Source organism: Vigna angularis, chromosome 5 (genome assembly GCF_016808095.1).
Source record: "Vigna angularis cultivar LongXiaoDou No.4 chromosome 5, ASM1680809v1, whole genome shotgun sequence".
NCBI classification, from domain to species: Eukaryota; Viridiplantae; Streptophyta; class Magnoliopsida; order Fabales; family Fabaceae; genus Vigna; species Vigna angularis.
This window is the reverse complement of record NC_068974.1, coordinates 17,457,556-17,529,644: the sequence shown is the minus strand read 5'-3', so window position 1 is coordinate 17,529,644 and position 72,089 is coordinate 17,457,556. Positions and strand designations below refer to the sequence as shown.

The 72,089-nt window shown below is 37.9% G+C and overlaps 1 long non-coding RNA gene across 1 annotated transcript; it reads left to right on the top strand.

Moving 5' to 3' along the window:
- Nucleotides 1-27,980: 27,980 nt before the first annotated feature.
- On the top strand, nt 27,981-29,513 carry LOC128196515 (uncharacterized). Its single transcript, XR_008248885.1, has 2 exons — nt 27,981-28,957; nt 29,080-29,513. It is a non-coding gene; the product is annotated as an uncharacterized LOC128196515 (long non-coding RNA).
- Nucleotides 29,514-72,089: the final 42,576 nt, after the last annotated feature.

The following is a 72,089-nucleotide window of genomic DNA, read 5'->3' as shown; positions in this document are numbered from 1 at the left end:
AATTATGCTCCAAATGTCCCATATTATTATCCAACAATTTTCCTACAATTAATAATGCAAATAATTAGCCTCAGATAATTCAAATTAATTAAAATAAGAATTTCTGGTCAAATTAAGCACAATTAGCAAAAATGGAGAAATACTGGACATTTAAGCACAATTTCCTAATTAAATCCGATACAATAAACTAAGTGAAGTCAAGAAAATATTGACTCATCAAAATAGACCACACTTAGTCTTTTGCACTCTTGGGCAAAATCAAGACATAAATCAAGGAATAGTTTAGAGGACATTAGGGTACGACACAAACTCAGGACACAGAAAACAAAGACTCACAAGGAAACAAACAGAATTACATAGTCCTCAAGGAATCTGGACAAAGTAAGGCAGTAGACAATATCCAACACAAAATCAAAGAAAGCTCATGAAATCATCCAAGCATTTCAAAGCATGGAAAATTGATCAATCAGCTCAAGAGGTGAAACCAAAAGCAACAAAACCTCACATATGCACTATCATTGTATCTCTCAAGTGTCTAGGATAAACAGTTTCAACTCAATGTACTCAAGAAAGCAGGCAACAACAGACTTGGCAAGTCTCTAACCTCAACACTCAAAACATATGCATGTTCACATCAAAAGGTCTTTTCATGGTTGTAATGGGGCCAAGGACAAGAGAGGATAACATATGGATAAGAAGCTACAAACCAAAAGAAATAGAGGAGCAATGGGGAACAAGTGTAAACACAGTCAAATCACACCCAAAACCTCTAATTCAATCCTCTTCTTGACTCCATTATCCACAATTTTTTTTATTTTTCTCATTTTTCTCTATCTTTTTTTTTTCTTCCTTTCTCATCTTGTCTCTTTTCTTTTCTCTCTTTTTAGAACAAAATTGTAAGAAACAAGATGCACACAAATTTACAAAAACTAAACAAGAAGAGGAACCAACTAGCCAATTCATCAGAATCTCTAGGGAGACCACACTTGTTCCCAAAACACTTCCAAAACTCCAAAATTCCCTAAGGTTAAGGTAATCATAGTTTTTCACTTAGGGCTAGTGTATGAGCTTCAATACAAACAAATGGGGGAAAATATAGGCTCGAAGGGGTTATCAAATGATCAAAACAAGGTAGGCTTCTTTGGCTAGAGAGGCTCAAGAACAAAACTGCATTTATCACTTTTAAACATGCATATCAATCAAGAATTATCAAGAAGAGTCAAGTCAAGGCATATGTGCAAACAATCAAGAGACATATCACACACAAGAAAGACATAAAGTGGCTCAAATCTCACATAAGGTACTTCTGTCACAATCAATTCAACTCTCAAACATCATAATCATCTTCCAAGCATAGAAAAGCAAGGATTTCCAAACAATGAGAGTATCAATGAAGTGAAAGACATATCTACAACCTAAACAAAGTCCAGAAATCAAGAGAAACATGTAAAATTGTACACAAGACAAAACAAAAACTACCTAGAAAAGAAAAAATTTAACACGGAAAACAAAAACTAACAAAGAAAAATCAGAATCTCCCCCAATAGACCACACTTAAACTACACAGTGTCCTCAATGTGTCATAAGCATAAGATCAGAAATCAGGACAATGAACAGATCATGGACAAGTGCAATAAAAGTAGGGAAAGGGGAAGAAGGAAAAAGAAAACTCCCCTGGTCATGGTGGCACTTGCCAAACTTGGACAAGTAGGGAGATGTTTTCCACCATAGGATTCAACAAAGAAGTTTTGAGGAGGAACTGCTTCATCAGTATTGCCCTATCATTTAAAGCAAGATGTTTCTTCTTTCTTCTCCAAGCAAACTGTTGCATCAATAGCTCTCCTTTCACTGGCAGTTGTTGAGTGTGTGACACCAGAATAGAGACCTCTGGCTCGCTCCAAGAAGTAGCAGTACACTCTCCTTCATCAATCATAAATTCCTTAGTGACAGCACCTGCATTCTCATTTAACTCTACAGCTTGGTCATCAAACTCACAATTAATAGCATATGTTATAAGCTTAGAATCTGGCTGTAACACATAATCAATTTCAGCACAAATGGAGCAAGAACCAGATTCGCAATCACATTCAAAATTCTTAGAGAATTGTTTTAGATCAAAGTTCATTCCTAACTCTATAACGTCTCTTCCACCACCTTGGCTCTCTGCAGAAACGGTTTTTGCCCCCTCTTCCCAGCACACACACACGTACACTGTTCCCTCCAAACCAAACATTCTTTTCTCCTTTTTTTTTAAGGTTTAATACCTATTTTGGTCCCTACTTTTATGGGTTTGGTTCAAAATGATCCTACCTTTCAAAAAAATTCAGTAAGACCCCGTAATTTGTTAAAAAATGTTCAGTCTGATCCTTTTCGCTCACACCGTTAAAAACCTAACGGTGCAAATGCCACCGTGGCGGAACCTTATTGAGTTGTCAAGTTTGATGAATACGTGGACGTTACACTGTGTAAATATTAAAAAAAATTAAAATGACACATCAGCTTCCTCCTCCACCAGCTTCCCAAGAACGCCTCTCCCTCCCACTCTGATTCCGTCGGCTCCTACCTCCACTTCCACTCCGACTCCGATGAAGAGGGATACAAATATCAGAGCAAAACCCTCTTATTTTTCACTCTCACACGCCCTAATCTCTTTGTGCACAGAAACTCTGGAAACCCCAAATCCCAAAAACTCAGAAACTCTGTGAATCCCAAATCCCAGAAACTCAGTCTTCGCTGGAAAATGGAGAATAAGCTTTATTTGAACCAAAACCTCGCCCAAGAAGATGTGCCGCTGATTCGATTTCTAGGGTTTCGATTTCTTAACATTTTTCATCATGCTTTTAATGTCTCAGTAATAAGTGCAATTTCTTAAACAATTTTACACTATCAATTAACTATAAAATGACACCTTTAGAATGGGGTTAAAAACTTTTACAGAAAGATCTTAATTATTACAGTGGAGTAGCTGTTTCTTGTTGATTGGAAAATTTTACAATTTGAATGGACCCAAATCATATGGAAAATACTTACGCTGACTGTTGGGTGCCAGTTTGTTGTATCAACTAAGAGTAAATATATTCATCAACTCTCTGTTTTGCCAAAGCTACCTGTTCACAAATTCAAGCTTCAACAAAAAAGCTGTAACAGCTTAAAACCAAGAAAAAGGTAGAAAAAGCAAGCGACGGTTTAATTCCATGTTAGTAGGACTTGCATGCTAATTCCATGTTAGTAGGACTTGCAAGCGACAATTATGTAACCCTTGCTTTTTATTGTGGGGAGGAGAGCGAGAGGGAGAGGGAAAGGGAGAAGGGGAGGAAGAAGGAGACGACGGCCTCTAATGTCACGTGGGAAAAAACCTAAATTCACAATGAAGGTGGAAGATGAAGCTGATGTGTCATTTTAATTGTTTTTTAATATTTACACAGTATAACATCCACGTATTCATCAAACTTGACAACTCAATAAGATTGCGCCACAGTGGCATTTGCACCGTTAGGTTTTTAACGGTGTGAGCGAAAAGGATCAGACTGAACATTTTTTAACAAATTATGGGGTCTAATTGAACTTTTTCGAAAGATAGGATCATTTTGAACTAAACCCATAAAAGTAGAGACCAAAATAGGTATTAAACCTTTTTTTAAACAAAATGCCTCATTTTTTTCTTTTATTTGTTTTTTTTATTATATCATATTAAAACAAAATAAAATAAAAAGGGTAAAACTAAAAAAACAAAAACAAATAATAAAAAGTGGATAATGAAATAAAAATAAAAATAAAAAATAAAAATAACATATATAAATAAAGATGGAATAAACCAAATAATATATAAATAAAACAATAAATAAAAAAAATAAATGACAATGAAAAAATAAATAAGTAAATAAAAATAAAATAAATAAATAAAATAAAAAGGATAAAAAAAGATAAAAAACGAAAATAAAAAATAAAAACAACAATATAAATATAAATAAATAAATAATGAAACCTAGGAGAATAGACTACAATAAAAATCCAAAAAACGATCCGGACGAAATTTGGTATTGACAATTATAATGAGCAATTATGAGAATTTTTAAGCAAGTTTTTTTATAGTTGTGCATTCATTAAATGCATAATTAATTACCATAATTGGATAATTGATTATCACACATTAATTAGTTGACAATGGATTTTTGGAGGTATCCTTGAATGAGATCTCTATAAATCAGATTGGGACTCACATTCTAACATACGAAATACGAAATTACAAAATAAGTGTTTTTCGGAAAATCTTATCTACACTGTACGATGATAAGTGTTCTAGGGTTTGTTGAACCCTTGTGTTGTGGCTTTGAAAACTTGACGTGTTGGCATAGAGCGAGAACTTTCACAAGGAGTGTGATTGAGTGGTGGTGTTGTTGTTGAGTTAAAAGCCTATCATCCTTCGTGAAGCATTCGGAGGAGGTGTTCATCCTTTGTGAAGATTCAGAGGAGGTGTTCATCCTTTGTGAAGATTCAGAGGAGGTGTTCATCCCTTGTGGGTTACAGGGAAAGTGACATTCATCTCTTAGGGTAACAAGAGAGGTGGTTTCTAAACTTTTACAAATTGTTTCTTTGTGATTGTAATTTGTAATTGTTTTGTGAGTAGTGAACTGTTTATCTTTTTTTGAGATAAGCGACTAGATGCCAGATTGGTAAGATCCGAACCAGGATAAAATCATTTGTGCAAATTTCTCTCAACCTTACCCTCTTTATTTGTCTTTATTATTTGCTTAGTAAGTTTAATTGAGTAGAAATTAAAAGACACACGTTCGTATTAAAAACTCTCTTGGTTTGTTGCTCCACGCTAACAATTTCGTTGCAGCTGCTCTGACATGAGAATGCGACAAGGGTCGCCAAGGAGAAGGTCGCCGAAGAAGGTGAGAAGACCATTCAAGTGGAATGAACGAAACAAAACTCCAAGTTGGGGGACACAAATCAGGCAATCGGCACGAAGGTCAAAGAAAGTGGGACGAGGACTATCCTAGAAGAAAGCACTGTTGTAAGTAGGGAGCACCACACAATGAAGATGGAGCACACAATCGATATGTTGTCATTTGTTCGAACCATCATGGAGGTCCCACTAGTGGAAAAATGCCTTTCTATGACAACCTATTATAACAGGTAAAAACTATCTATCATAATAGGTTGACCGATGGCAATATTGTAATAAACGTAAGATATATTATGATAAAAGTTCAAAATTTATTATGATTGTTAGGAGAATATTCATCATAATACATTAGACTCTAGACTCTGTGAGAAATTTTAAAATGTATTATGATTGGTTTTGGAAAATCTATCATAATATGTTTTTAAATCTAATTTTTCCCTTTTGCCTCTCCAATTTCAGTCCCGAGGCCTTATTCACGTTCATTTGTGCAAAGCCCTAATTTCTCTTCCCTTTACGGTCTCTCTATATCATCTCTCTTTAAACGTTCTCTTCCCTAATTTCTCATCCCTCCAATCGAAGAGGTGAAGCTAGTGGGGGATATCAAAATCACGCAATGGTGGTGGCTTGTGACTGTTTCCGGTGGTGGAATTCGCAATTTGGGGGAAATGGGTAGCGGTGGTGGAGTGAACTCGACGGAGATTGAGCCACGACAAAGATTGTTTGTTTGGATTTTGCTCTAGTTATAGGGATTGAATGTTTGAGTGATGTGAGAAACTAAATGAATTGGGGTAGTGAGAGGCATTGGTAAAGGACCTTTTCTGACTCCAACTTATGGCTACTTCACTTCTTCCATTCAATTCATCTTAAAACCTGCAAAAACAAGAGAAACCAAACATAAAACTCATCCAACTCTCTTATTTCCAAAACATAAGCAAAAGCATGATTACAAACTAGTTTCTAAGTCATAAAGGTTGTCTTTAAGGTCAAAATTAAATCTAAAAATAACAGTTTTTCAACTGTTATCAGGCCCTAAGAGTAATTTGCTTCTCTATCTCAGTAGTCCTAGATGACCTATGATTTGACATCCTTTGTTCTTAAAAGTTTTTCTATTCTAAAGAGTTTATAGGTTTCATACTTAGACAAATGTCTAAATCTCAAGTAAGAGAGGTGAGCCAAAGACGCTACTAAAGTACCAAGTCTTGCCCTGCCAGAATTGTCTTATGTTATTGACTAAGTACCCCTTAAAGTAAAATTACCTTTGAAAACAAAGTACACAACTCACAAACTCAACAATTAAAGACATTCCTAATCTCGGGCTCTAATGACCCCTAAACGTGAAACACCAAAAATTCAAGCAATAAATATTAATTCTACTCCTATGGTGAGACTTGGAGCTTTGACTAACAAGACACACTCACTTGTCTAACTATGCCAAATTTAAAGAAAGCAATAAAAGTTGTCAAGAGTTTGAAAGAGCCATGGACTCTTCCAAAGCACTTAGACTTTTAAAAGACCTTTTAAAAAACAAAGTTAAAACTACAATAGGCTAACACAAGCCTATTACACAACACATTGAATCAAAACATGTACAACAAAAGAAAGTTATGCTAAAGTCTTGTTCTGGTTGCTTCTTGACAGCTTCTGGACAACTTTGGTACTCTCGTGCCTACTTCTAAAATTCAATTATCTTTGAATCTCCTAGCCAGTCCAATCCTACCAATACATATGCACAAAGCTTCTATCATTATTCCCTTAACCAAAACAAATTGCAAGAGAAAACAAATACACTTCAGAAAATAAGTTTCCCTTTCTCAGTTTCGTACAAATGAGGTAGGAAAATGTCCTATTTGCTCTCAAATTGGAAGATGTTGCACTAACTTATATGTTTCTCATCAGTTCAAATCTGTTCAGACAGTTAATTCCAAAATTAGTGGATTACACATTGTTATCCATGACATGTTAAAAACAAAAACAACTTGAACAAATAGAGGCAAATAAACAACTCCCTTTAGTTCAAACCTAGCTTTGATCACCACATGATACACGGCGCTCCGAGGCGAATCAACGAGAAACATTAAATTGAGCACAGATCGAGCTAATCAGAAGAGAAGAAGCAGTGGAAGAAGTGAATTGAACAATGAACCCTAAACAAAATAAAACTCAAAACAGAGAACAAAGATACTAATCGAAACAAGACTGAGTCGAACATTACATGGACCAGAGAAAAGCAACAAAATAGAGACACGAAACAGTGTCAACACAATAATGAATCAAATGAAAGCACAACACAAAGGAGAGAGGCAATTAGCTTTTGAAGCGTGTGGAGGAACCTGGCTCAGATACCACATAATAGACGAGAGGCTCCAAGAAGATGCCGAATGCACAATGCAAATCCTCGAAGCTTCCTCTTAGAGTAACAGTCGCAACGGAAAAACTAAAACCCTAGGTTTAGAGGTTTGATCGGTGTAGATTCTAGGGTTGGGGGTTTGTGACATTTTAAACGGTGGAAAGAAGGATTCATTGATTGAATTGGTGGATTGGACTAAGAATGCGATGTTAATCGATCAAAGATGAGGGAAAGAGGATCTAAGGGAAGAATGAGGTACAAAGACGAAATCAATCGGTGGATTGATGGAAAACTTGGTGGAAGAGGTGGTCCATGGCTTGGATCTATGAAGGAGGAGACGAAATCAAGATTTGGTGATGTGGGAAACTAAAATGGAGATCTTCAAAGGAGATAATGAAGTCTCGCGAGAGACGTGGCTAAAATAGAGTTTGGACGCGAGTGAAGTTGTGCTTCAGCATAGAGGAACTCTCGAGATAGAGAAATGGAGATGCGGCTGCGAGAAGGAATTCTCAAGTGATAGTGATGTTGGATGTTGGCGTATGCGTGAGAGAATGTGGCTGATGCAGAGCTTGCCACGCAGCGGATTGGTGAGATTGATGCTACGGAGGAGTGAGAAACGGATGATGGGAAATGAGAGAATGGCAATGTGAGTGGAAGGTCGCTTTGTATTCTCTGGCCTGGACTTTTAAGGGAATTTTACAGAATACACAATTCATTAATCTAAAATATGAGTTACTTGGCATGTTTATATATAGGACTAAAAGTCTCTTCTATCTACGATATGCCTAACACATTTTATAAATGGTCTATAAAAATAAAAGAAATCTTAAACTAAGATAATTGGGCTTGGGTCCCATCTATCAAGTTGGCTTAGTACTCCAAATCCTTCTTCATGCAGAAGTGCATTGTGTACAGGCCCACCTCGTGGGTCACCCAGTCGTAGCCTGAGATGACTGATATATGTCAATCGAGCTCTTCCCCCTCGTTTCGATCATCCACCTCCACTCCTCCAACGTGGAGACCGATTGAAATTCTAGAAATAGCCCTATCACTCTATACGGTAGGCGAGAAACTTATCGAGTTGCTTTCCCCCTCGGTTGTCTTAAAGAAAGATGAAGACAAGGAGCTTGGAGACGAAGGTCGACAACCTCCGCCAACGACACCCCGTCACCTCTCCTTAATGAATCCTCAGACGAACAAAGTTGATCCATTCTCACTATTATTACCTCAAAAAAATGAATAAAGTCGGACGGTAGGCAAAGCAAATAGGAAGGAACTAGTGAAAATGACGGGTTACCCTCCCCTTATTTATAGGAAAATATGGAAAAACCGCCATTGCCACCATTGATCTGCGCCACGATCAATGATCTAGATGACAGGACCTTGCCACTTCCGAGAAGCACGGGACACGATGACGCAACACGTGTTTTCCCGCCACGAGCACCCTTTCAAAAAGATGTCGGACATACCTTCCACCAAGTCATGAAAGAAACCAGCTACCCCAACTCTACATACCAAATCTCAATGTCAAGCGGTCACATAGCAAGGACCAAGCGGAAAGAGCCACGGAGAAAGTGCGATCGGTCTGCATGTTTGAACCCCGAAATTTGGACAATACAAGAAATGGTCGTTCGACTAGGCATGGGTAAGGGTTGAATGGACAATCTTAACAACAAAGCATCTCTTAAAAAATACTATAAACCAAGGTTAAGAGTAAGTATTAATTAATATGTAATGGATTGAGATTGGGTCGTGATTAGGGTTCTACTAATCTTTGGTCAATCTCAAAAACTATAAATAAAGGTCAAAGGTAAGAGGTAGGTGATCGCATTTATCGTGAATTTAAGACTTTGTTCAGTCTACCATCCGAATTAATTACTGATTTAAGCATTAGAGTGTCTTTGACAAGTACTCCCAAGCGGTTTGGATTATTAACAAGAGAGGACTTAGACTAAAGCCGAATTGAGTTACCCGAGCAACTAAGGAGTAAATTGTGTGGAGTTACTCAACCTTACACCCGAAACAAACAGTAGGTATGTAATACAATATGGAGTCAAAAATGAAAGAGATGGAGAATAAATAATTCATTATATTTTTTGAATTAACTAATAAATAAAGTTTGGTTTAATTGTTTTCTTTGTCCCTGGTTTGGCTGTAGTATGTCCTATTGGTCCAACTTTTTAAAAAAGTTTCAATTTTGTTCAAACCTGTTTAAAAAATTTCAATTTCGTCCAAAACTGATAAAATTTACCACAATCAAATTCCTTCTCTTAAATAGACAGAGATGACGTTAACTTCTTTTTTTTTCCCCTTTGCTTTCCTATGCAACGAAGCACTTTGTCAGTGTTCTCTAAGTAAAGTGATACGAAATAGATCAAAAATTCAACTGTTAACTTACTCCAAAATCGATGTGCCTAGAAATTGGGCGTTTGCAGATAACAAATGACACGTGTTGTATAGAAATTAAACCTATTATCTTCTACTTTAAGCTTGTGCACAATAAAAATGTTTGTATTAAATAAAATAATAATGTTACAGGTTTAACATCCATCTATGTATCTATATACATATTCTCTTCTCTTACATGCATATACATACACATATAAGTCTAAAAAGTTAGAGAACCTTATTTTTTTATTTTTTAAAACATGAGTATCAAAATAAAAACTTTGATATCGTTCTTTCAAATTTGTTATATTGTTTTTCTCTTAAATTCAGTACCATATTTTGCTTAACATCTTTTTTAGTTATGTTTTTCTTCTTTTTCTTTACATATAAGTGTGAGTATAATTTTTATAATAAAATTAAATGTTTTGAATATAATTTATAATTATATTTTATATAAATTTTAGGAGTAAGAAGCACATATTCACCAATGCTGAAGATGTTTTTCAAAAGCGGAGATGTTTCATAAAAAAAAATGTCAAAAGTATTAATGAATGATTTTTGCATTCATTCATAGAGTAATGGTACCATGACATATTTTTACATTCATTTGACAGAGGTTACAAGGGTAAAATAGTCATAAAAGTGTAAAGTTTTGTATTTTTTCAAGAAAGAAAAGAGTAAAAAGTAAGGGTAGTGTTAAATGAATGTAAAAAATTTAAATGTGTCAAAAAATCATTTTTCTTCGTCCATATGCTAAAAGGTGTTCCTATCTGACATAAAAGATATTCTTATAGTGCAATAATTTTAAGGGTTAAATATGATTTTAGTCCCTCAATTATCAAGTGATTTTAGTTTTAGTCCATCTTTCAAACTTTGGTACACTTTGATCATTGTCCTTAAAGAAACTATATTTTTTCGTCCTCCAAAACCAACGCCATTAAAAATAGGTTGAGCTGGCTAATGACGCGTCACATCACTTTTCCTTTTTCTGAGTTTGGGTATGCCATGTTAGAAATTAAAAATTTGAAATTTAAGTGAAAATATTGTCATTTTCTCTTCCTCATTACATGGATCATTCTTCCTTCTTGTGTCTTCCCTCTCCAACCACTTTTAGTCTTGTAGACAACTCCCAATGACTATTAGTGTCGGATCATGTCCATCTAGTGTGTTCTGAATCACTTTTTGCTGCACCTAGTGTGTTCTCTAGTTTTTGCAGGTTAGAGACACATGATTTTAGGGTTCATGAATTAGGGATTTTTTTTATTTTCTACCGGTTCCCATGGGGTTCCAATTTTGCTAAACAAAACGTTCATAACTTGAAGTATTATTCATGTTTGGCAACCATCTTTAAAGCCAGTGAGACTTGCATACAGAAACGTCGTAGGAGCCAAAAAATATTTTTCTATGGCTCTTCTCACCTTTTAAGGGAAAGCCCCCATGCAATAACTTGGACATCTTCAGGAAGTCCCATCGGTTGCAACATTTCAGGTCTGCAACATCATATAAGGACATGCCAAGTAATCATTACAATAAGACTCACCTAAAGATCTCCATGCTAAGTTAAGTGTATGGATTGTAAGCTGGTTTGAACTTCAGTTTGGTCATGCCTAAACTCAATAACAGAATAATCGTACTTACTATTAAAGCCATTCAATCGTTCATTAACATTTGAATCTTTTTCAGTACAGGAGAACATTACCTAAGCATGAGAAAAACTCATGCAAGACTCCTATTAAGTCGGACAGAGTGAGTCCCCGATCACATACAAGACCTAAATTAAAACATAAAAATGTAATATGCATAAAAATAGGACCACTAAAGGTGATTTGTTTTTGTTTGTGCATGAAGAATTTGCAGAGTTAAAATCACAGGGCCAGTAACTTAGTAGCTTCTACATACCTTCTATTTATTTTTTGGGGGTAAATGGTTTCCGAACGATTGTAGCTTCTCGGCGACAATATTTTTATGATGGAGTCATAGTGACTTTCCAGAAATGACAATGACACATCCTTGAATCTTCTCATCGGTGATGACTGGCCGAACATGGACCGTGACCTTGACACTTCAATCTTTCCCTACTTCAGCGTTGTAACAGAGAGACATAGAGGTAGAGCGAGGGAGAGTTTCTAAGTTTACAACGTTGCACACCTTTAGCCAGCTCAGCCTATTTTTAACGGTGTTGGTTTTAGAGGACAAAAGATTATAGTTTCCTTAAGAAAAAGGATCAAAATGAAAGAGGGACTAAAACTAAAATCGCTTGATAATTGAGGAACTAAAAGCCTATTTAACCCTAATTTTAAAATCACTTTTTTTTTTAACTTTACATATAAAACGTATAAATATCAGTAAAATTTGTTAATTTAAACTTCTTCTATCCTTATTTGTTTCTAATAAATATTTGATTTGAATGTTAACTTCAAAAGTAGAGTTAATTATTTTACTATCTCTTATTAAATACATAAAATGATAATATCAAGAGTTGTTTCACTATATTTTACTATTTATAAATTATCAACAATTATTTATTTATTGTATAAATTAATAGAAACACAAAATGTATATTTTTAAACCATTTTACTGGAAATATTTCCTTTCAATAAATTATTGTTATCAAAACAAAAAAATATACGTGTCAATAAATTATTATTATTTTATTTAATTAAAGATTAGTTCTTTTAAATTTAAAATAAGTAATTTTGGAATAAATATTTTATAAAATTATTTATTTAATATTTTGTTGGATTTGATTATTAAAATAAATTCAAAACTGTATATTTGAAAAGTAATCATTTTATGCTCGAGGGAAGAGAACACTAATAAAAAGGCTACCCTGGACAGAAAAGCAGAGGAGAGAGGAAAAAATTAACATCGTTTCTACGATTTTGAGACAAATTTTACCAGCTTTGGACAAAGCTGAAACTTTTTAACCAAATTTAAATAAAATTGAAACTTTTTTAAAAGGTTGGACCAACTTAACACACTACAGCCAAACCAGGACAAAGAAATCAATTAAAACATAAATTTTTTCTGAATATATAACTATTTATGATGAACTTAACCATAATAGAGTCATGCACAGAAAATATTTTGTTTAATTTTGTCGTACTTTGGATAATCCTATTTGAATAATTTTTACAGTTAATGTAACTTATTTAAAATAGTTTATTGTAAACTTCTTAGGATAATTGATAATTTTAATTTATTTAAAACAATTTTTATATATTTTATAACAGTAGACCGTTTAAAATAATTATCTACGGATTAAGAGTGATTCTCCCTGCACCTCACTCATCTCATCCTGCACCTCCTTATTATTTTATATTTTCAATTCTCTCCTTGACTGTTTTAATTAAAAACAAGCACCCATCCCTTCCTCCTGTGCCTCTTTTCCCGGTTTGATATTCCCAAATCCTACATCCTTTTTCTCTTCTTCTTTGTCGCATTTCATATTCTCAAACCCTGGCTGTGTCGTGGTATGATGGATGGTTGAAGTGTGGAATCTATTGTTATGTTTGTATTTCTGGACTTGTGCATGGTTGGATCTAGGATCGGATCTAGGATCTGGAAATGAAGTGGGAGGCCTTAACCGCAGTTGGAAGTGCGGTTAAGTCCTTGCCGGCGTTGGAAGTGCGGTTGTCGCACTTGGAAGTACGGTGGAGAGGTTGTCGCGCAATTGATGGTTGAGGTTGGAGAGAGAAGTCATTTGACATATGTTATTCTTGAATGAAAAAGAAGGTTTTACTTCTATGTATGAAATATTAAAGTCTGATATCCCGCACTTGGAGCTGTGGCAGTTGACACTCGCCACATTTCAAGTTGCGGCAGTTGTAACATCCCAGATTATATAGAAACATAAAATATAATAAGTCCACATTTTAATATAAGAGAACAGTTAGAGTAGACTGTAAATAAAGTTGTTAAGCTTACAATTATCCCAAATTGAGTCATAATTTAAAACTTAAACATAATAGAGTATTTCAAAATAATAAGGACAACTAAGAGTCCTAACTAAACTAAGCAGCATCATCGTCTTCCTCCAAAGCCTGCTCCAAAGGCACCTCATCCACCTCTGCTCACATCCAAGTGGATGATCATTGCAAAAGAAAAGCATACCCAAGCAAAACACCAACACAAAAGCAAGGGTGAGCTAGATATACAAAATCATGTTGTAATAATCACACACAATATGCAAATAAAGACAGATATACTATACTATACAAACATGACTTGTTGCACTTTAAACTTGACTCGTCCGGACTTAAAATGATTGTCGAGCTATGGCGGGTCATGCACTAGTGGTGGCCTCTACTGCTTTGCAAAGCCATTGTCAATGGGTTTCACCCTACCACACTTACGAGGTTAGTCCGTTATCACTCACCTTGGGCCATACTGGAAGCACCCAAGACTAGGACCTCCTGCTACTACTCACGACATGATTCAATCCTCTCTACTTGAGAATGATTGACCATTGTAGTTTCAAGATAACCCCCAAGACTGAGCTAGCATGCAAATCATTCTAAACACTAAGGGCACCACCATGAATCTTCTCCTTGAAGATCATGGAATTACATCCAATAATATAGGGCACCACCATAGAATTACGTCCATCAACCATACTTTTAAAACCACATACTTTCAATCACCAAACATGTTTCATACACCCGCCTACTTTCAATATAATCACATCACCACCATCATACTATGCATTCCAAACATTCCACACACTTAATTCAACCAAAAAGAAAGCAAAAGAGAAGACTGGACTCAAAGGATTCGCACAGCGCACCCTCACTTGCAAGGCGAATTAAATCGCTAAGGTGTTATACCTCATGTCCCTCGCATAGCGCACCCACTTAATTCGCTATGCGAATTAAGTCACTATGTGCACTAGACTTCCAACCTCTCGCATAGCCCACCCAGGTCACTCTACGAGAGCCTAGACAAAGACCACCCCTCCCAAGGACTCGTTATACGCCCAAACTCGCCCATCGAATTAAAATAGGAGTTGTTCCAGACCATCACCAGTCGCATAGCGACAAGATTTTCTAGGCGAATCCACAAACAGAGAGCAACACTCTCTAGTCATACGCACAGCGCACCAGCTTGCACAACAAATGACCCAAACAGTGAGCACCCTCTACAGGGTCTCGCTAGGCGAAACAATTCACATAGCGGGATTGCATAATCTGCAGAACGCGAATTCTACATAATCATACACTCACACCAGCCCTTACCATTTCTAGGCCTCTTATCTAATTTCTAACACCCCTAATTACTCTATTACACCTAATTAAACTTGTCTAGATGATTATAAACATCCCTACTACAATTCTAAAGTGATTAAAACTCAATTCCTACTCTAGAACACCAAAATCAACCACTTAGGGACCCAAATACAATTTTACCACTTGTAACTCATTGTAGACCATTTTGATTGTAATGGGCTTTTATACCTCGAAATCTTATTTATATTGGTTGTAATGGGCTTTTACCTTTCGCCGACCTAATAACGGCCCAATCATGCCATTAATTTTCATTAGGGGCTTTCATGAGTTATTACCATTTATAATCCAACCATATGGTCGGCCTGGTTGTTGGTCGGTGATAACAGTTGAAAAACTGTTATTTTCATGCTTAAAATTGATACTAAAAGCAACCTTTAAACTTAGAAACTAGCTTGGAATCATGCTTTTGTTCATATTTTTGGAAATAAGAGACCTGGCCAGGTTTATGCTTGATTTCAGTGTTTTATGCAGGTTTTAAGGTGAATTTGGTGAAAGAAGTGAAGAAGGATAGAGATGGAATTAGAAAAGAACTCAAAAAGTGCAAAAGAAGAAGCCGCAAGTACCGCTCAACGGCAGTTTATCGTTGAGCGGCACTTAGGAACACCCGCTGGCTCCACTGAGGGGTGAAAATGCAGCTGAGGGGAAAATTGACTTTGCGCTAGTACCGCTGAGCGGCAGTTTACCGCTGAGCGGTGGTATTTTGGGCTTAGGCCCACTTTTCTGTAATATTACAAATAATATATAAGCTTTAGGACTTCCTAGGGTTTGTATCTTTGGCTGGAGACGAAGCAAACACACACCTTTCCACCCCTTGGAGGAAGATCTTGGATGCTAAGGCTACCTTCTCATCTTTCTAGGGTTCTATCTTTCATTCTTTCATTATTGTTCATCTAGTTTCACCATGAATATGGTGAACTAAACCTTGTATTGTTGTTGGAGAATCAATGTAGTCTTGTGAAACTCTCATATATGGAATTTGTGTTTTAACATCTTATTTTAAGATACATGCTTTCTTTCATCATTAGTTAGGGTTTTTCCTCCTTGCTTAAAGCTTGCATTGTTTAACTCATTCAATGCCATGATTATTGATTTTGTCGATATGGGAACGTACGGGAAAATCTAGATCCGGTGAATTTCTCCTTATAGCATTCTGCCTAGACATAGAAATATGAGGGTTGGTTGCCGTTAAGCGTCTGTACTTCAGAATTAATTATTAGGGATGCTAGGAATTGTATGAACTCGTAATTAAGGATAGGCCTTCTTGCAAGGTGATTTAGAGAGTGACATTAACATTGTTGAAAAGAATGATGAATTCCTAAAGTATATGAGAGTGGATAAGATGAAATTGATTACCCCAAAAACATACTCATCCATCTAATTCATTAAAGTGTTTGATTTCCTCTTTTCCATTGATCAAATTCATGCATACATATTTAATTATTGTCTTTTGCATTTAAAAGCTACAATCAATTGTTCACAAGTCTTAAATAATCAACAAATCATATAACTAACTAGGTCGTGAGTCCTTTGGGAGAACGATACTTGGTCTTACCGAGTTTATTACTTGATACAATTCGGTCACACTTGCCGAGGGTTAAACAAGTTTTTGGCGCCGTTTTTCGGTTTTCATAAATTTGTGATCAAGTTTTTGGCGTCATTGCTAGGGAGTCGTGGTTTAAGTAGTTCATTTGTTTGATTATTGATTATCTTTGACTTGAATTTTGAAATTTGAATTTCTGTTTTTATTTTTTCTGTTTTTATTTTCTGTTTATATTTTTTAGTTATTATTTTATTTTATTTTATTTTCTGTTTTTATTTTTATTTTATTTTTATTTTATTTTATTTTTCTATTTTCTGTTTTTATCTTCTCATCTCTCATATTATATCTTCTTCTATATCTTTTTGTGCTAACCAATTTTTCTAGGGATTTGTTTTCTTGTGTATGTAGGAAGCAATCCGAACTAGGAGCAAGAAAACTGTAGAACCTGTTCTTGAAGGTTTAGACAAGAGTAGACGGAGAAGAAGAATCTGTACATCTAGGGAACTTTTTCCTTCTCCGGAAACTCTATTACAACCATCACCACAAAGTTATGACCATAGCACTAAGGAGATGGAGAATAATAATGCCAGAAGAACTCTTGCAGATTACACTAATATAGCTTGATCTCAGCATTTCAATAGCATAGCAAGACCAAGAGTCAATGCGGCTAATATGGAGGTGAAACCAGCATTAATCCAACTGGTTAAGAGTAACCAATTTAATGAGTTGTCTCACGAAAGCCCATATGAGCACCTCACAACGTTTAACGAGATTTATAACATAGTAAAGATAAATGGGGTGCCGGACGAAGCAATCAAACTTAGCCTGCTTCCATTCTCATTAGGAGGCAACGCTAAGCTTTGGTTGAACTCTTTTCCAGAAGGAAGCTTTACAGAGTGGGAAGCAAATACTTTTCACAATCAAAGGTAAATAAAGGAAAGCAAGAGATTTCATCTTTCAGGCAAGGTATGGAGGAATCACTAGGTCATGCATGGGACAAATATAAAAGCTTACTAAGAAAAACTCCCATGCATGGTTTTGACGAAGTGGAAGTAGTCCTGATCTTCCTTGGAGGTCTTGGTTCACAAACCAAGATGATGCTTGACGCCTCAGCTGGAGGAAAATCAAATGGAAAACTCCAGAGGAAGCTACGGAAATAATTGAAAACATGGCTACTAGTGATAATGAGCTGAGTAGTGAAAGGAGAGCTCCTATTCAACAAAAAGGAGTTCTACAATTGTAATCCCATGACGCCTTGCTAGCACAGAACAAGATACTAACTGAACAATTGGAGACTCTCACAAAAACACTTGCACAACTGCCAAAAGAGTTAAAGACTGTTGCACAGGTTCAATCAAAGTTGTGTGAATTATGTGGAGGTGACCGTATCAATGGTCAATACGCCCTTCCAGCAGAAACTTTAGAGGATGTTAACTTCATGGCCAATCAATTTCCATACCGTCAAGGGAATTTCAATCAAGGGTGGAAACCACACCCAAGCATTGGTCAAGGACAAAGTGGGCAAGCTGGGCAATTTAACAAACAACAGCAACAACCAACCTTATGGCAACAGATTTCTATACTTAATGAAAGATCAATAAGGATGGAAGAAACTCTTCATCAATTTATACAGAAAACTAAATCTTCTCAAAAGAGCACTTAAGCTGCTACTAAGAACTTGGAGATTCAAATGGGTCAGATTACCAAGCAGTTGGAAGAAAGGCCTGACAAAAATTTTGGGGTTAATACTGAGGTTAACCCCAGGGAAGAATGTAAAGTGTTGGAGAGTGCAAATGATGAAAAAGTTAAGTTAGACAGATAGAAAGAAAAAGGAGAGGAAGAAAAAGAAGAGAGAGAAAAGAGACAAAAAGAAAAAGAAGAGAGAAAAGAGAAAGGAGAGAGAAGAGAGATAAAGAGTAAAGATATTTTTCCTTTTCCAATAAATCAAGAGGAACAATTTGATTTTACAGAATTATTCAAGATGGTGGACAATGATGTACCTTGGAAGGAGATATTACAGCATATTGCACTTTATACTAAACTTGAGGAAGAAGTCTCTACAAAGAAAACACGTAGAGATGATGATACAAAGAAGTATAAAGTTGTTAAAAAGGAGCCATTCCCTCCAAAAGCTAAAGATCCAGGAGGTTTTTCCATTCCATGCACAATAGGGAAGAAAAGGATAAAAAAGCCTTTACTTGATTTAGGATCAAGTGTTAACTTGATACCTTATTCTTTACTTGAGCAGATTGGTGATGTTGATGTGAAGCCTATAAAGGTTAACTTAGTAATGGCAGATGGATCCTCGAAGAAACCCTATGGAATAGCAGAGGATATTATAGTTTGTGTAGGCAAACTATAGTTCTTGGCAGACTTTGTGGTAATGGAGATGGAGACTGAAAAGATACCCATTATTCTCGAAAGACCGTTTATGAAAACGGCCAAAGCCATCATTGATGTGAATGAAGGTATAGTGGTGCTCCAAGACCGAGAAGAAAGAGTTGTTGTAGATGTCTTCAAAGAAGAGAGGTAGATGCAGGAGGAAGAAGCTACTCATAAAGCTGCATATCAAGATGTACTCATGACTAACCCTGAAGATGAAAAGCCCAAGCTTAAAGGTAAACATTGTTTGTTGTTTCAGGTACAGGAAGAAGAAAAGATTGGAAGAGAGAAAAAAGTCCATGATGAGTGGATGAAAGAACGACTCCAAATTGGTAAACCTGTGAGATTCAAAAACAAGTTGTGGGTTGTGAAAGGCTACAAAGAGAATGAGATGATAGAGATAGAGTCTCCACATTCTAGAAGAGTCAAAAAAGTGTACCAGAAGAAGTTGAGGAGTTGGTGTGATATGAACATCAACCATGAAGAAGGAACTTGAACTTTATTGGGTCAAGCTAACGACGTTAAAAGAGCGCTTGCGGGAAGGCATTGCAGTGATTTGAGGACAATTGTTCTTTTGATTTTATTTTGGTTTTGTAATTTTTAATCAGTTAGACATTATTTCTGTAAAATTTTTGGGTATAGCATCTACTGAAGGATGCTAGGTGGTTAAGTATCTACTGAAAGATATTAGGTTTGTACACCTATTGATGGGTGTTGGTGGATTTTGGGTCAGGCTCGTGACGTTAACAAGCGCTACTTGGGAGGCAACCCAGTTGATTAATTATGTTTTTGTTTGTTGCATAATAGGGTTGTGCATAAGTGATCTGAGAATTTTATTGCAGGGAGCTAGTGAGGAGTATGTTTAGGACGCATTTAGGTTAAGCTAAGGAGAAGGAGAGCACTTCCCAAAAGTGCCGCTGAGCGGTAGTGTCGCAGACTAGGCTTAGGTTGCCCCTTAGCGGAACTCGAGCCCATTAGGGTATTTTTATACCCTAAGTTGCACCTTGGTTTCCCTTTTCAGATTCTTCTCTGCATACACACTCCTACATACTTTTCAAAGGTTCTCTACAACTTTTTCCTCATCCCTCTTGAGAAAAATCTCCCTTCCACTCATTTTCTCACTAGTTTTCCATCTAAGTTTGGGGTTGGAAGAGATCATCATTATTCTTCATAGCTTGAAAGCATTCTCCATTCATCTAGCATCTCCACCCAAGAATGACATCCTCTTCAGGCAAAAGAATGAAGACCATGGCTTCCAAAAGAAAAGAAAAGGAACCAGAACAACCCCATTCTAGTAGGTTCCTACCTCGAAAACATGAGAAGCACTTTAAGGTGGTCCAAGATAGGAGACTCCTTATGGAAAGAAAGGTTAGAATGATACCTAACTTTGCTCCTCAATTTGGAGAGCAATTGTTGGGAAATAATTGGGGGAAGCTAGCCACATACCCTACACCTGCCAATATAGCTGTGGTGAAAGAATTCTACGCCAATGCAAGGAAGATTGGTGATTATCCAGCTGAGAATTACCTAGGCTATGTCAGAGGCCATGCTATTAGGTATGATCCTGATTCCATCAACAACTTCTTGAATACTGTGTGGGCTGGTGAGTAGTGCCAGTTTGCTCTATGTATGGAAGAAGGCATTGATTTTGATGATGTGGAGAGAGTTTTATGTGTACCTGGAGGACATTTTCAGAGGAATAGAACTGGCTCTGTGGTAAACATTAGGAGGACTGATTTGACTCCTCTTGCAAAGTATTGGATGGCATTTTCTCATGCCAACATTCAGCCATGTTCTCATGTGTCAGACATCACTCTTAGCAGGGCACTCTTCCTTTACTGTGCAATCAGGAACTTGAATGTCAATATTGGACAGGTAATAGCTGATGAGATAAGGGTGTGTGCCAACACAATAAACAGCAAAGCACCCTTAGGACATCCTTCTTTGATTACACACCTCTGCAAGATAGCTGGGGTGGATACTTCTACTCCACCATTTGAAAGGCTAAGAAAAGCAATTGATGAGGCCTATTACAAACAATACTGTGGAGGTGAGGAGGCAGCTCAGCCAGTTCTACCACGCCGTACTCGCAGAGAAAGATGGCAAGCATAGAGTCAGGCATCTGCTGAGACACATGAAGCATAACCTTTCCAGATGAGGAACATGTACATGTCTCTTATAGGTGCACAATTACAGTCTATCCACAGAGGGCAGGTGGCCACTACTAAGATGATTGTTGGAATGTATGATACACCTCCAGCACACAGGTGGACTATGGAGGAGTTTCATAATGTGGTAGCCTGGCTAGAAGAGCAGGTACAAGGAGGCAAAGCTGAAGCAGCTGAAACATCAGCTATGGAGATGGATGGAGATGATGCTGATGATGATGAGGATGATGCATTTGAGGATGCTGAAGATGAGGAAGAAGAGGAGGATACAGATGACAGCTCAGATTGATGAGTAGCTGAGATAGCATTTACTGATGAATGCTATCATAACTAAAGCAGGACTTATGTTTTTGTTTTATGTTCTGAACTTATTTACTTGTGTTTTTAGAATAGGGTTTGATGTACTCGATTGGAAACTTTGTCTGTTATAATGGTTTGCTTATGATTGTGATTGTTTGATAAGTAATGCTTGATGATGTTTTGATATGGATTGATGTTGAGATGTGCACATTACATGCTTATACAGGTGGTTCACAAGCTTTGTGAACAAATGCATGATGTTGTGATTGTGATTGTGATATTAAGCAAGATGTGTATGTCAAATGTGAATGAGCTTATATGTGAGGTTTTGAGCTCCAGAGTTTTTGTGATTGAGTGTTATTACTTTGAAAGCATGAATAACTTTGCCCAGGTTTTCTATGATTGAATTACTAGCTTGTTTGCATCATATGATCAAGGCCATTTGTTGGTAACCCTTGTATTAGCCAATTTCATGAATTGAGCCACTAAAAGAGAACACTATGTGTTCTATCCTTTGAACCCCTAGCCTTGAACATGATTTGAAAACCCTTGTTGAAAAGCTTTACCTTGAGTTATGTAGAAAATATTTTGTGGTATTGACAAATGTTCAAGTTTGGGGTTGTTGGAAAATAGAAAGGGAAATTGAAAGCATTGAGCTAAGAGCTAAGAATTAAGTATGTGAAAAGAGAAAGAAAAAGAGAAAGAAAAGAAAAGAAAAAGCAAAGCTCAATGCAAAGGAAAGTTGGGAATAAGTAAGAATGATTGTGTTCATATGATTCTCTTAACTCAAGGGTTTTGTGATCTAGAAAAACCAATTTTCTGGTTAGCCCAGCCACATTATAAGCCATTGAAAAGTCCTTGTGATGATGCATGCTTGTGAATGTATTTGATTGTGGTTAAATGAAAGGCAAAGTCAATTCATGTGACATTGTGATAGTAGAGTGAATAAGTGATTACCTCTTATACACTTGTATTCGAGTGAAATACTTTACTTAGTGAGGAAATATTCCATGAGCACATGAACATCCATGGTTAGTTGATTGATCATTCATGAAAAATAGCATTTGTTGGATATTAAGTGACTTTGTGAACACTAAAGCATGTGTATGTCTTGATTAAAGTCTTTATCATGAGCTTAATCGAAGTTTTTACTTATCTTGAAAAGAGGATTTTTGAATGGAGTAAACCATTGTATTGATTGGTAGAAGATTGAGTTACATCTTGTTTGCTTGAGGACAGGCAAAGTTCTAAGTTTGGGGTTGTGATAACAGTTGAAAAAAATGTTATTTTCATGCTTAAAATTGATACTAAAAGCAACCTTTAACACTTAGAAACTAGCTTGGAATCATCCTTTTGTTCATATTTTTGGAAATAAGAGAGCGGACAGGTTTATGCTTGATTTCAGTGTTTTATGCAGGTTTTAAGGTGAATTTGGTGAAAGAAGTGAAGAAGAATAGAGATGGAATCAGAAAAGAACTCAAAAAGTGTAAAAGGAGAAGCCGCAAGTACCGCTCAGCGGTAGTTTACCGCTGAGCAGCACTCAGGAACACCCGTTGGCTCCACTGAGGGGTGAAAATGCAGCTGAGGGGAAAATTGACTTTGCGCTAGTACCGCTGAGCGGCAGTTTACCGTTGAGCGGTGGTATTTTGGGCTTAGGCCCACTTTTCTGTAATATTACAAATATTATATAAGCTTTAGGACTTCCTAGGGTTTGTATCTTTGGCTGGAGACGAAGCAAACACACACCTTTCTACCCCTTGGAGGAAGATCTTGGATGCTAAGGCTACCTTCTCATCTTTCTAGGGTTCTATCTTTCATTCTTTCATTATTGTTCATCTAGTTTCACCATGAATATGGTCAACTAAACCTTGTATTGTTGTTGGGGAATCAATGTAGTCTTGTGAAACTCTCATATATGGAATTTGTGTTTTAACATCTTATTTTAAGATACATGCTTTCTTTCATCATTAGTTAGGGTTTTTCCTCCTTGCTTAAAGCTTGCATTGTTTAACTCATTAAATGCCATGATTATTGATTTTGTCGATATGGGAACGTATGTGGAAATCTAGATCCCGGGAATTTCTCCCAATAGCATATTGCCTAGACATAAGAATATGAGGGTTGGTTGCCGTTAAGCTTCTACACTTCAGAATTAATTATTATGGATGCTAGGAATTGTATGAACTCGTAATTAAGGATAGGCCTTCTTGCAAGGTGATTTAGAGAGTGGCATTAACATTGTTGAAAAGAATGATGAATTCCTAAAGTATATGAGAGTGGATAAGATGAAATTGATTACCCCAACAACATACTCATCCATCTAATTCATTAAAGTGTTTGATTTCCTCTTTTCCGTTGATCAAATTCATGCATACATATTTAATTATTGTCTTTTGCATTTAAAACCTACAATCAATTGTTCACAAGTCTTAAATAATCAACAAATCATATAACTAACTAGGCCGTGAGTCCTTTGGGAGAACGATACTTGGTCTTACCGAGTTTATTACTTGATACGATTCGGTCACACTTGCCGAGGGTTAAACAAGTTTTTGGCGCCGTTTTTCGGTGTTCATAAATTTGTCATCAATCGGTCGGGATGGTCAGTCAAGTGATAAGAGTTGAAAAACTGTTATTTTTATACTTAATTTTGACCTTAAAGACAACCTTTATGACTTAGAAATTAGCTTGGAATCATGCTTTTGCTTATGTTTTGGAAATAAGAGAGTTGGATGGGTTTTATGCTTGGTTTTCCTTGTTTTGGCAAGTTTTAAGATGAATTGAATGAAAGAATTGAAGTAGCCAGGAGTTGGACTCAGAAAAGGAAAGAAAAGTGCACAAAAGAAGAGTCGTAGTCATCGTTGAGGGGCTGAGCGGTACTTTGAAGTATCATAGTTACCGGTGAGGGGAAAAACTGCAATTGAGCGTCAAAATAGAAGAACCGCACTTACCGCTGAGCGCTAATTACCGTTGAGCGCCATTTAGTTTGGGCTTGGGCCTATTTTCTGTAACTTTTAGGAATCTATATAAGGTTTTAGTCGAATTAGTGTTAGTATCTTTGGAGAAAGAGGCAAAATCACACTTTCTTCACCCCTTGGAGGAGGATTTTGGATGCTCAAGCTCTATTCTTCAACTTCTAGGGTGCTATCTTTCATTCTTTCATTGTTTTTCATCTAGTTTCACCATGTCTATGGTGAAATAAACCTTCATTTTTGTTGGGGAACCGATGTAATCCTTTGAAACTCTCATGTATTGAATTGGTTCTATATTCTATATGCTTTCTTTCATTAAACGTTAGGGTTTTTCTTCTATACTCTATGCATGCTTTGTTTAACTCATTCAATTATCTGATCATTGATGTTATTTTTATGGACACATATAAGTAAATCTAGAACTGAAGAAATTCTCCCAAGAATAATATTTCCTAAACATAGGGATAGAAGGATTTGTTGCCTTTAAGCTTCTGTGCGTATGTAATGCATGGATAATTGCTAGGGAGAACAAGACATTGTAAACTAGTGATTAGGAGTAGGCTTTCTTCACTGAGACATCGGGTTTAAGGTAAATTAGAAAGTGACTTTAACATTAATGAAGAAAGATGAATTCTTGAATACATGAGAGTGGATACGATGAATCAGAAACCCCAACAACATAATCATTCATATTATACATCAACCATTTTTTCATCTTTCAAGTCCATTGATCAAAACCTTGCATTCGTGTTTATTTTTCGTAATTCAACAACAATATTTTTGTTTACAAGTCTAAGATAATCAACAAATCACATAACTCTTTAGGCCGTGAGTCCTTTGGGAAACGATACTTGGTCTTACCATTTTATTATTACTTGATACGATTTGGTACACTTGCCGAGGGTTAACATTAGAGCATTTAGCGGGATTTTAATGATGCATCAGGGGATCGTACGGTGTGGGCGCCAGAGATATGTCTGACCAGGCCTCGGCACCCGTTTACCGGCTTCAATGTTCGTCCATCTCCCAACGGTCGCCCACTTGGAGCAAAGCCCACCCGGTCTTCATCATGAAGCGCTTTGAACATTGCTTGATGTGTCTGGTCTGCAAGCTTCACCCAGTCTTCAAGATTCGTCCGGTTGTACACTTAATCAGGAGTGTTTTAGCAAGGTCCCACCAAACCCGACCGAACCTTTTTGGCGCCCACCGTGGGGCCGAGCTAGTATTCCCCATTGTAGCCACAAGGAACTAGTGAGTGGTGCCTCAAAAGAATGTCAACTTAACCTTCCAGTCTCTTTCGCTCGGCCTCATCAACTCGACAATTAGGTCTCGACCGCTCGGCCACTTGGTCTCGTTCGCACGGCCATTCGGTCTACACCATTCGACTTCATGGCCTCTCAACTTTTATGATTGGACATTCAGATTCATCCGTTCGGCCATACATTGATCTTAGGTAATTCGTCGAATCTAGCCTCGTAGGTACTTGGCCAAATCTGGCATTAAGTGTTCGGCCTCGTAGATACTCAGCCGACCACTTGGCCTTCTCGGCCTCAACTTCTCGGCCTTCAAAGGCCTCAACTTCTCGGCCTCCAAAGGCCTCAGCCGCTCGGCCGTAGTAATCAGGTACTTTCTTCAACCAAGCCTCCAGGTACACGGTAAAAATTGGCATCAACGTTGTCAACACCCAATTTCGTTCGGGTAAGTAAATATTTAAAAATAATAAAGAATAAGATAATAATAATTAATGGTGGTGTCGCAACCGGAATCGCGATGGGACGACAATCCAAAAAAAGAAACGGGTTTTAGAAAAAGAGATTTGGAGTCGCCACCATAGTTTATTCTGGAAAACTACAGAAAAACCATAAAATTATAAGATATGGTCCACGAAAACCAGATTCTGGGTTCGGGAGTCGGTTACATGTAGGGAAGGTATTAACACCCTACAACGCCTGCCCTAAGGCAGTACCTTTAACTAAATACGCGAATGTGATGTGGTTTTCAAAATGTTTAACTATCCCCTAAAATAAAACTCTAAAGAAACAAAATATATTTTTTAGTTTTTTGGGCCCGACAAGGATTGACCTTGCTCCTACGTATTCTCATTCAGAATGAGAAATCAGGGTTACGTAGTTCTTTTTGAAACTGTTTGAAAAGTTTGTTTGGAAATTCTTTGAAAATTTGTTTTGAAATGATTTTGGACTTTTGGGAAGTGAACCTGACAAAGGACTAGCCTTGCTCCTATGTATCTCCACTTTTGATGGAGAATCAAGGATCACGTAGTTCTGGCTGAGAGATTGTTTGTTGTTTGAAAATGCAGATGTTTTTAGTTTTTGAAGATTTTATGTTTTTTTTTGGTATTTTTTTATAAAAGAAAGAGAAAAAGTTTTTAGCACAAGGACGATGCGAGTGATCACACATGTGCTTAACCTTTAAAATATTTTTTTGTATTTTTTTATAAAAGAAAGAGAAAAGGTTTTTAGCACAAGAACGATGCGAGCGATCACACATGTGTGTAACCTTTAAAATATATTTTTTTGGTATTTTTTATAAAAGAAAGAGAAAAAGTTTTTAGCACAAGGACGATGCGAGCGATCACACACGTGTTTAACCTTTAAAATATATTTTTTTGTATCATTATTTTTTTATAAAAGAACGAGAAAAGGTTTTTAGCACAAGGACGATGCGTGCGATCACACATCTGCTTACACCTTTAAAATATTTTTATTATATAATTATTTTTTTATAAAAGAACGAGAAAATTTTTTTAGCACAAGGACGATGCGTGCGATCACACATGCGCTTAAACCTTTAAAACATATTTTTGTAATTTTTATTTAAGAAAGAGAAAAGGATTTTAGCACAAGGACGATGCGAGCCATCACACATGTGCTTAACCTTTAAAACATATTTTTGTAATTTTTATTTAAGAAAGGTTTTTAACATAAGGACGATGCGAACGATCACACGTGTGCTTAACCTTTAAACATATTTTTTATTATTATTTTTATATTTTTAATTTTTTAATTTTTTAATTTAAAACGTTTGTAATTTTAATATTTTATCTTTTTCCTTTTTTTTTATTTTGTAATTTTTTATGTAAAACAAAACAAACAAATCCAATAGATATAAATAAAACAAAAGGGGTGGGGGCTATCATACAAAGGGGTTGCATATAATAAAACTTAACAGTCACGCAAATAATACAAACATAAAAATAAAATAAAAAAAACAAATAATAAAAGCATAAAAGAAAACAAGATAACATCCCAATAGGAATAGGGGTGCAGAGATAAAAGCTAGAGGTGTGGAGTAAAAATGAGGCTCCTTAGTTTGGTCCAAAACCCTCTTCTCCAACTTTTTATCTGTTAGGGGGTGTAAAGATGAAACTAGAGGTGCATCCCGAAATAGTGTGCTAAGGCCCAATTCCCCTTTTTTATTTTTATTGGCAGAAATAGAATGGGCATAAGCCCAATAAGGGTGCGAAAATGAGAATGAAGGGGTACAGGTGAGAAAAGAACTTTCATTTTTTTTATTTTCTAGGACCAGGATGGGTCTGAGCCCAGGCCAAGGGAATGGATAGGGGGTGTGCGGGTGAGAAATAGGGGGCTGCGTGAAGGAGAAAATGTTTTAGTATTATTAGTTTTTTTGATTTATTAGAGAGAGTTGGGTCGGAAAGAAGAAAAGAAAAAAAAAAAAAAAGGCCCAAGGCCTTTCCATTCTTCAGCCAACATTCCTTGGGGGTCTCCTTCGTTCCACAATCTCAACTGAAAAGAGAGACCTAGAGTCTTCTTCCCAAGTAGCCAACGGAGGTATCTCCACCCCGTCACGCACGCGCGCCACTGTCTCAGCAAAAAACGGCCGCCGCTAGCTGCGGCCCAAGCCGCCGCCAGTACGCCGACCACCACCACAAACCCCGCCGGTTGCTACCTCTGAACCAGACTAGCCACCACGACGAAGATGGTCACCGCGTCACGGCCTCTCCGGACCAGCCACCACGTCACGCCGCGCCTCGATCCGACTACCCAGGGAGGGGTTCGTCTCCGACGTCTCTGTGCCGCGTCTGCCTAACTGGCCGCCGCTCACCACGCGACCCAGCCACCACGCCACTGCTTCTTCCGATCTTGGCGTCGGTGGCAACCCCAATCGCCACCGGAATTGTTTCCAACCGCGGCGCCATCAACCTTGGAGGCCGCCACCGATGGGCTCTCCTATTCTCCTTTATCTATTTTCTGTTTCTATGCTTGATTGCTTTGATTGGGTTTGGCTCTTGGAATGGTTGATGGGTGATCCAGTGAGAAAAATGGGGATGAATTTGACGAATTCTAGAACGGAAAGGGTGGAAATCTGAGAGGGGTTGATCACGGGTGTTGGAGATGAAGGCCCCTGTTGGAGATGAAGGCCCTTGAGGTAAGGATGAAGATGAGGGTGATGAGCAGAGGGGTCAGTGCCATGAAGGGATGAAGATTGATGATGATCGTTGGCCGTGAGGTAGAGGTGAATGAATGGAATGGGTTTCAAGAGTAGAGAGATTGAGATGAGTGATGGCTAGGGAGATGACAGTAGCATGGAAGAAATACCGATTCACATGTGCAAGACCAATTGGGACCAACAAGCAGACACATAAATGCTAACTCTTAAAATGAAACACCTACTAGCTGAAGTAGTAAGACTTACCTCTATGGACTGATTTCGCACTTGTGCTATGGCTTGTAGTTGTCGGTCAATGCTCCTTACTTATCCTCCTCTCTGAACATGGCCTGTATTCCTTCTTTGTTGTGGGTGCAGTTAGTTGATGAATGATGAATGGTATCGGGGTGAGGGGAGTCGAGATTGGATTATAGTTGAAGGTGGAGGTGTTGGAGATCCCCTTTTTTCTCTTGATGAGGTCTGTCCAAATTCAAACTTGAAAGACTCCATGGTCCTTCCTTTTCAAAAATGCTTTTCAAGATTCCGCAGGAGGAAAAGCCTCTGACTTAGGATATTCACTTTGAATTCAATTTGTCCTTTTTCCTCTTTTATGTTTCAAATGGATCAATTGGTCCTAGCGGGTCAGATATCCTTTCCCATTTGATATATGATTGCAGCTACTGTAAGCCCTTTGCTGCAGAACGATAGTCCTCTGTATTGCATGTTGTGATATGCACGTTGCATGATAGAAAGCTCAATTTGTGCTTGCGTAGACTGAGAATGGGGAGAAGCAAAGTCTGCTATTCCTAAAAGGCTTAGTTGACTATTGTGTTTTCTTTTTTTCTCTTTTTTTTAGATTTTTTTTGTTTTGTTAACGTTTAACATAAAAAATTAAAGCAAAAAAATACTAAATCAAATAAAGTGAAATAACTAATATAAAAAAAGTAAAATAGAAACATAACTTAAAAATAAAAATGAAAGAAAATAGAATAAAATAAAATAAAACAAAATAAAATAAAATAAACCTATTAGAGTCAATTCGGACGAAATTGGGTGTTGACAGCTGCCCCTCTTTACTTAGATATTACTGGATAATATGAAAATTTGATATTTTCGTATTATTAGAGTAAAAGCTAAGTAAAGAAAGTCACACTAATTTCGTCCGGATTTCAAAATGAACAAGGGACAATAGGGAAATTTAAACAAAAAATGAACAAGGCTAAGAGAAATTGAGGTCTGCAAACCTCACGGAGGGCATCATAACCCTATGGATAAAAGAAAAGTCGTGTAACAACATTGTGGAGGGTGTAACAACCTTGTGGAGGGTGTAACAACCCTATGGATGAATGAATGAGGTGTAACAACCTCGTGGAGGGTGTAACAACCCTATGGATGAGAGAATGAGGTGTAACAACCTCGTGGAGGGTGTAACAACCTCGTGGAGGGTGTAACAACCCTATGGATAAGTGAATGAGGTGTAACAACCTTGTGGAGGGTGTAACAACCCTATGGATGACATAATGAGGTGTAACAACCTCGTGGAGGGTGTAACAACCCTATGAATAAGTGAATGAGGTGTAACAACCTCGTGGAGGGTGTAACAACCCTATGGATAAGTGAATGAGGTGTAACAACCTCGTGGAGGGTGTAACAACCCTATGGATAAGCCAATGAGGTGTAACAACCTCGTGGAGGGTGTAACAACCCTATGGATAAGTGAATGAGGTGTAACAACCTCGTGGAGGGTGTAACAACCCTATGGATAAGTGAATGAGGTGTAACAACCTCTTGGAGGGTGTAACAACCCTATGGATAAGTGAATGAGGTGTAACAACCTCGTGGAGGGTGTAACAACGCTATGGATAAGTGAATGAGGTGTAACAACCTCGTGGAGGGTGTAACAACCCTATGGATGAATGAATGAGGTGTAACAACCTCGTGGAGGGTGTAACAACCCTATGGATAAGTGAATGAGGTGTAACAACCTCTTGGAGGGTGTAACAACCCTATGGATAAGTGAATGAGGTGTAACAACCTCGTGGAGGGTGTAACAACGCTATGGATAAGTGAATGAGGTGTAACAACCTCGTGGAGGGTGTAACAACCCTATGGATGAATGAATGAGGTGTAACAACCTCGTGGAGGGAGTAACAACCCTATGGATAAGTGAATGAGGTGTAACAACCTCGTGGAGGGTGTAACAACCCTATGGATGAGTGAATGAGGTGTAACAACCTCGTGGAGGGTGTAACAACCCTATGTATAAGCGAATGAGGTGTAACAACCTCGTGGAGGGTGTAAATACCCTATGGATAAGTGAATGAGGTGTAACAACCTCGTGGAGGGTGTAACAACCCTATGGATAAGTGAATGAGGTGTAACAACCTCTTGGAGGGTGTAACAACCCTATGTATAAGCGAATGAGGTGTAACAAACTCGTGGAGGGTGTAACAACCCTATGAATAAGTGAATGAGGTGTAACGACCTCGTGGAGGGTGTAACAACCCTATGGATAAGTGAATGAGGTGTAACAACCTCGTGGAGGGTGTAACAACCCTATGGATGAGTGAATGAATGAGAGTGATCATTGGGTTCGACCATTGTCTTACAGAGGGCCAAAATGCAAAAAGAAAAACTTGAGGTTAGGGTGCCAGACAAAACTGGGCTTAGGGTGCTATGCGAAACTAGGTTTTGGGGGCTAGGCAAGCTGGGCTTTGTGGGCCGGTATGCAAATTGGGCTTTGGGGGCCAGTGTGGAAACTAGGCTTTGGGGGCCAGTGTGGAAAGTGGGCTTTGGGACCAATATGGAAACTGAGCTTTGGGGGCCAGTGTGGAAACTGGGCTTGGGGGGTCAGGCGACCTATGCTTGGTGGGCCAGTATGGAAACTGGGCTTGGGGGCCAAGTGACCTGGGCTTTGTGGGCCAGTGTGGAAACTGGCTTGGGGGCCAGTATGGAAACTAGGCTTTAGGGGCCAGTGTCGAATCTGGGCTTTGGGGCCAGGCGAGCTGGGCTTTGTGGGCCAGTGTGGAAACTGGGCTTGGGGGGCCAGTATGGAAACTGGGTTTGGGGGCCAGTATGGAAACTAGGCTTTGGGGCCAATGTGGAAACTGGGCTTTGGGGGCCAGTGTAGAAACTAGGCTTGGGGGCCAGTGTAGAAACTAGGCTTGGGGGCCAGTGTAGAAACTGGGCTTTAGGGCCAGTGTGGAAACTGGGCTTTGGGGGCTAGTGTGGAAACTGGGCTTTGGGGGCCAGTATGGAAACTGGGCTTGGGGGCCAGTGTGGAAACTAGGCTTTGGGGCCAGTGTGGAAATTGGGCTTTGGGGGGCAGTGTGGAAACTGGGCTTTGTGGGCCAGTGTGGAAACTGGGCTTGGGGGCCAGTGTGGAAACTGGGCTTGGGGGCCAGTGTAGAAACTGGGCTTCAGGGCCAGTGTGGAGACTGGGCATTGGGGGCCAGGCAAGCTGGGCTTTGTGGGCCACTGTAGAAACTGGGCTTTGGGGGCCAGTGTAGAAACTGGGCTTTGGGGGCCAGTGTAAAAACTGGGCTTTCAAATTTCGAAATTATTGAAACTTGTAATTTTGTGAAGTGTTTTGTAATTTTGACAGAAATTTGATTTTTGAAAGGACATCAAGGCGTTGAAACATTTCATTACACAATATTAAAATCTTGATGCAGGATCAGGATGTCAAGACCCTTATATGAGAGAAAAAGCTTGATCGACATGAAACAATTTGGCTTGAAAGAGGAAATCTGAATGTTATTCTTTATGTGTTTTTGAAGAAGGAATCGATAACCATTCATATGAATGAAGAGGGTTTCGATCAGAAATACTTTCTTTTGATGGATTGGTGTACATATGAAAAACATTTGCTTTGTTTTATGTTTTTTTTTACTTGAGTCAATTGTCTTACATGCAATCATCAAACTGGTCATTATTTTCAATGCTTCGAAAAGTGAGGAATGTCATACATACGAGATCTAACTTTGAGATTATTACATTTTGACTTTTTCTTCCAAGACATCAACGCACACATGCTTGAATTTACTGGCAAGTGAAGAATGAGAGCTGTTTAGAATGGTTTGGAAGAGAATGGGATAGCCATGCGGGCATGTCACCTCATACGCTCCTTAAAGGAGATGGGTGCTGTCAACACCCAATTTCGTCCAGATTGATTTTTTTTTAGTTTTTACTATAGTCTATTATATTATTTACTTATTTTTATTTTTATTTTTTATCTTTCATTTTTGTTTTTTATCTTTTATTTCTTTATTTATTGTTATTTATTTATTCATTTCTTTTCTCATTATTTTTTATTATTATTACTACGTTTGCATTATCTTAGTTTTATTTACAATTATTATCTTATTTTTCTCCATATATATGTATATATATTTTTCTTACATTTTTATTATTTTATTTTTATTTTAGTTTCTATTTTTATTTTATTTTCATCTTTAGTTTTACCTATTTAAAGTTTATTTTGTTTAATATAATTAATACGGTTAAAAAAAAAGATATGAGAAAAGGAAGAAAAGAATGTTTGGTTTGGAGGGAACACTATACGTGTGTGGTGGAAGAGGGGGCAGAAACCGTTTCTGCAGAGAGCCAAGGTGGTGGCAGAGACGTTTTAGAGGAGAGCAGGGTGGCAGACGCGATTTGGGGTGCGTACAGAATCAGTACAAGTAATTTGGCACAGAGAATTGCACAAAAACACAGAGAGAGAGAGCGGGGGGAAGGTTTTATTTTTCTGGTTTTAGAGAGAAAGGAAGAGAAGGATTTCACACACTGTCTCTCAAACCTTCACCATTGGCACCTGCAAAGAAGAACAAGAGACATTATTCACAGCAAAAGAAGGGAGAAGTCAGCCACTCAAGGGAGAAGGGGATTCATTGGTGATGCAAGGTTGACCATAGAGAGCGGATCTTTGAGAGGTAAGTAATGTTGTTTTAGTGAGTTGTTTGCTTGCTCTTGCACATATGTCTGTTGAAGTTGCTAGGCTTGCGTATGACTGTCGTTGAGTGTGTTCTTAGTGTTGTGAATATTGGTTTATGTTCACTGTTATCGATCATCATCATCCTCCCCAGACCCACTCCTATCCGCTTCTTTTGTTCCATTTCTCTCCTCCAAGCATGTCCATTTGCTCAAGATTCGATCAAAAATAGGCTTTCACGCCTCTGCCCATTTCCAACCATCAACATTGAAATTGAAACAGTAAACAGGATACTCACAAAGAATAATCACAAAAAAAAAAATAGAGCCAGTATCATCTTCACCAAAACCACTCCATTCACCCATTGGAACCTCCATCCCAACTCACGCATAACACCATCATCCTCAACCTGCATTGCACAAAGCCACAGCCAAAAACAATGACCAATTTCCAGCACCCACACACAAGCCCATACTGTACCTTCACTGAACCAAAGCGGGAATTGGCCACTGTGCCGTTCACCATCACCTTCGACCACACAACACCAACCTCCACTTCCATTCATTCTTGTCCAATCTAAGAAGAGGCACACTCACCCACCATCAGGCTCACCATCACGTTGTAGAACACTAGATTAAGGTAGTAGTGCGCAAAGGGAGAAGAGAAACAGAGAAGGAAAGAAAGGCTTGGAGCTGTGGCCGGGGACGACTTCGGCGATGAGTAGTGTACTCTCAATGCTTTGGACAATGGCATACGGCGGCTGGCTAAGACCGCGGTGGCGACCCGCATCGCCGGCAGCACCTCAGGTAGAGAAAGAAGGTCATCGTGGCAGCAAGGACTAGGCAAAGAGCCTCTTCGCAGTAGCCGATTTGACGGGAGCGGCTGTACGCGCGCGAGCAGGAAGAGGAAAAGGGGAACCCAGCGCCGTGGCTGACGGTGGCTCCGGTGACGAGCGGAGGCGAACCCCTCCCTAGGTTACCATTTTCGAAGGGAAACGAGAGAGAAGGCAATGGCGCTGCGGTCGGCCATGCTTCCGGTGGCGCCTGAGGTCGCCGTCGACGCCGAGACCGGTAGAGGGTCCTCCCGCAGTGGCTGTCAGGCGGCGGCTGGTTCGAAGAGGCAGTGGCGCCGCGGTCGGCCATGCTTCTGGTGGCGCCTGAGGTCACCGTCGACGCCGAGACCAGTAGAGGGTCCTCCCGCGGTGGCTGTTCAGGCGGCGGTTGGTTCGAAGAAGCAGTGGTGCGGTGGCCGTCCGGGCGAAGGTGAGCGCCTCGGATTTTCCTCGCTTAGAGAGAAAGAGACCCTAGGTCTCATTTGAGAGCAGTAGCGCAGAGAATGGGAGAACCCCTAAGGTTCCCTGAGCTGCTGGAGAATGAAAAGGCCTTGGGCCCTTTGTCTGACCCAGCCCCCTTTGCGCAACCCCCATTCTTCACTCGCGCACCTCCACACATCCTCGGGCCAGTGCCGGGCAAAGCCCAAGAATAATTGAAAACCTTTTCTCCCGCAGCCCCTGTTTCTCACTTCCACACCCCCTTTCAGCTTGGGTTTTTGGCCCAGTGCATTTATAAAAGAGGGAAACTTTTTCCTGCACCCCTTTTTCCATTTCGCACCCCTACTCAGTTTGGGCTTAAGCCCATCCGTTTCTGGAAACAAAAATTAAAAAAAAAAGGGAATTGGGCCTGACAAGCGAATACCCAATGGCACCTCCAAATTTCATCCTTACACCCCTAGCAGATGCAAAGTTGGAGAAAAAGGACTTTGACCCAAACCAAAGGAGCCTCAACTTTACTCTGCACCTCTGGTTCTTATCTCTGCACCCCTATTCTTGTTGGGTTGTTCTCTTGCTTTATTTTTATGCTTTTGTTTCTTTCCTTTTATTATTATTTGTTTGGTTATTAGTTTTTACTGTATGTAACCCCTTGTATGATAACCCTCACCCCTATATCTTGTGTTTTATTTTTATTTTTATTTATTGGGCTTATTTGCTATAGTTTAAACATGAAAAAAAAGAAGAAAATATATATATATATATATATATATATATATATATATATATATATATAAATGGCAAAAATATGTTTTAAAGGTTAAGCACACGTGTGACCGCTCGCGTCGTCCTTGTGCTAAAAACCTTTTCTTTTTTCTTAAATAAAAATTACAAAAATATGTTTTAAAGGTTTGGGCACATGTGTGATCGCACACATCGTCCTTGTGCTAAAACCTTCTTCTTCTCTTCTAAAAAATAATAAAAATATTTTGAAGGTTTAGGCACATGTGTGATCGCACGCATCGTCCTTGTGCTAAAAACCTTTTCTCTTTCTTTTATAAAAAATAATAAAAATATTTTGAAGGTTTAGGCACATGTGTGATCGCACGCATCGTCCTTGTGCTAAAAGCCTTTTCTCTTTCTTTTATAAAAAATACCAAAAAATATTTTAAAGGTTAAGCACATGTGTGATGGCTCGCATCGTCCTTGTGCTAAAAACCTTTTCTCTTTCTTTCATAAAAAATACTAAAAAATATTTTAAAGGTTAAGCACATGTGTGATCGCTCGCATCGTCCTTGTGCTAAAACCTTTTCTCTTATAAAAAATACTAAAAAATATTTTAAAGGTTAAGCACATGTGTGATCGCTCGCATCGTCCTTGTGCTAAAAAACCTTTTCTCTTTCTTTTATAAAAAAATACAAAAATATATTTTTAAGGTTTAGGCACATGTGTGATCGTTCGCATCGTCCTTGTGCTAAAAACTTTTCTCCTTCTCACATGAAAATACCAAAATATAAAACATTCACATCTTCAAACAACAATCAACCTTTCACCCAGAAATACGTGATCCTTGATTCTTCATCAAGAGTGGAGATACGTAGGAGCAAGGCTGGTCCTTGTTAGGTTCACTTCCCCAAAAATCCAAATTTATCCATAATCAATTTCTCAAACAAATTTCTCAAACAATTCATCAAACAAAATTTTCAAGCAGTTTCCAAAAGAACTACGTAACCCTGATTTCTCATTTTGAATGAGAATACGTAGGAGCAAGGTCAATCCTTGTCGGACCCAAAAAACTAAAAAATATATTTTGTTTATTTAGAATTTTATTTTAGGGGATAGTTAAACATTTTGAAAACCACATCATATTCGCGCATTTAGTTAAAGGTACTGCCTTAGGGCAGACGTTGTAGGGTGCTAATACCTTCCCTACACGTAACCGACTCCCGAACCCAGAATCTGGTTTTCGTGGACCGTGTCTTATCGTTTTATGGTTTTTCCGTAGTTTTCCAGAATAAACTATGGTGGCGACTCCAAATCTCTTTTTCTAAAACCCGTTTTCTTTTTTGGATCGTCGTCCCGTCGCGATTCCGGTTGCGACAGATGGCGACTCCACTAGGAACGCTAGAGAGTCAGGCCATTTAATTAGATACGCGAATTCGATGTGGTTTTTCTTTGTGTTTTTTCCCTTTTTCCTTATCTATGTTTGATATTTGGAATAATTGCATGTGAGTTTCTTTTACTTGTTCAATATGTTTGAAATAATTGTTCCTTATCTATGTTTGATATATCTACTTATTTGTGTTTGTTTTGCAAGTGTTGTTTTGCATTATAATCTCCCTCCACACATTATGCATATCATGAGTGAGGCCCTATACCCAGGTCTGAGCGCAACTTAAAATTAAAGGGGTTGTGTAGCGGTGTCACTCTATGATGTACTTCCTATTTGGCTATTGTGAGAATCCCAACTAGAGTCTGTTCTCTTCATTTGTCTCTCCGCATCTAGTTGATTACTCTGACTGTTGTGGAGATACGGTGAAAAGAGCCATAGCTCTAGTGACCATTGATCTTTAGGCTCAGGGAACCATCCTTGTGAGATTGCATATACCTAACCTTGAATCTTAACCGTTGGACCTTCTCTAGGGCACAAAGGTTAACAAAACCACGCATCCTTTACATATCATTATATCTCTTTATACATCTTATTTTCTTTCTTTCATTGTTGCTCATTGTTTTTATGGTCTTATCACATTTTGTGTATTCTAGTCGAGAAATTATAAATATGTGATTAAGTCCTTAAGGTAAAGATGGAAATTAACATGAGATCTGAAGTCAAGGGGGGTTCAAGTTCAGACATTTTAAAGGAAAGGATAGCCATTGAAGTAAGGGAGGGTAATATGGATGGCCTGAGAGAACTGCTGAACAAAATGAAGACAACCCAAAAGGATGCATTCAGGAAGGAGTATGAGAATTTGTTGAGCCTGTTAGAGGTGGAAGTTCAAACATTGACCATTACTGTTTTAGCCCAATCTTATGATCCACCATTGAGATGTTTCACTTTTTGGGATTTCCAATTGGTGCCTATGGTAGAGGAATTCGAGCAAATTTTAGATACACCTCTCGAGGGAAAAGATCTATACAACTACCTCGGGCAGTATACCCATATCTTGCAGCAAGTGAGAATCATAAGAGTGCACCCTATGAAGTTGGAGAGAGGATTCATGCTTAAGGGTAAAACGAGGAGCCTTCCTCGGGGTTACCTAGAGTGATACCTATATCGTACGATTAAGGAGGAAAAGTGGGAAACAATTACGAATGTACTAGCTCTTATCCTCTATGGTGTCATGCTCTTTTGTAATATCATGGATTTCGTCGGCTATATCGCTATGAATGCATTTGTGGGATACAAAGTTCGCTCTAAAGAATCCAGTCAGTATTGTCCTAACTGAAGTTTCCAAGACCCTTAGTCAAGGTTATGAGCCATGCAGAAAGAAGATTTCTCGCATGAGTAAGGCCATTTTGAATGCCACATGTCACGTGGAAGAGTTATTGTGGTGTAAACCGAAGATGAAAGAGGCAAATGAATGATCGCAACTCTGTGCAGCCTCAGAGGAGGAAGGGTTTAAATGGTGTGTTTTCTTGGCAGCGAAGACCACATATCATATATCATTGCGGGAAGTACCCTAATGTACCCCTCATGGGTATTTGATGTTGTACTAATCACAATATTGTGTTAGCACAAAAGCAATCTGGGTAACGCTCACGCTTGCATCTCTTGCCATATTGCAGATCTTATGAGGAATGAACCTTTGTTGAACTGCTTCATCAAGTTAGGGACGCTTGGGGCAATGTTCTTCGCTGCGAGAGAGGCCCAAGATCATGGATTGGTAATGAAAGATTCCCTTAGCCAATGGATCGTAGAAAGAGTTAAGACAATCCAGTTGCCATTCAAGTTAATCCCCCCTGACCCAAATTGTGAAAAGAAATTTCACAGTGATGAATAGTGTGAAAGCAGCAGTGGCAAAACTAGAGAAGAAATGTCATCGAGCTAAGAAAAAAGAGACATCAAGAATTGGTAATTCAGATGAAGGGGCATATTGTTGAACAAGGGCGAATTGGATGTTAAGTCTCTCACAACTAGCTTCCCTCGCCAATGAAGCCATTGAAGGTGTTCCGAAGTTATTAACTGATCTTGAGTCTGTAGTGTCAATCTTTAACCCGCCTAAGGGGATTGAAACTTTCCTCAATTGCTGCAAAAGTTGATAAGAGAAATGAAGAATATGATGCCCAAGGCCCGAGTCAATTGACCAAGACTTCCTATGACTCCTTTTTTTGGAACTTCTGAATAATGAGCCACCCTATTGACTCTGTTTCGTGTTAATTTCCACACTATGTTGGGGCAATGTTTTCACAGCTTTATAATTTCCGACTGGAGTATTTGAACTACATTGTCTCTTCTTTTTCTTTCCTTTTTCATTGTCTTTTTTTCTTAATTTGTTTCATAAAAAAAAAACTTAAAAATACAGCTAAACATCCAAGATACCCTAAAGGACTCGAACAAGTTATCAAATCTTGGAGAACCAAGGAGAAGTTCAAGAAGGAATGAAAGTTAATATCCAACAATTCAATGAGCAGATGAGTTGAATCCTAGAGGTCCTGAATGCCTTACAAAACCCTGGAGATTCGCACACATCACGAGCGCAACAAAGAGTTCCAGGAGCACAAACTTTCTCTCCTTATGGTCTCCCCTAGAATTACACTACACCCTTGGGAGTGGATTCGGGACAACTTTGCATTCAAAAGGCCAAAATAATACAGTGAAGGAGGCAACAAGCTTAGGGCAACCACTTTCATGGTCCCTATAGAAGTGATTCAGCCCAGTGTAGTAAGCGAGACAATGACAAAGCAACCTGAGTTGAAATCTTCTCCTCATGTTGTTACGCCAATGGATTTTGAGGTTGACAGGCGTAAATTAGAAATGTTAGAAAAGGGCGAGAGTCATAGAAGTTGGAGGAAGCCTTAAGTTTGAAAATATTGTAGGGCTATGCTTAGTCCCAAATGTGGTGATACCTCCCGAAGTATAGATGACAAGGAGAGACCACTTGTCTTAAGACTCATCTCATAACACATGGGAAGAAAATGTTTGTTCATGCATGTGATGGAAAGTTGCTAATTCATTTGTTCCGAGAATTGGGCTGGCATGACACTAATTGGTGCGTTCATCTTAAACCTTCACGCAACTTGTCCTGGAAGGATCTAGTGACTGCTTTCTTAAAGTAGTACAAATATAACATGGATGTGGCACCTGATAGATTACAACTGTGGAGCATGGTAAAGAAGGAGAGTGAATCATTCAAAGAATACACCAAAAAGTGTAGGGCGTTCAAGCGCAAAGACAAACTTTAATTGATTCAAGATGGTTAAAGTTTGAAGGCAGTCAACCCAACACTAAGGCAGGGCTTGAGAATGTCTCTACAGATGCCATAATGAAATGAATTGTCTTGCTATGAGGGCTATGCTCATTGATATCACATTTCCATCCATGACTTTAATGTGAACTTTCATTACGAGGTATCTCCAAGGTTTACTGGAAATCATGTCCTAATAGGGTGTCACGGAGAAAACAAAAGCTGCAAATAACAAAAGAAAAAAAATGAAGGCAATCTTGAGTCACTCGTCTTTCTTGTAAATAGTCAAACTCTTGTTTTTCAAAAATAGCAAAAAAGGAATAAAAAAAATGATAATCGAAAACAAAAGTTGCAGTGTCAGATTTTTCCGAGGTCAAATGTTGAATCAAAAATAACAATTTGACGTTTTTTTCCGAGACGTTTGTGCGCATGTTGCTTGAAAACCTTCACCATTTACTTTCTCTAAAATAAAGGATTTTCCTCAACAAACACTGTTACTGCCCTCAGTAACAAAAACCTTTACACTGGGGCAGATTGGCTTGGCCAAAATTTTCCTCACTTGCGCTAGTTGGGTGATCCCTGAATCCATTGAGACAAACAGAAGAACTTTCAAAAAGAGAATAAGCCCACTAGATTGAAAACCCGAAAGGGCAATCTAGAAAAGAAAAGAAAGGAAAAAAAGGAACTCATGTTGAGGTCATCTAGTCGTAGAATTAATCTTTTGAAAATAAAGCAATCAGAATTTGAAATGATGTGTGGCCTTCTTGTCTTTATCTAAAAGCAAAAATATATCCATTGTCACCCCGTTTGAGCCAAAAATAAATTCTTTTTCAAAATTATCCCCAAGCAGGGGTTATCGTAAGTAGGAGTCAACTCGGTGTGCAAATAATGAGCACTCAATGATCAAATGAAGGGTTTTTCATCAACCCATACCACAAGAAACGAAAAAAAAAACAAAAAAAAGAATCTCAAAGTGGTGATAAACAAGGGGAATGAAAAACGAAGTTTGAGAAAAAGTAAAATGTTCAAAAAGTCGAATAGTTGATGCAATGCCAAGATGATAACCCTTGCTAAAAAAAAACCGACAAACATTCATTTGGGCCTTTATATCTTTTCTTTCAATACCTTTTAGCCCCTAGCCACGTTACAAGCCTAATAAAGTCCACACAGATTGAATAATGTTTGCTCAAATTTTCATAAAGCTTAATTTTGCGATAAGACGAAATGACTTGCAATGTGTCCAAGAAATAAAATAAAACAAAAAGAACAAAAAATTTGAAAATGAATGAAAAAAAGAGAGAAAAAAGTAATGTCTCAGGAAGAGGGGATCTCCCTGCCAACTAGCCAGAAGCATGCGAAAAAATCAAACCAATTGGGGGCGATCCTTTTAGCTTATCCTTTTCATGCCCACTTCCTCTTCCAGGAAAGAACCCATACTCGAAAAAAACTGGGGCAGATTTGTGAATCTCACACGAATTCTTCGCCTTGCAACTCATTGACCCATAATCCCAAGACTGGAACAGCTTTGCGGGTCTTACATGAATTTTTCACCTGAACTATCATGGATCCATACCCTATGCTCATTTTCCCAAGCACCAAACTAGGGCAACTTTCGGGATATCCCATTTCACTTTGACATTCACATATCACATCTCCGGCAAGGAGTGTATGAGGAATGATGTGCCCACGTGGTTGTCCTAGTCTTCTCGAAACCATCCTAAACATCTGTCATTTTTCTCACTTGCCAGTGAATTCAAGTATGCGTGCATTGATGTCACGAAAGAAAAGTCAAAATGTAATTATCTCAAACTTTAGACCTCAGATGTATGACATTCCTTACTTTTCAAGGCATTGAAAATAATGACCAGTTTGATAATTGCAAGTAAGACAATTGACTCAAGCGAAAAAAAAACAAAGCAAATGTTTTCCATATGTGTGCATTCATCCATAAAAAAAAATCTTTCAGATCGAAACCCTCTTCATTGATATGAATGGTTGTCGAATCCTTCTTCAAAAATACAAAAAGAATAACATTATGGTTTTCTCTTTCAAGTCATGTTGTTTCATGTTGATCATGTTTTTTCTCTCATTTTGGGGTTTTGGCACCCACATCTTTACACTCTGTTCACCGCCTTTAAGTTAGTGTTTCAGCATTCTACCATGGTCTTTACACTTTGTTTTTCCTATCCTCATATTAGGACCTTCTCTTTGGAAATGGTCATTGATGCCTTTTCAAAAATCAAATTTTTGTCAAAAATTACAAAAAAAAAAACATTTCACAAAACTACAAGTTTCAAGAATTTGCAAATCCAAAAGCCCAATTTTCACATTGACCCCAAGCCCAGTTTTCACATTGGCCCACAAAGCCCAGTTTCTACACTGGCCCACAAAGCCCAGTTTCTACATTGGCCCACAAAGCCCAGTTTCTACACTGGCCCCCAAAGCCCAGTTTCTACACTGGCCCCCAAAGCCCAGTTTCCACACTGGCCCCAAGCCTAGTTTCCACACTGGCCCCAAAGCCCAGTTTCCACGCTGGCCCCAAAGCCCAGTTTTCACACTGGCCCCCGAAGCCCAATTTCCATACCGGCCCACAAAGCCCAGCTTGCCTGGCCCCCAAAACCTAGTTTCGCTTAGCACCCTAAGCCCAGTTTTGTCTGGCACCCTAACCTCAAGTTTTTCTTTTTGCATTTCGGCCCTCTGTAAGACAATGGTCGAACCCAATGATCACTCTCATTCATTCACTCATCCATAGGGTTGTTACACCCTCCACGAGGTTGTTACACCTCATTCACTTATCCATAGGGTTTATACACCCTCCACGAGGTTAGTACACCTCACATCATTCATCCACAGGGTTTGTACACCCTCCACGAGGTTAGTACACCTCATATCATTCATCCATAGGGTTTGTACACCCTCCACAAGGTTGGTACACCTCACATCATTCATCCACAGGGTTTGTACACCCTCTACGAGGTTAGTACACCTCATATCATTCATTCACAGGGTTTGTACACCCTCCACGAGGTTAGTACACCTCATACCATTCATCCATAGGGTTTGTACACCCTCCACGAGGTTAGTACACCTCATATCATTCATTCACAGGGTTTGTACACCCTCCACGAGGTTAGTACACCTCATATCATTCATCCATAGGGTTTGTACACCCTCCACGAGGTTAGTACACCTCACATCATTCATCCACAGGGTTTGTACACCCTCCACGAGGTTAGTACACCTCATATCATTCATTCATAGGGTTTGTACACCCTCCACGAGGTTAGTACACCTCACATCATTCATCCACAGGGTTTGTACACCCTCCACGAGGTTAATACACCTCATATCATTCATCCATAGGGTTTGTACACCCTCCACGAGGTTTGTACACCTCGTTCCCCTCAAGCACGGTTTTGGTTCAGCGTTTCAAGCCCAGTCTTGTCTGGCGCCTCTAGTTTTTCTGTGATTTTGGGCCCTCTGCTCGGCAATGGTCGTTTATGTTGCAATCTCACATTCTTCATCGATTTGTTTAACTTATGTTTCGTATTCATTTTACCTCATTTTGCTTCCTTAGAAATCCAGACGAAATTAGTATTTCTATCTTTACTTATCTTTTACTAAATAATATGAAGACATCACATCGTCATATTATCCAGTAATATCTAAGTAAAGAGGAGCAGCTGTCAACACCCAATTTCGTCCAGATTGATTTTTTTTTAGTTTTTACTATAGTCTATTATATTATTTACTTATTTTTATTTTTATTTTTTATCTTTTATTTCTTTATTTATTGTTATTTATTTATTCATTTCTTTTCTCATTATTTTTTTATTATTATTACTATGTTTGTATTATCCTAGTTTTATTTATAATTATTATCTTATTTTTCTCCATATATATGTATATATATTTTTCTTACATTTTTATTATTTTATTTTTATTTTAGTTCCTATTTTTATTTTATTTTCATCTTTAGTGTTACCTATTTAAAGTTTATTTTGTTTAATATAATTAATACGGTTAAAAAAAAAGATATGAGAAAAGGGAGAAAAGAATGTTTGGTTTGGAGGGAACACTGTACGTGTGTGGTGGAAGAGGGGGCAGAAACCGTTTCTGCAGAGAGCCAAGGTGGTGGCAGAGACGTTTTGGAGGAGAGCAGGGTGGCAGACGTGATTTGGGGTGCGTACAGAATCAGTACAAGCAATTTGGCACAGAGAATTGCACAAAAACACAAAGAGAGAGCGGGGGGAAGGTTTTATTTTTCTGGTTTTAGAGAGAAAGGAAGAGAAGGATTTCACACACTGTCTCTCAAACCTTCACCATTGGCACCTGCAAAGAAGAACAAGAGACATTATTCACAACAAAAGAAGGGAGAAGTCAGCCACTCAAGGGACAAGGGGATTCATTGGAGATGCAAGGTTGACCATAGAGAGCGGATCTTCAAGAGGTAAGTAATGCTGTTTTAGTGAGTTGTTTGCTTGCTCTTGCACATATGTCTGTTGAAGTTGCTAGGCTTGCGTATGACTGTCGTTGAGTGCGTTCTTAGTGTTGTGAATATTGGTTTATGTTCACTGTTATCGATCATGATCATCCTCCCCAAACCCACTCCTATCCGCTTCTTTTGTTCCATTTCTCTCCTCCAAGCACATGTGTGATCGCTCGCATCGTCCTTGTGCTAAAAACCTTTTCTCTTTCTTTCATAAAAAATACTAAAACATATTTTAAAGGTTAAGCACATGTGTGATCGCTCGCATCGTCCTTGTGCTAAAACCTTTTCTCTTATAAAAAATACTAAAAAATATTTTAAAGGTTAAGCACATGTGTGATCGCTCGTATCGTCCTTGTGCTAAAAAACCTTTTCTCTTTCTTTTATAAAAAAATACAAAAATATATTTTTAAGGTTTAGGCACATGTGTGATCGTTCGCATCGTCCTTGTGCTAAAAACTTTTCACCTTCTCCCATGAAAATACCAAAATATAAAACATTCACATCTTCAAACAACAATCAACCTTTCACCCAGAACTACGTGATCCTTGATTCTTCATCAAGAGTGGAGATACGTAGGAGCAAGGCTGGTCCTTGTCAGGTTCACTTCCTCAAAAATCCAAATTTATCCATAATCAATTTCTCAAACAATTCATCAAACAATTTTCAAGCAGTTTCCAAAAGAACTACATAACCCTGATTTCTCATTTTGAATGAGAATACGTAGGAGCAAGGTCAATCCTTGTCGGGCCCAAAAAACTAAAAACTATATTTTGTTTATTTAGAATTTTATTTTAGGGGATAGTTAAACATTTTGAAAACCACATCATATTCGCGCATTTAGTTAAAGGTACTGCCTTAGGGCAGACGTTGTAGGGTGCTAATACCTTCCCTACACGTAACCGACTCCCGAACCCAGAATCTGGTTTTCGTGGACCGTGTCTTATCGTTTTATGGTTTTTCCGTAGTTTTCCAGAATAAACTATGGTGGCGACTCCAAATCTCTTTTTCTAAAACCCGTTTTCTTTTTTGGATCGTTTTCTATACTGGCAGGTGAAGAATGAGAGCTGTTTAGAATGGTTTGGAAGAGAATGGGATAGCCATGCGGGCATGTCACCTCATACGCTCCTTAAAGGAGATGGGTGCCAAAGAGAAACACGAGGCACCTAAAAAGTTGCCCCGGTTTGGTGTAATGAGTAAGGTGATGAATACATGATAATTCGGGTGAAATATTCAAGTAAGATCCTCAAAGCTGCCCCAGTCTTGAGATTATGGGTTGATGAATTTCAAGGAAAAAACGCGTGGTATGCCCCAGTTTTTGGGGTATGGGTTTTGTTTAGAAGAAGCAACGAGTATGAAAAGGATCGGCTAACAAGGTGACCCCAATTGGTTTGATTTTCTTGTGCACACTTCTAGCTAGTTGGTAGGGAGATCCCCTCTTCCTGAGACATTACCTATTTTTATTCATTTATTTTCAATTTTTTCATTTTCTATTTTTTTCTTTTCCTTTTTTTGACACATTAGAAGTCATTTCGTCTTATCACAAAATTAAGCTTTATGAAAATTTGAGCAATCATTATTCAATCTGTGTGGACTTTATTAGGCTTGTAACATGGCTAGGAGCTAAAAGGTATTGAAAGAAAAGATATAAAGGCCCAAATGAATATTTGTTGGTTTTTTTTTTTTAAACAAGGGTTATCATCTAGGCATTGCATCAACTATATGACTTTTTGAACCTTTTACTTTTTCTCAAACTTCGTTTTTCATTCTTCTTGTTTATCACCACTTTGAGATTCTTTTTGTTTTTTTTTGTTTGTTTTTTTTTTGTTTACCATTTTGAAGGATTCCCCTCGTTTGATCATTGAGTACTCTTCATCTGCATTTCGAGTTGGCTCATAGTGATGATAACCCTTGCGTGGGAATAATTTTGAAAAAGAATTTATTTTTGGCTCAAACGGGGTGACAATGGATATAATTTTGCTTTTTAGATAAAGAAAGAAGGCCACACATCACTTCAAATTCTGATTGCTTTATTTTCAAAAGATTAATTCTATGACTAGATGACCTCGACATGGGTCGTTTTTTTTTTTAGACCGCCCTTTCGGGTTTTTGAATCTAGTTGACTTATTCTCTTTTTTTTGTCCCAATGGATTCAGGGATCACCCTACTAGCACAAACGAGAAAACTTTTGGCCAGACCAATCTACCCTAGTGTAAAGGTTTACTTTGTTACTGAGGGCAGTGACAGTGTTTGTTAGGGAAAATCCTTTATTTTGGAAAAGGTAAAGGGTGAAGGTTTTCAAGCAACATGCGCACAAACGTCTAGAAAAAAACGTCAAATTGTTATTTTTGATTCAACATTTGACCTCGGAAAAATCTAACACTGCAACTTTTGTCTTCGATTATCATTTTTTGCTATTTTCGATAAACCAGAGTTTGACAATTTGCAAGAAAGACAAACGACTCATGATTGCCTTCATTTTTTTGCAATTTCTTTTTTTTTTCTTTTTTCCGCAATATCCTTTCAGGACTCGATTTCCAGCACTACTTGGAGAAACCCTGTAGCTAATGTTCACATTGAAAGTCATGGATGAAAGTGCGATATCAACGCGCATACCTCCCCGGTAGCAAGACACTTCACAACATCAAATTCACTTGTATAATGACTTGTGTTTTCTTATGTGGTCCTATAGCCCACTTCATTTCTTTATGGCGTCTGTAGAGACATTCTCAAGCCCTACCTTAGTGTTGGGTTGACTTTCTTCAAACTTTAACCATCTTGAATCAATTAAAGTTTGTCTTTGCGCTTGAACGCCCTACACTTTTTGGTGGAATGACCGATAGCCTCTCCATGGTAATCAAATTTTGTATATGATGCATCACGAGTCTTAAGGTATTGAGGCTTTAAAGGCTTCATGTAACAAGTAGAGACCAAGCCTTTTATGCAGGAGACTTGGAAGAAACGTTGCGTAAGTCAGAAGGTTAGGAGTGAAACTCATATGCCTTTCGTCTTGATCAACATTTTTTACTGGCGGCTTGGTAGGAAGTTGAGTTTGGGTTTAGTCTCCAATTTTCCTCAGAACGGTTTCAAAGGGTAGGCCAACGGTATTTGAGCGGTGGGATGTGATGAAGCTCTTTCTTCTCTCCTTATCCCAAGCTTAGACCAGACTTGTTCACATTTACTGCCATGGTAGGACCTTGAGCGATCTTTTCAGTCTTCACACAAATTTTAATTCTTTATCTGATTATCACCAAGTTTGCAAAGTTTAGGGAAACACTGCTCACCATGGTCTCACAAAAGGGTGATTACAGAGTTGTCAATACCCAATTTCGTCCGGGTAAATAAAATTCATCACAAAAATAAATATAAAAAAAACATAAAAAACTAAAATGAAAAATACTATTTATTTTACTTTTTGCACCCCCAAATTTTCTTTTAAACACTTAATCCAATGGCCCAAAATAATCTCTTACTTTTTTACTTCCTCACCACCCATTTTATCTTATCACACCCCACTCTCCACATCACCATCCACATCACCCTCCACATCTCATTCCACATCATCTACCTTTTTCATTTACTTTTTCCACATCATTTCCATATTAATTTTATATATCAACTTTTCTAACTATTCAATTTACATTTTTTAATTATATCTTCTCCATCAACATTTTTTATTATCCATTTTTCTCCACCTTATTTTTCCACCCACTTTTTATATTATTTCTTTCACTTATTTTCCACATTAACTTTTACTATTCACTATATTTTATTTCACCTAATTTCTCCACCAACTTTTTATATTATTTCTTTCACTTAATTTCCACACCTAATTTCTCCACCAACTTTTTATATTATTTCTTTCACTTATTTTCCACATTAACTTTCACTATTCACTATATTTTATTTCACCTAATTTCTCCACCAACTTTTTATATTATTTCTTTCACTTATTTTCCACATTAACTTTTTCTATTCATTTTTTTAATTATATTTTATTTCATCTAAATTTTCCACCAACTTTTTATATTATTTCTTTCACTTATTTTCCACATTAACTTTTACTATTTACTATATTTTATTCTACCTACTTTCTCCACCAACTTTTTATATTATTTCTTTCACTTATTTTCCACATTAACTTTTTCTATTCATCTTTTTCTTATTATATTTTATTTCATCTAAATTCTCCACCAACTTATTATATTATTTTTATTCATCCACTTTCTTCATCCTTAACTCTATAAATACCTATATTCCCTTCACTTGACACACACAATTACACAATATCCATCTCTTCTCTCTCAAAACCTCTTCATTCCATCCCAAAACTCTACTTCATTTTTCTCTCACATTTTACTATTTCCTAATCCTTCTATACATAGTAAATCTCATACCACATTTCTACTATAAATTCATCTTCTTCACCATCAATCTATCTCTCCTCACAACTTATTACAAGCAAAGTCTTGCTTCATCATTCAAATCTTCAACAAGGTACACATTTTCTTTTCATTCTATTTATATGCATTTTGATCATTTTTTTAGTTCGTAAATTTATCCTGTTTTCTACCATAATTTTATCCTATGCTTTTTCACATTTTTATGTCATAGATATTTCAACTCACCTCTCTTCTTAATAAAAGAAAATAAAAAATATATAAAACTTTAAAAAACATGTAATGATATAAATATCGGTATGGGTACTTGTGCGATCGTACGCATCAGCCTATTACTCATTACCCAAAATATAAAATAAACAAAAAAAGCCGTATAAGTACTCGTGCGATCGTACGCATCAGCCTAGTGCTTATTACGCAAAAAAAAAAATAAGAAAAAAGCCGTGTGAGTGCTCGTGCGATCGTACGCATCAGCCTAGTGCTCATTTCGCAAAATCTAAATATTACATCAAAATACCAAAAAAATATAAATATTAAAAAAAACTAAAAATATAAATTTCTCTTTCAAACAACAAACAATTTCTCAGCCAGAACTACGTGCTCCTTGATTCTCCATCAAAAGTGGAGATACGTAGGAGCAAGGCTAGCCCTTGTCAGGTTCATTTCCCCAAAAATCCAAATTTATCCATAATCAATTAAACAAATCTTTCAAACAATTTCCAAACAAATTTTCAAGCAGTTTCAAAAGAACTACATAACCCTCATTTCTCATTTTTTATGAGAATATGTAGGAGCAAGGTCAATCCTTGTCGGGCACAAAAAACTAAAAACTAAAAAATATATTTTGTTTCTTTAGAGTTTTATTTTAGGGGATAGTTAAACATTTTGAAAACCACATCATATTCGCGTATTTAATTAAAGGTACTGCCTTATGGCAGGCGTTGTAGGGTGCTAATACCTTCCCTACACGTAACCGAATCCCGAACTTAGAATCTCATCTTCGCAGACCATGCCTTATCATTTTATGGTTTTTCCGTAGTTTTCCAGAATAAACTATGGTGGCGACTCCAAATCTCTTTTTCCAAACGTTTGGTTGTTTATTTTTTCGGGTCGTCGTCCCGTCGCGATTCCGGTTGCGACAAGAGTATTGAGGAATATGGGAACCATTTCCCTGTCACTCTCATGAAACTTCATTTGAGCAACAGTCTCTTTCCACATTTGGCATATTCTTTGAATGATTCATACCCCTTCTTTACCATGCTCCACAGTTGTAATCTATGAGATGTCCCATCCATGTTATATTTGTAATGCCCCAAGAAAGCACCCACCAGATCCTCCCAAGACCGGATGCACCAAGGTTCGAGATGAGTACCCCAATTAGAGTCATGCCAGCCAAATTCTCGGAAGAAAAGAATTAGCAACTTTTCATCACATGCATGAACCACCATTTTCTTGCCATACATCATGAGATGGCTCTTGGGACAAGTGATCCTCCTATAATTCTCAAATTTGGACAATTTAAACTTTGAAGGTATCATCAGATCCGAGACTAACCTAACCATGCAACATTTTCAAACTTGGCTCTTCATCCACCTTCTATGGCTTTCACCATTTTTCTAGCACTTCAAATTTGTGCCTGACAACCTCAACATTCATTGATGTAATGACATGGGGAGAAGATTTAAACTCAGGCGGCTTTGTCCTCATCGTGCTCACAATACTTGGCTTAATCATTTCCTTAGGGACCATGAAAGTGGTTGCCCCAAGCTCGTTTCCTCCTTCAACCGCGTTCTCTTCGGCCTTTTGAGTGTCAACATGCCCCAAGTCTTCCCCTCAGGGTGGAGTGTAATTTGAGGAAAGACCAATAAGGAGGGAAAGTTTGTGCCTCTGGAACTCTCTATTGTAGTCGTGGTGCGCACAAATCTCCAGGGCTCTGTAAGGCATTCAGGGCCTCTAGGATTTGGCTCCTTTGTCCCTTCAGTTGTTGGATATCGACTTTCATCCCTTCTTGAACTTCTCTTTGGTTCTCCAAGATTTGTTAACTGGTTCGAGTCCTTTTAGGGTATCTTGGATGTTTAGCTGTATTTTTTTTTTTGCGAAACAAATTAAGAAAAAGAAAATAAAAAGAAAAAGAAAAAGAAAAGACAACGTTGTTCAAATTCTCTACTCAGAAATTATAAAGTTGTGAAAATATTGCCCCGGTATAATTTGGAAATTAACATGAAACAGAGTCAATAAGGTGGTTCATCATTCAGAAGTTCCCAAGACGTGATACATAGGAAGTATTGGTCAACCATCTCAGGCTTTAGCCATAACATTCTTCATTTCTCTAATATGTTTCTTGCAGCAATTGAGGAATGTTTCAATGCCCTCAAGCGGGTTGATGATTGGCATTACAGACTCAGCATCAGCTAAGAACTTAGGGACGTCTTTGATGGACAAATTTGTAAGCACCAAAATATGATGTCACAAACTTGTTTTTGAATCGGCAAGTATGACCGAATCGTTCAAGTAATAAACTTGGTAAGACCAAGTATCGTTCTTCCCAAAGGACTCACGGCCTAGTTTAGTTATGTGATTTCTTGATTAGCTAAGACTTAAAGACGAAATATTTGGATTAGATTATGCAAAAGACGAAAATAAACATGTATGCATGAAATTTGATCAATGGCAAAGACAAAAGATAAACACTTTCAATGAAATATATGAATGAATATGTTGTTGGGGGTCAATTTCATCTCATCCACTCTCATACATTTTAGGAATTCAACATTCAAATCATCATTGTTAATGCCACTCTCTAAAGTACCATTCTAGATGGCTTCTCCCTAATCACGAGTTCATACAATTCCTAGCATTCCTAATGATTAGTTCATAAGTGCAGGAGCTTAACGACAACCAATATAACATTGGGAGAAATTCCCCGGATCTAGACTTCCCCGTACGTGTCCGTATGGACAAAACCAATAATCATGCAATAGAATGAGTTAAACAATGCAAGCATTGAGCAAAGAGGAAAAACCCTAACTAATGATGAAAGAAAGCATAAGTCTTAGATTAAGATGCAAGCATAAATTCCATATATGAGAGCTTCAAGAGATTACATTGATTCCCCAACAAACATACAGAGTTTAGTTCACCATATTCATGGTGAACCTAGATGAATTACAATGAAAGTATGAAAGAATAAACCCAAGAAAGGTGAAGAGGTAGCCTGAGCATCCAAGATCCTCCTTCAAAGGGGTGGAAGAGAGAGTGTTTGCCTCGTTTCTGCCAAAGATCCCTAACCCTAGGAAACCCTAAAGCTTAAATATCATTCGTAAATTACAAAAAGTCAAGCCCAAGCCCATTAAAATGCCGCTCAGCGGTAAATGACCGCTCAGCGGTGATTGCGCGTCTCGTTTTCTCCCCTCAGCGGCCATTTTGCCCCTCAACGGACCTCCCGCAACCTCTTGAGTGCCGCTCAGCGGTAAAATGCCGCTGAGCGGTGACTTCGACTTCTTCTTTTTCACTCTTTGATTCCTTTTCTGATTCCCTCTCTCTCATTCTTCACTTCTTTCACTAAATTCACCTTAAAACCTGCACAAAAACACTGAAATCAAGCATAAACCTGTCCAGCTCTCTTATTTCTGAAAATATGAATAAAAGTATGATTTCAAGCTAGTTTCTAAGTCTAAAGGTTGCTTTTAGTATCAATTTTAAGCATGAAAATAACAGTTTTTCAACTGTTATCACAACCCCAAACTTAGAACTTTGCTTGTCCTCAAGCAAACAAAATGTAACTCCATCTCCAACCAATTCATATGATGGTTCACTCATTCAAAAATCCTCTTTTTCAAGATAAGTAACAACTTCACTCAAACTTATGACCAAGAGTTCATTCAAGATGTGCACATGCTTTAGTGTTCACAAAGTCATTTAAATTCCAACAAATGCTATTTTTCATGAATGATCAATCAATTAAGCATGGATGTTCATGTGCCTATGGAATATTTCCTCACTAGGTAAAGTGTTTCACTCACACACAAGTGTATAAGAGGTAAAGTGTTTCACTCCTTCACTCTACTATCACAATGTCACATGAATCAATTTTGCCTTTCATTTTACCACAATCAAAAACATTCACAAGCATGCATCATCACAAGGACTTTTCAATGGCTTATAATGTGGCTGGGCTAACAAGAAAATTGGTTTTTCTGGATCACAAAATCCTTGAGTTAAGAGAATCATAACAACACAATCATCTTATTCATTCCCAACTTTCTTTTACCTTTGCATTTGCATTGAGCTTTACTTCTTTTTCTTTTCTCTTTGCATATTCTTACTTTTTAGCTCTTAGCTCAATGCTTTTCTTTTCATGTTTTCCCAACAACCCCAAACTTGAACATTTAACAATACCACACAAGATCTTCTACTTAACTCAAGGTAAAGATTTTCAATCAAAGGTTTTCAGTGTATGTTCAAGGCTAAGGGTTCAAAGGATAGAACACAACGTGTTCTCTTTTAGTAGACTAACTTTATGAATTTGGCAAATAAAAAGGGTTCCAACAAATGGCCTTGATCACATGATGTAAAACAAGCAATTGATTCAATCATAGAAAACCTGGGCAAAATCATTCATGCTTTCAAAGTAATAGCATTCAATCATACCAAAAACTCTGGAGCTCAAAACCTCACCAATAAGCTCATTCACATTTGACATACACATCCTGCTTAATCTCAGAATCACAATCATGATATCATGCATTTGTTCACAAAGCTTGTGAATCACCTGTATAAGCATTTTAATGTGCACATCTATCTCAACATCAATCAATCAATAAGCATCATCAAGCAGTACTTATCACACAATCACAGTTAATCGCAAACCATCATAACAAACCAGGTGTTCAATAAAGTACATCAAACCCTAATCTAAAAACAAATAAGTTCAGAAAACTTAAACCACAAAAGCATAATCATATGATAGCATTCATCAGTAAATGCTATCTCAGCTTCTCATCAGTCTGAGCTGTCCTCTGTATCTTCCTCTTCCTCCTCATCTTCATCATCATCAAATGCATCCTCCTCCTCAGCTTCATCTTCTTCCATCTCTCTAGCTGAAGCTTCAGCTGCTCCAGCTCCTCCTCCATGTACTGGATCTTCTGGCCAAGCTACTACATTGTGGAATTCATCCATAGTCCACCTGTGGGCTGGAGGTGTATCATACATCCCCACTATCATCTCAGCAGTGGCCACCTGCCCTCTATGAATGGACTGCAACTGAGCAACTATAAGAGACATATACATGTCCCTCATCTGAAATGGTTCTGCTTCATGTGTCTCAGCAGATGTCTGGCTCTGTGCTGGCCCTCTCTCTCTACGAGCATGGCGTGGTGGAACTGGCTGAGCTACATCCTCACCTCCACAGTACTGTCTATAATAGGCCTCATCAATAGCTTTTCTTGGCCTCTCAAATGGTGGAACAGAAGTGTCCACCCCAGCTAGCTTGCAAAGGTGAGTGATCAAAGAAGGATGTCCTAGTGGTGCTTTGTTGTTTGAGGTGTTAGCACATACACTAATTTCATCAGCTATCACCTGCCCAATATTAACATTTAAATTTCTGATAGCACAGTAGATGAATAGTGCCCTGCTGAGAGTAATATCTGACACATGTGAACATGGCTGAATGTTGGCATGAGAAAATGCCATCCAATACTTTGCAAGAGGAGTCAAATCCGTCCTCCTAATGTTAACCACTGAGCCAGATCTATTCCTTTGGAAGTGTCCTCCAGGTATACACAACACTCTCTCCACATCCTCAAAATCAGCACCTTCCTCCATGCAAAGAGCAAACTGACATTGCTCACCAGCCCACACAGTATCCAGGAAGTTGTTGATAGAATCAGGATCATACCTGATAGCATGGCCTCTGACATAGCCCAAATAATTCTCAGCTGGATAATCACCAATCTTCTTTGCATTGGTGTAAAATTCCTTCACCACAGCTATGTTGGCAGGTGCAGGATAAGTGGCTAGCTTTCCCCAATCATTCCCTAACACTTGCTCTCCAAATTGAGGAGCAAAGTTAGGTATCAGTCCAACCTTTCTCTCCATCAGAAGTCTCCTGTCCTGAACCACCCTAAAGTGCTTCTCATGTTTCCTAGAGAGGAACCTGCTAGATTGGGGTTGCTCTGGTTCCTTTTCCTTTCTCTTGGTTGCCATGGTTTTCAATCTTTTTCCTGATGAAGATGCCATTCCTACATTCAAAACACAAACAAAACCGCAGAACATGATGTTAATCATTAGTAAAACACAAAACACAACTCCTTTCGAAGCTAAACCACCGCTGAGGGCCAGAATTTCCCCTTAGCGCCACCAGTACCACATTCCAACACGCAAAATTTCAGAAAAATCAAATCTGGCAGAGTGCCGCTCAGCGGCAGTTTACCCCTCAGCGGTAACTCTGCAGATTTTTTGAAAAACCTGTTTTAAAGCTTTCCTAACTCCACCCAAATGCAATTTCCAGTTTTCCAGTTCATAATCATGCAGTTTAATCGGTTCAAACATCAAATATATCATCAAATCATGCATAGAAATCAAAACCCCTAAATATTCATGCTTTGACAATCACATTCAAATTCAAGAACCCTAGAATGAACAAAATGCTTTTTACTTACTTGGGTGGAGATGCTAGATGAGAATGCTTCCAAGCTAGAATGCTCTCTTCCAACCCCAAACTTTGATGGCACACTAGTGAAAAAGTGAATGGAAGAGAATTTTTTTTCTTAAGAGGTAAGAGTGAAAAGATGTGGAAAACCTAAGAGAAGATGTATGGAAGTGTTTGTGCAGAGAAAAGCCAGAAAGTATAAGACTTTGCGCAGCTTAGGGTTTAAAAATACCCTAATGGGCTCGGGTCCCGCTAAGGGGAACTAAAGCCCATCTGCGAGAGTACCGCTCAGCGGCACTTTCGTGATGTGCTCCTCTCCTTCTTTTCTTAACCTACGTGTCTTCCCTACATGCCCCTCATGGGTTCCCTGCAATTCAATGTTAAAAATGCTTATGCAAATCCTAACTAAAATAAACAAACAGAAACAATCAATCAACTGGGTTGCCTCCCAGGTAGCGCTTGTTTAACGTCACGAGCCTGACCCAAAATCCACCAACACCCATCAGTAGGTGTAACAAACTTACCAACACCCATCAGTAGGTGTTACAAACTGAGTATCCTTCAGTAGATACTTAACCACCTAGCATCCTTCAGTAGATGCTATATCCCACAAAATGTTTACAAAAATAATGTCTACAAAGTAAAAGTTACAAAATCAAAATCCAAATCAAAAGTTTGTAAATCACTGGGTTGCCTCCCAGCAAGCGCTCTTTTAACGTCATTAGCTTGACCCAGTAAAGCTTAAGTTCCTTCTTCTTTTTCTTCTTCCTATTGAACTTCTTCAGAAATTTGATCAAACCAGGAACCTGTTGCAGTGTTTCAATCATAGGAACTTTAATCTCCAATTTCTTGAAGATTTCCATTAAGCACTTAAATTTCTTTTCCTTCCTATGATTCTTCTTTAGATGAGGATGGGATTTTTCATATGATTTCTTCTTCTTTCCTCTCATCTTCTTTTTCTTCCTTTTTCTCTCCCTAAATTTTCTCTTTTTCCTTTCTTTCATTTTTTTTCTTCCCTTTTCTTTTTCTTTTCAACTTCTTTATTTTCACACAAATCTTCTTTCTCTCTTCTCTCTCAACCACTTCTTTCTCTTTTTCTTCATCTTTATTTTTCTCACTCAACTCTTCTTTCTCTTTTCTCTCTATCTTTTCCGCATCTCCCTCTATTTTTTTCTCATCAAGAATCTTGTCACTTTCAGTGACATTGGTTTGCCCTTCCTCCTTAAGGTTAACTTCAGTATTAACCTCATCATTCAATCTCTGACTAATGTAACAAAAGTGCATCTCCATCCTTTTACATGATTTTTCAATGCTTTTCTGAGTAGAGTCGGAATTTTTCAAAAATCGTTGAAGGGTGTCCTCCAAACTTTCTGATAGAGAGGGTTTTCGCTGCCATTGTTGTTGTGGTTGGTTCTCAAAGTGTCCAACAGCTTGCCAAAATTGGCTTTGATCCATGCTTGAGTGAGGTTCCCACTAGTGGTTGAGATTACTTTGGTAGAATTGAGTGCCCATATAGTTAAATTCTTGACCAAATTGCATTCTGCAGACATTAGGCACAAAACCCTAAAAACAATTGTTAGCACAAAAAGATATAGGAGAAGATATAAGATTCAGAGAATAAAATAAAAACAGAAAATAAAATAAAATAAAATAAAATAAAATGAAATAAAAACAGAAAAATAAAAACAAAAATTCAAAAAGTCAAAGATAATCAATTATCACACAAATTAACCAGTTAAACCACGAGTCCCCGGCAACGGCGCCAAAAACTTGATGGACAAATTTGTAAGCACCAAAATATGATGTCACAAACTTGTTTTTGAATCGGCAAGTATGACCGAATCGTTCAAGTAATAAACTTGGTAAGACCAAGTATCGTTCTTCCCAAAGGACTCACGGCCTAGTTTAGTTATGTGATTTCTTGATTAGCTAAGACTTAAAGACGAAATATTTGGATTAGATTATGCAAAAGACGAAAATAAACATGTATGCATGAAATTTGATCAATGGCAAAGACAAAAGATAAACACTTTCAATGAAATATATGAATGAATATGTTGTTGGGGGTCAATTTCATCTCATCCACTCTCATACATTTTAGGAATTCAACATTCAAATCATCATTGTTAATGCCACTCTCTAAAGTACCATTCTAGATGGCTTCTCCCTAATCACGAGTTCATACAATTCCTAGCATTCCTAATGATTAGTTCATAAGTGCAGGAGCTTAACGACAACCAATATAACATTGGGAGAAATTCCCCGGATCTAGACTTCCCCGTACGTGTCTGTATCGACAAAACCAATAATCATGCAATAGAATGAGTTAAACAATGCAAGCATTGAGCAAAGAGGAAAAACCCTAACTAATGATGAAAGAAAGCATAAGTCTTAGATTAAGATGCAAGCATAAATTCCATATATGAGAGCTTCAAGAGATTACATTGATTCCCCAACAAACATACAGAGTTTAGTTCACCATATTCATGGTGAACCTAGATGAATTACAATGAAAGTATGAAAGAATAAACCCAAGAAAGGTGAAGAGGTAGCCTAAGCATCCAAGATCCTCCTTCAAAGGGGTGGAAGAGAGAGTGTTTGCCTCGTTTCTGCCAAAGATCCCTAACCCTAGGAAACCCTAAAGCTTAAATATCATTCGTAAATTACAAAAAGTCAAGCCCAAGCCCATTAAAATGCCGCTCAGCGGTAAATGACCGCTCAGCGGTGATTGCGCGTCTCGTTTTCTCCCCTCAGCGGCCATTTTGCCCCTCAACGGACCTCCCGCAACCTCTTGAGTGCCGCTCAGCGGTAAAATGCCGCTGAGCGGTGACTTCGACTTCTTCTTTTTCACTCTTTGATTCCTTTTCTGATTCCCTCTCTCTCATTCTTCACTTCTTTCACTAAATTCACCTTAAAACCTGCACAAAAACACTGAAATCAAGCATAAACCTGTCCAGCTCTCTTATTTCTGAAAATATGAATAAAAGTATGATTTCAAGCTAGTTTCTAAGTCTAAAGGTTGCTTTTAGTATCAATTTTAAGCATGAAAATAACAGTTTTTCAACTGTTATCAGTCTTCAATGGCTTCGTTGGCAAAGGACTCACGGCCTAGTTTAGTTATGTGATTGGCATTACAGACTCAGCATCAGCAAGTATGACCGAATCGTTCCAAGTAATAAACTTGGTAAGACCAAGTATCGTTCTCCCAAAGGACTCACGGCCTAGTTTAGTTATGTGATTCGTTGATTAGCTACGACTTAAGAACGAAATAATTGGATTTTATATGCAAAAGACGAAAATAAACATGTATGCATGAGGGTGATCAATGGCTAAAACAAAATACAAATACTTTCAATGGAATATATGGATGAGTATGTTGTTGGGGTTCATCAATTTCATCTTATCCACTCTCATATATTTTAGGAATTCAACATTCAATTCATCATTGTTAATGCCACTCTCAAAATTACCTTTCAAGAAGGCTTCTCCCTAATTACGAGTTCATACGATTCCTAGCATCCCTAATAATTAGTTTATTCAGCGCAGGAGCTTAACGGCAACCAATATACTATTGGGAGAAATTCCCCAAATCTAGACTTCCCCGTACGTTTCCGTATCGACAAAATCAATAATCATGCAGTGAATGAGTTAAACAAAGCAAGCATTGACCAAAGAAGAAAAACCCTAACTAATGATGAAAGAAAGCATAGGTCTTAAATATAAGATGTAAAAACAAATTCCATATATGAGAGTTTCACAAGACTACATTGATTCCCCAACAACAATACAAGGTTTAGTTCACCATATTCATGGTAAAACTAGATGAACAATAATGGAAGAATGGAACAGATAGAAAAACCTGAGAAAGAGAAGAGGAGAGTTGTCACCATCTCCCAATCTACCCCCACGGGGTGAAGAGAGAGTGTTTGCTTCGTTTCTGCCAAAGATACAAACCCTAGGAAACCCTAAAGCTTATATACTATTCGTAAATTACAGAAAAATTAGGCCCAAGCCCATAAAAGTGCCGCTCAGCGGTAAAGTACCGCTCAGCGGTAAGTGCGCGAGCTCGGTTCTTCCCCTCAGCGGCCATTTTGCCCCTCAGCGGATCCGCCGTGACTTCCTGAGTGCCGCTCAGCAGTAAACTATCGCTGAGCGGCAGTTGCGGCTTCTCCTTTTGCACTTTTTGATGTCTTTTCTGATTCCATCTCTCTCCTTCTTCACTTCTTTCACCAAATTCACCTTAAAACCTGCACAAAAACACTAAAATCAAGCATAAACCTGTCCAGCTCTCTTATTTCTGAAAATAAGAATAAAAGCATGATTTCAAGCTAGTTTCTAAGCATAAAGGTTGCTTTTAGTATCAATTTTAAGCATGAAAATAACAGTTTTTCAACTGTTATGACAACCCCAAACTTAAAACTTTGCTTGTCCTCAACCAAACAAGATGTAACTCAATCTTCCACCAATTCATATGATGGTTCACTCATTCAAAAATCTTCTTTTCAAGATAAGTAAAAACTTCAATCAAACTTATGACTAAGATTTCAATCAAGATGTGCACATGCTTTAGTGTTCACAAATTCATTTAGTATCCAACAAATGCTATTTTTCATGAATGATCAATCAATTAAGCATGGATGTTTATGTGCTCATGGAATACTTCCTCACCAGGTAAAGTGTTTCACTCACACTAGTGTATAAGAGGTAATTACTCATTCACTCTACTATCACAATGTCACATGAATCAACTTTGCCTTTCATTTTACCATAATCAAAAACATTCACAAGCATGCATCATCACAAGGACTTTTCAATGGCTTATAATGTGGCTGGGCTAACAAAAAAATTGGTTTTTCTGGATCACAAAATCCTTGAGTTAAGAGAATCATAACAACACAATTATTCTTATTTTTCCCAACTTTCTTTTGCATTGAGCTTTGCTTCTTCTTTTCTTTTCTTTTCTTTCTCTTTTTCTTTGCATATTCTTAGCTCAGTGCTTTTACTTTTTCATGTTTCCCAACAACCCCAAACTTGAACATTTAACAATACCACACAAGATCTTCTACTTAACTCAAGGTAAAGTTTTTCAACGGTTTTCAATTGATGTTCAAGGCTAAGGGTTCAAAGGATAGAACACAAAGTGTTCTCTTTTAGTGGGCTAACTTTATGAATTTGGCCAATAAAAAGGATTCCAACAAATGCCCTTGATCATATGATGCAAAACAAGCAATTGATTCAATCATACAAAACCTGGGCAAAATCATTCATGCTTCCAAAGTAATAACATTCAATCAATAAAAACTCTGGAGCTTGAAGCCTCACATATAAGCTCATTCACATTTGAAATACACATCCTGCTTAATCTTACAATCACAATCATAATATCCTGCATTTGTTCACAGAGCTTGTGAATCACCTGTAAAAGCATTTTATGTGCACATCTATCTCAACATCAATCAATCAATAATCATCATCAAGCATTACTTATCACACAATCACAGTCAATAGCAAACCATCATAACAAACCAGGTTTCCAATAGAGTACATCAACCTTATTCTAAAACAAAAGTAAATAAGTACAGAACACTAAACTAAACAAAAGCATAAGTTATGCTCTAATTATGATAGCATTCATCAGTAAATGCTATCTCAATCTCCTCATCAATCTGAGCTATCATCTGTATCCTCCTCTTCTTAGATCTTATAGTCTTGATTCTTTTTGCCCGATGAGGAGGCCATCCCTGCATCAAACATAATTCACAAAACCAAAAGATACATTGTTAAGCATTAGTAAACCACAATGAAGAAATCAGCCCCTTCAATGATGCTCTCTCCCAACCCCAAACTTAGATGGAAAACTAGTGAGAAAGTGAGTGAAAGGGAGATTTTTTTTTTAAGAGGGAAGAGGGAAAAGATGTAAAAAAAAACCTTGGAAAAGGTATGTGGGAGTGTTTGTGCAGAGAAGAGCCAGCAAACAGAAGCTTATGCGCAGCTTAGGGTATAAAAATACCCTAATGGGCTCGGATCCCGCTAAGGGAAACTAAAGCCCATTCTGCGAGAGTACCGCTCAGTAGTAAGTTGCCGCTCCGCGGCACTTTCGTGATGTGCTCTTCTCCTTCTTTTCTTAACTTATGTGCCTCCTAAACATGCCCCTCACTGGTTCCCTGCAATTCAATCCTCAGATTACTTATGCACAATCCTATTACTACTACAGTGAAACAAACAAAAACAATCAATCAACTGGGTTGCCTCCCAGGTAGCGCTTGTTTAACGTCACGAGCCTCACCCAAAATCCACCAACACCCATCAGTAGGTGTTACAAATTCACCAACACCCATCAGTAGGTGTTACAAACTTACCAACACCCATCAATAGGAGCAAAATTTTCTCACCAACACCCATCAGTAGGTGTTACACACTTAACATCCTTCAGTAGATGCTATATCCAACTAGCATCCTTGAGTAGATGTTATGTCCAACAAAATATTTACAAAATAATGTCCACAAATTAAAAGTTACAAAAATAAAATCAAAAGTTTTTAAATCACTGGGTTGCCTCCCAGCAAGCGCTCTTTTAACGTCACTAGCTTGACCCAATAAAGCTCATGTTCCCTCTTCTTTTTCTTCTTTCTACTGAACTTCTTCAGAAATTTGATCAAACTAGGAACCTGTTGCAATGTCTCAATCATAGGAACTTTAATCTCCAATTTCTTGAAGATCTCCATCAAGCGCTCAAATTCCTTCTTCCTATGATACTTCTTTGGATGGGGATGAGATTTTTCATATGATTTCTTCTTCCTTCCTCTCATCCTCTTTTTCTTTCTTTTTCTCTCCCTAAATTTTCTCTTTTTCTTTTCTCTTATTTTTTTCTTCCCTTTTCTTTTTCTTTTCAACTTCTTTATTTTCACACAAATCTTCTTTCTCTCTTCTCTCTCAACCACTTCTTTCTCTTTTTCTTCATCTTTATTTTTCTCACTCAACTCTTCTTTCTCTTTTCTCTCTATCTTTTCCTCATCTCCCTCTATTTTTTTCTCATCAAGAATCTTGTCACTTTCAGTGACATTGGTTTGCCCTTCCTCCTTAAGGTTAACTTCAGTATTAACCTCATCATTCAATCTCTGACTAATGTAACGAAGGTGCATCTCCATCCTTTTACACGATTCTTCAATGCTTTTCTGAGTAGAGTCGGAATTTTTCAAAAATCGTTGAAGGGTGTCATCCAAATTTACTGATAGAGAGGGTTGTTGCTGCCATTGTTGTGGTGGCGGCCTATCAAATTCTTCGGCAGCTTGAGTGGTTTTGTGATGACAATCAGGTATTTGTATGTACTGTTGAACTGCCTCCTCCAACGTTCTCCTTTTTCCCGATAGAGAGGGTTTTTGCAGCCATTGTTGTGGTGGTCGATTCTTAAATTGTTTGACAGCTTGCCAAAATTGATCATTATCCATGCCTGAGTGAGATCCCACCAGTGGTTGAAATTACCTTAGTAGAATTGAGTGCCTATTAAATTCTTGTTCGAATTGCATCCTGCAAACATTAAGCACAAAACTCTAGAAAATATTTGTTAGCACAAAAAGATAGAGAAGATAGATAAAAACAAATCAAAGGATATAATTGAAAAGATAAGAAGATAGGAAATAAAAACAGAAAAATAAAATAAAAATAGAAAATAAAATAAAATAAAAACCAAAAAATAAAATAAAATAAAATAAAATAAAAACCAAAAAATAAAATAAAATAAAATAAAAACTGCAAAATATAAACAGAAAAAATAAAAAATACGAAATTTAAATTAAAAATTCAAAAACAAGTCAAAGATAATCAATAATCAAACAAATAAACTAGTTAAACCACGAGTCCCCGGCAACGGCGCCAAAAACTTGATGGACAAATTTATGAACACCGAAATACGGCGTCACAAACTTGTTTTACAATCGGCAAGTATGACCGAATCGTTTCAAGTAATAAACTTGGTAAGACCAAGTATCGTTCTCCCAAAGGACTCACGGCCTAGTTTAGTTATGTGATTCGTTTATTAGCTAAGACTTAAGAACGAAATAATTGGATTTTATATGCAAAACACGAAAATAAACATGTATGCATGAGGGTGATCAATGGCTAAAACAAAATACAAATACTTTCAATGGAATATATGGATGAGTATGTTGTTGGGGTTCATCAATTTCATCTTATCCACTCTCATATATTTTAGGAATTCAACATTCAATTCATCATTGTTAATGCCACTCTCTAAATTACCTTTCAAGAAGGCTTCTCCCTAATTACGAGTTCATACGATTCCTAGCATCCCTAATAATTAGTTTATTTAGCGCAGGAGCTTAACGGCAACCAATATACTATTGGGAGAAATTCCCCAAATCTAGACTTCCCCGTACGTTTCCGTATCGACAAAATCAATAATCATGCAGTGAATGAGTTAAACAAAGCAAGCATTGAGCAAAGAAGAAAAACCCTAACTAATGATGAAAGAAAGCATAGGTCTTAAATATAAGATGTAAAAACAAATTCCATATATGAGAGTTTCACAAGACTACATTGATTCCCCAACAACAATACAAGGTTTAGTTCACCATATTCATGGTGAAACTAGATGAATAATAATGGAAGAATGGAAAAGATAGAAAAACCCAAGAAACAGAAGAGGAGAGCTGTCACCATCTCCCAATCTACCCCCACGGGGTGAAGAGAGAGTGTTTGCTTCGTTTCTACCAAAGATACAAACCCTAGGAAACCCTAAAGCTTATATACTATTCGTAAATTACAGAAAAATTAGGCCCAAGCCCATAAAAGTGCCGCTTAGCGGTAAAGTACCGCTCAGCGGTAAGTGCGCGAGCTCGGTTCTTCCCCTCAGCGGCCATTTTGCCCCTCAGTGGATCCAACGTGACATCCTGAGTGCCGCTCAGCGGTAAACTACCGCTGAGCGGCAGTTGCAGCTTCTCCTTTTGCACTTTTTGATGTCTTTTCTGATTCCATCTCTCTCCTTCTTCACTTCTTTCACCAAATTCACCTTAAAACCTGCACAAAAACACTGAAATCAAGCATAAACCTGTCCAGCTCTCTTATTTCTGAAAATAAGAATAAAAGCATGATTTCAAGCTAGTTTCTAAGCATAAAGGTTGCTTTTAGTATCAATTTTAAGCATGAAAATAACAGTTTTTCAACTGTTATCACCTTGTTCAACGACAAACTCTTTCATCGGAATCATTATTTATAGATGTCTCCTTTTTAGCTTGATGCTAACATTCTATTTTCAGTTTCTCAACTGATGCTTTCATCTGCTACTCAGCATTATGAAGTTGCTTTTCACAGTTTGGGTAAGGAGAAATTAACTTGAATGACAACTTGATTGTCTTAAGCCTCTATGTGATTCATTGGCTAAGGGAATCTTTTATTAAAAGTCCATGATCCTGGGTCTCCCTTGAAGCAAACAACATTTCTCCAAGCGTCTCTAACTTGATGAAGTATTCCAATAATGGTTCCTTCCTTTAAAGATCTACGATGTGGCAAGAGATGTAGGCGTTGGTGATCGTCTCGCCGGATACCCAAAATTGTTTTTGTGCTGACACATAGGATTGTAATTAATACAACATCGGATACCCATGAGGGGGACATCAGGATAACTCCCGCAATGGTGTATGATACACGATCTTTGTTGCCAAGAAAACACGCCATTAATGTTCTCTTTATAAGCTTGCGCAAAGCTGCACCCATTCATTTTTCCCCTTCAATTTCTGTTTTACACCGCAACAACTCATGCGAGAGATCTTCTTTCTGCATGGATCATAACCCTGACTAAGGGTCTTGGAAACTTCAGTTAGGACAATAGTGACTGGATTCTTTAGAGCAAACTTTGTCTCCCACAAATGCATTCATGGCGACATAGCCGACAAAATCCATGATATTAGAAAAGCGCATGACACCATAGAGGATAAGAGCTAGTACATTCGTAATTGTTTCCCACTTTTCCTCCTTAGCCGAACGATACAAGTATCACTCTAGGTAACCCCGAGGAAGGCTCCTCGCTTTACCCTTAAGCATGAGTTCACCATCCAACTTCATAGGGGTACTTTTGTGATTCTCGCTAGCTACATGTCGGGGGTATATTGCCCGAGGTAATTGTATGAAGCTTTGCCCCCGAGAAGTATTGATAACAGTTGAAAAACTGTTATTTTCATGCTTAAAATTGACACTAAAAGCAACCTTTACACTTAGAAACTAGCTTGAAATCATGCTTTTACCAATATTTTCAGAAATAAGAGAGCTGGACAGGTTTATGCTTGATTTCAGTGTTTTTGTGCAGGTTTTAAGGTGAATTTGGTGAAAGAAGTGAAGAAGGAGAGAGATGAAATCAGATAAGACATCAAAAAGTGCAAAAGGAGAAGCCGCAACTGCCGCTCAGCGGCAGTTTACCGCTGAGCGGCACTCAGGCAGTCACGCTGGCTCCGCTGAGGGGTGAAATGGCCGCTGAGGGGAGAAAACAAAGTCACGCACTCACCGCTGAGCGGTATTTTACCGCTGAGCGGCACTTTAATGGGCTTGGACTTGACTTTTTGTAATTTACGAATGATATATAAGCTTTAGGGTTTCCTAGGGTTAGGCATCTTTGGCAGAAACGAGGCAAACACTCTCTCTTCCACCCCTTTGAAGGAGGATCTTGGATGCTCAGGCTACCTCTTCACCTTTTTAGGGTTTATTCTTTCATTCTTTCATTGTAATTCATCTAGGTTCACCATGAATATGGTGAACTAAACCTTGTATGTTTGTTGGGGAATCAATGTAATCTTATGAAGCTCTCATATATGGAATCTGTTTGTTACATCTTTTAATTAAGATTTATGCTTTCTTTCATCATTAGTTAGGGTTTTTCCTCTTTGCTTAATGCTTGCATTGTTTAACTCATTCGATGCATGATTATTGGTTTTGTCGATACGGGAACGTACGGGGAAGTCTAGATCCGGGGAATTTCTCCCAATATGATATTGGTTGTCGTTAAGCTCCTGCACTTATGAACTGATCATTAGGAATGCTAGGAATTGTATGAACTCGTGATTGGGGAGAAGCCTTCTAGAAAGGTACTTTAGAGAGTGGCATTAACAATGATGATTTGAATGTTGAATTCCTAAAATATGTGAGAGTGGATAAGATGAAATTGACCCCCAACAACATATTCATTAATATATTCCATTGAAAGTGTGTGTCTTTTGTTTTAGCCATTGATCAAAACTTCATGCATACATGTTTATTTTCTGTCTTGCATATTAAACTCCAAATATTTCGTCTTTAAGTCTTAGCTAATCAAGAAATCACATAACTAAACTAGGTCGTGAGTCCTTTGGGAAGAACGATACTTGGTCTTACCAAGTTTATTACTTGAACGATTCGGTCATACTTGCCGATTGAAAAACAAGTTTGTGACATCATATTTTGGTGCTCATAAATTTGACCATCAAGTTTTTGGCGCCGTTGTCGGGGACTCGTGGTTTAACTGGTTAATTTGTGTGATTATTGATTATCTTTGACTTTAATTTTGAATTTCTGTTTTTATTTTTCTGTTTTTATTTTTCTGTTTTTATTTTATTTTATTTTATTTTTTCTGTTTTCTGTTTTTATTTTCTAAATCTTATATCTTCTCTTATATCTTTTTGTGCTAACCAAATCTTTTCTAGGGTTTTGTGTTCTTGTGTATGCAGGAGGCAATTCGAACTAGGAGCAAGAAAACAACAGAACCTCTGCTTGAAGGATTAGAAGACAGTAGACGGAGGAGAAGAATCAGAACATCTAGAGAACTTTTTCCTCCTCCGGAAATTCTGTTGCAATCATCACCACAAGGTTCTGACAATAGCACAGAAAATATGGAGAACAATAACAACAGAAGAACTCTTGCTGATTACACCAATATAGCTGGACCTCAGCATTTTAACAGCATAGCTAGACCTAGAGTCAATGCAGCCAATATGGAGGTTAAACCAGCACTGATCCAACTGGTGAAAAGTAATCAATTTAATGGGTTATCTCATGAAAGCCCATATGAGCACCTTACTACATTCAATGAAATTTGCAACACAGTCAAAATCAATGGGGTGCCAGACGAAGCAATCAAACTTAGTTTGTTTCCTTTCTCATTGGGAGGCAATGCTAAGCTTTGGTTGAATTCTTTCCCAGAAGACAGTTTCACAGAGTGGGAAGCAGTGGTAACAAAGTTTCTAAACAAGTACTTTCCACAATCAAAGGTGACAAAAGGCAAGCAAGAGATATCTTCATTTAAGCAGGGCATGGAAGAATCACTGGGGCATGCATGGGATAGATACAAAAGTCTACTCAGAAAAACACCCACGCATGGTTTTGAAGAACAGGAAGTAGTCTTAACTTTCCTTGGAGGGCTTGGTTCACAAACCAAGATGATGCTGGACGCCTCAGCAGGAGGCAATATTAAATGGAAAACTCCAGAGGAAGCCATAGAAATTATAGAAAACATGGCTACTAGTGATAATGAGCTGCATAGTGAGAGAGGAGCTCCTATGCAACAAAAAGGGATTCTTCAATTACAAACACATGATGCCTTGCTAGATCAAAATAAAATTCTAACTCAACAGCTGGAGACGCTGAGTAAAACTCTTGCTCAATTACCCAAAGAGTTGAAATCTGCTGCACAGGTACAAACCCAGTTGTGCGAATTATGTGGAGGTGATCATATCAATGGTCAATGTGCTTTTCCAGTGGAAGCTGTGGAGGATGTTAATTTCATGGCTAATCAATTTCCATACCGTCAAGGGAATTACAATCAAGGGTGGAAACCACATCCAAGCATTGGTCAAGGACAAACTGGGCAAGCTAATCAATATAATAAGCAGCAGCAGCAACCAACCATTTGGCAACAGTTATCTATGCTTAATGAAAGATCAACAAGGTTGGAAGAAACTCTTCAGCAATTCATACAGAAAACTGAATCTTCTCAAAAGAGCACTGAAGCTGCTATAAAGAATTTGGAGATTCAAATGGGTCAGATTACCAAGCAATTGGAAGAAAGGCCAAATAGAAATTTTGGGGCTCATACTGAAGTTAACCCCAGAGAAGAGTGCAAAGTGGTAAAGAGTGTGAATGAAGAGATAATTGAGTTAGAAGAAGGAGAAACAGAAGAAAGAAGAGAAATAGAAAGCAAAAATACTTTTCCTTTACCAATAAATCAAGAGAAACAAATGGACTTCACAAAATTATTCAGAATGTTGGATAATGAAGCACCTTGGGAGCAGATTCTACAGAAAATTGCAGTTTACACAAAATCTGATGAAGAAATCTCTACAAAGAAGAGACGTAGAGATGATGAGGAAAACAAGTGTATAACTATTAAGAAAGAGTCATTCCCTCCTAAAGCACCAGATCCAGGTAGTTTTTCTATCCCTTGTACTATAGGGAAGAAAAAGGTAAAGAAAGCTCTCCTTGATTTAGGTTCAAGTGTTAACTTGATACCTTATTCTTTACTGGAGCAAATTGGCAATGTTAAAGTGAAACCTGTAAAGGTTAATCTAGTAATGGCCGATGGATCTTCAAAGGAGCCATGTGGGATTGCAGAGGACATTATAGTTTGTGTTGGCAAACTTCAGTTTTTAGCAGACTTTGTGGTGATGAAGATGGAGACCGAGAAGATACCTATCATACTTGGAAGACCGTTTATGAAAACGGCCAGGGCTATCATAGATGTAAATGAAGGTATAGTGGTGTTCCAGGACAAAGAGGAGAAAGTGGTGGTGGATGTCTTCAAAGATGAAACGCAAGCAAAGGAGGAAGAAGCTAGTTATAAAGCTGCATTTCGAGATGCACCCATGACTAGATGTAAAGATGAAGATCTTGAGGTTTCAGGTAACCAATGTTTGTTGTTTCAGGTACCCAAGGAAGAAGAGATTGGAAGAGAAGAAGAAATTCCTAGAGACTGGAAGAAAAGAAGACTCCAACTTGGCACACCTGTAAGAATCAAGAACAAGTTGTGGGTCGTGAAGGGCTTTAAAGAGAAGGAGATGATAGAGATAGAATCTCCATATTCAAGAAGAACCAAAACAGTTCAAAGGAAACAGTTGAGAAGTTGGTGGAATGACAGCATCAACTATAAAGAAGATGGAACTTGAACTTTATTGGGTCAAGCTAGTGACGTTAAAAGAGCGCTTGCTGGGAGGCAACCCAGTGATTTACAAACTTTTGATTTGGATTTTGGTTTTGTAACTTTTACTTTGTGGACATTATTTTTGTAAACATTTTGTTGGATATAGCATCTACTGAAGGATGCTAGATGGTTAAGTATCTACTGATGGATACTCAGTTTGTAACACCTACTGATGGGTGTTGGTAAGAAAATTTTACACCTACTGATGGGTGTTGGTGGATTTTGGGTCAGGCTCGTGACATTAAACAAGCGCTACCTGGGAGGCAACCCAGTTGATTGATTGTTTTTGTTTGTTTCATTTTAGTTGCATAATAGGGTTTGCATAAGTATTCTAAACATTGAATTGCAGGGAACCAGTGAGGGGCATGTTTAGGAGGCACTTAGGTTAAGAAAAGAAGGAGAAGAGCACTTCACGAAAGTGCCGCTGAGCGGTACTATCGCAGATTGGCTTTGGTTGACCCTTAGCGGGACCCGAGCCCATTAGGGTATTTTTATACCCTAAGCTGCGTTTTGGTTTCTCTTTTCAGACTCTTCTCTGCACACACACTCCTACATACCTTTTCAATGGTTCTCTACAACTTTTCCCTCATCCCTTTTTAGAAAATCTCCCTTCCACTCACTTGCTCACTAGTTTTCCATCTAAGTTTGGGGTTGGGAGAGAGCATCATTGAAGGGGCTAATTTCTTCATTGTGGTTTACTAATACTTAACAATGTATCTTTTGGTTTTGTGAATTATGTTTGATGCAGGGATGGCCTCCTCATCGGGCAAAAAGAATCAAGACTATAAGATCCAAGAAGAGGAAGATACAGAGGACAGCTCAGATTGATGAGGAGCTGAGATAGCATTTACGGATGAATGCTATCATATGCTTATGCTTTTGGGGTTTAAGTTTTCTAAACTTATTTATTTATTGTTTTAGATTAGGGTTTGATGTACTCTATTGGAAACCTGGTTTGTTATGATGGTTTGCTATTAACTGTGATTGTGTGATAAGTAATGCTTGATGATGATTAGTGATTGATTGATGTTGAGATAGATGTGCACATTAAAATGCTTATACAGGTGATTCACAAGCTTTGAACATACACTGAAACCTTTGATTGAAAATCTTTACCTTGAGTTAAGTAGAAAATCTTGTGTGGTATTGTTAAATGTTCAAGTTTGGGGTTGTTGGGAAAACATGAAAAGCATTGAGCTAAGAGCTAAAAAGTAAGAATATGCAAAGAAAAAGAAAAGAAAAGAAAAAGAAGTAAAGCTCAATGCAAATGCAAAGGCAAAAGAAAGTTGGGAATGAATAAGAATAATTGTGTTGTTATGATTCTCTTAACTCAAGGATTTTGTGATCCAGAAAAACCAATTTTCTTGTTAGCCCAGCCACATTATAAGCCATTGAAAAGTCCTTGTGATAATGCATGCTTGTGAATGTTTTTGATTGGGGTAAAATGAAAGGCAAAGTTGATTCATGTAACATTGTGATAATAGAGTGAATGAGTGATTACCTCTTATACACTTGTGTGTTGAGTGAAACACTTTATCTAGTGAGGAAATACTCCATTAGCACATGAACATCCATGCTTAATTGATTGATCATTCATGAAAAATAGCATTTGTTGGAATTTAAATGACTTTGTGAACACTAAAGCATGTGCACATCTTGATTGAACTCTTGGTCATAAGTTTGATTGAAGTTTTTACTTATCATTGAAAAGAAGATTTTTGAATGAGTGAATCATCATATGAATTGGTGGAAGATGGAGTTACATCTTGTTTGCTTGAGGACAAGCAAAGTTCTAAGTTTGGGGTTGTGATAACAGTTGAAAAACTGTTATTTTCATGCTTAAAATTGACACTAAAAGCAACCTTTACACTTAGAAACTAGCTTGAAATCATGCTTTTACCAATATTTTCAGAAATAAGAGAGCTGGACAGGTTTATGCTTGATTTCAGTGTTTTTGTGCAGGTTTTAAGGTGAATTTGGTGAAAGAAGTGAAGAAGGAGAGAGATGAAATCAGATAAGACATCAAAAAGTGCAAAAAGAGAAGCCGCAACTGCCGCTCAGCGGCAGTT